This window comes from Lissotriton vulgaris, chromosome 4_1, assembly GCF_964263255.1.
Source record: "Lissotriton vulgaris chromosome 4_1, aLisVul1.2, whole genome shotgun sequence".
NCBI lineage: Eukaryota > Metazoa > Chordata > Amphibia > Caudata > Salamandridae > Lissotriton > Lissotriton vulgaris.
Genome location: NC_141691.1, coordinates 48,772,894 through 48,844,510, shown reverse-complemented (window position 1 = coordinate 48,844,510; position 71,617 = coordinate 48,772,894). Strand labels below are relative to the sequence as shown.

General features: G+C 51.3%; 1 non-coding gene and 1 pseudogene across 1 annotated transcript; both read left to right on the top strand.

The window, feature by feature from the left end:
* Nucleotides 1-41,176: 41,176 nt before the first annotated feature.
* LOC147718340 (18S ribosomal RNA) lies at nucleotides 41,177-42,953 on the top strand (annotated as a pseudogene).
* A 980-nt stretch (nucleotides 42,954-43,933) lies between these two features.
* LOC147718339 (5.8S ribosomal RNA) lies at nucleotides 43,934-44,087 on the top strand. Its single transcript, XR_015295300.1, has one exon. It is a non-coding gene; the product is annotated as a 5.8S ribosomal RNA (ribosomal RNA).
* Nucleotides 44,088-71,617: the final 27,530 nt, after the last annotated feature.

Genomic DNA, 71,617 nt, shown 5'->3' with positions numbered 1-71,617 from the left:
CTAGGTGATCTCAAGGCTAGGTGATCTCAAAGGAAGGTGATCTCAAAGGAAGGTGATCACACCAACAAAGCACGCAATGAGTCAGGTAACAGATGCCCAGGGTTTCTCAGGAGTGTTGTCACTGGGTCACTGAGTGAGTCTCCGTGTTATCTTGAGCAGATATCTGGGTGGCCTGGGTAATATCAAAAGGAGACTTCTGAAGGAAACTAGATATTATTAAAATATATCCTGAGTTTGTCAACATTATCAAGAGCACAGCCCTGAGGGTCTGTGTGTCATCAAGTGCAGATCCCTGAGGGATTCTGGGTAATACTGAGAACAAATCTCTGAGTCAGCCTCACATCATCGAAGGCAGAGCTGTGGGTGAGTCGAGCATACAAGCCAACCTTTTACAAATGGAAGGTGGAACTTTTACAAAAAATCTGGGAAACATTTTTTCCCCATTGACATACTTTAAAGCAGAGACATTTCTAGGCAGGAGGCACTTGCAGAGACAGGAGGCAGGGCCTTCTGCCTCAGCCTACACAGAACAAACAAATACCCAGAATCTAGAAGCAATACCTGGTCCAATGAATTCAGTGAACATACAACTGAAGATTTACTGCAAGCTGCCTCAGAATTCTTTTTAATGCAGGCGAACATTGAGGAGTTGGGTTATATTGTTGCAAGTAAAACAATCCTTTGAGGAAGTGTCCTACTGTACAGTGCCAATACTGCACTGTTTCTGCGGGGGGCGCAGCATCCCTGATGGCAGTGGGATGCCTCGAATACTAGCTACTGTGTGATTTGTAACCTCCACACAGTGTATAGTTGTGACCTTTATGAGCTGCTCATGGGCCTCCATGAGGCACTTACCTTCGAAGGGAGAATCCTGTGTCTCCTCATAGTGATACTTACCATAGGAGAAAGACGCCTCTTTCTCTGCATAGAGGTACTTACCTTCCAAGGGAAGATCCGGTGTATTCTCATACTGGTAATTACCATGGGAGAGAGAAGCCTCTTTCTCTACATAGAGGTACTTACCTTCCAAGGGAAAATCCTGTCTCTCCTCATAGTGGTACTTACCATGGGAGAGAGAAGCCTCGTTATCTACATAGAGGTACTTACTGTTAGACGGACCTGGAGGGTCGGCCGAGGACAAGGGGAGAGGTCTCCGGGGAGAGCCGTCTCCAGCGATCGTACAGACGAGTAACTTCCCCCCCACAGATGTACACCACACAAAGATAAGGTTTAACGTTCTTTATAAGCAATCTTGAAGTACGATAGAATGGTACAGGTAGGTCAGGACTCAGGGGTCCCCTCGATTCTAGTCTCTTGGATGGGAAAGGGGGTAGCGGGACAGTCTTGTTACCAATCTGGTAGATGCGATGATAAGATGGATAGCTCACAATCCTCGAGCTCGGTGTTCTAGGTGGACGGGCCGCGGCAGCGCCGGCAGGTCCCGAGATGATCGTAGGTAGCGACGGTCCGCGGCAGCGCCGGCAGGTCCCGGTGAAGGTGGTAGTTACAACGGTCCGCGGCAGCGCCAGCAGGTCCCGACGAGGATGAAGGATGCAGAAGGTTGCGGCAGCGCCAGCAGGCAGGACGATAGTTCACAAGGCAGGGCTACGGCAGCGCCGGTAGTCCGTCAAGGATGAGTTCTTCACGGTGTCTCTCGACTCCAGGATACAACTGCCTTCCTGCTCTGGAGCTGCCCCAGTTATAGGTCTGGCGCCCTTTGATGTCCGGACCCTCACACTTGGAGGTCGGGAGGTCCGGGATGAGGGAGTCCAGACACCCAGCTGGGGGGTGGAGCCAGCGCCCGGGGAGGCTGGGGCGATCGGCACCTGGCGGGGGAGAGCCATCGACACTTCTTTCTTCCATTGACCTGCCAAGTGGTCCGTTCACCTCCTGGGTGGATGGTGGTGCCAGGATGTCGGGGCCTGGCCAGGCCCAGGGTTAGGGTCGAGCTGAGGCCACGCGGCCTCGTGGTGTAGTGTCCAAGATGGCGGCTGGGCCCGGGCAATGGTGCTGACGGTGGCCCGGGCCAGGGATACAGAGATGTTCGGGGGCAGGCGTCCCGTAGCGGACGGGTTGCGGGTTGCTTCTGGGGGTAGCACCTGGAGAGCCGCTGTCCGGGCTCTGTCATGCGGGGGGGGAGCGAGCCCTTCATGTGGCCTGTCCAACATGCGTCCCCCCAGCTGAAGGCGGGGAGAGTCACCCATCCTCTTGGGGACTCTCCTCGTCGAGGCGGAAAAAGCGTGACAGGCCATCCGCGTTGGCGTGGTCTTGGCCAGGTCGGTGTTCCACAGTGAAGTCCATCCCCTGCAGGGAGATGGACCAACGCAATAGTTTGGGATTGTCCCCCCGCATCTGCATTAGCCACTGCAGGGGCCGATGATCTGTTTGCACCCGGAAGTGGGTACCGAAGAGATAGGGCTGGAGCTTCTTGAGGGCCCACACTACTGCGAAGGCCTCCCTCTCGATGGTGCTCCAGCGCTGTTCTCGGGCCAGTAGGCGTCTGCTGATGAATGCCACTGGCTGGTCAAGTCCTTCGGGGTTCAACTGGGAGAGGACCGCCCCGATGCCATGGTCGGAGGCATCTGTTTGTACGATGAATTCCCGGCTGTAGTCGGGGGCCTGGAGCACAGGGGCAGTGCACATGGCGGCCTTCAGCTTCTCGAAGGCCGCTTGACAGTCTGGAGTCCAGTTGACCTCCTTCGGGTGGTTCTTGGATGTGAGTTCTGTGAGGGGCCCCACAATGCTGCCATAGTCCCTCACAAACCGCCGGTAGTAGCCGGTGAGCCCCAAGAAGGCTCGGACCTCGGTCTGCGTGACTGGAGGCTGCCAGGACTGGATGGCAGCGATCTTGAGTTGAAGAGGGGCCACCAGACCGCTTCCCACTTGGTGTCCGAGATAGGTCACGGACCCCTGACCAATTTGGCACTTGCTGGCCTTGATTGTGAGGCCGGCCTGTTGGAGGGCCTGCAGGACCTCTCGGAGGTGGCGGAGGTGGTCTGACCAGTGGCGGCTGTACACGGCGATATCGTCCAGGTAGGCGGCCCTGATCTCCTCGAGTCCCGCCAATACCTGGTTCACTAGTCGCTGAAAAGTAGCTGGAGCGTTCTTCATGCCGAATGGCATGACTTTGAAGTGGTAGTGGCCATCGGGGGTGGAAAAGGCGGATCGTTCTTGGGCCCGGGGGATGAGACCGATCTGCCAGTAGCCCGCTGTCAGGTCGAAGATGCTGAGGTAGCGGGCAGCCCCCATGCGGTCGATCAGTTCATCTGCTCGGGGGATGGGATGAGCGTCGGTTCTGGTGACAGCGTTCAGGCCCCGATAGTCGACGCAGAATCGGAGCTCAGGAGTGGTGCCGGGGGCAGCAGCTTTGGGGACCAGCACGACCGGGCTGGCCCAGGGGCTGTCCGAGGGCTCGATGACCCCGAGCGTGAGCATCTTTGACACTTCCTCTTGGATGCAGGCACGTACCCGATCTGGTACGCGGTACGCCCGATGTCTGATAGGGGGACTGTCCCCAGTGTCCACGTCGTGCAAGCACCAGGGGGTGGCCCCGGGGGTGAGGGAAAACAGGGTCGCAAATCGCAGCAGGAGGTCCCGGCAGTCTTGGCGCTGTTCCGGGGTGAGGGCATCTGAGAGGCAGACCCAGTCTACGGATCCATCTTTTTCACGGGTCTTTAGGAGATAAGGGAGAGGCTCGGAGTCTTCTTCTGCCCCACTGTCCGTAGCCATCAGGAGGCTGAGCTCCGAGCGCACAAAGTGGGGTTTGAGTCTGTTGGCGTGGAGGACCCGGAGGGGGTTCCGGGGAGATTCCATATCGATGAGATAGGTGACGGGGCTCTTGCGCTCGACCACTTTGAAGGGCCCTGTCCACTTGTCCTGCAAGGCACATGGTTCGGAGGGGGACATCACCCACACTTGTTGGCCAGGTTCGAATTCGATGGAGGAGGCATTTTGATCGTACCATCGCTTCATGTCCTCCTGACTGGCCTCAAGATTCGCTTTTGCCATTTCTCTGAATCGTCTGGTCTGATTGCGTAGGGTCAGGAGGTATTTGAAGACGTCTGGAGGGGTCTTCAGGGGGGCCATCTCCCAACCTTCTTTGACTAGGCTGAGGGGCCCTCGAACAGGGTGTCCGTACAAGAGTTCGAAAGGACTGAAGCCGAGGGACTTCTGGGGGACTTCTCGATAGGCGAAGAGGAGGCACGGGAGTAGCACATCCCACTGGCAACGGAGGGGCTCTTCCAACCCTCGACTGGCCCCTAACTCCGCGATTCTTTGTTCACTGTACAATAGGTCGTTGTCCCAATAGATCCAATGGGCTCTGGCGGTGTCTCCCGCGCTCTGGGTGAGGGCTTGCTGTCGTAGTCCCTCGAGGGAGGGACAGGTCTTCTGCTCTTGACGGAACTGTTCCTGGGTGGGTCCCCCTTCTTGACGCCACTGAGCCAGGTCGGGAAGGTCCTGGAGCTGAGCGAGCCCTTCGGGGGTTTGCTCAGGGGGGTTGGTGAGGTCGGTGTCCTCCACTGGAGCGACCGGGGGAGGAGGTGCTGGCCATTCTGGTTCTTCAGGTCGGGAGATGGCCCGGGCGGCCATGGACCAAGTGGTTACGCATGCCCAGTCCGGGAGGCCCAGCATCCCCAGGTGCTCCCTTCTTTCCTCGGCGGCCCACGGGGAACTCTCAAGATCATTCCCCAGGAGACAGTCCACGGGGGCATCATCTCGGACCGTCACCTTCAACATGCCGGAGACTCCTCCCCATTCGAAGGGGACGCAGGCCATCCGACACAGACTCTCGGAATTGTCGGCTGAACGGACGGGGCAGAGGATGTTCGGCAGGATCTGTTCCGGGGTCACCAGGTGACAGCGGACGGCCGTCAAACTGGCCCCCGTGTCACGTAGTGCTTCTGCCCTGCGCCCATTAATGTTCACCCACTGACTGTATTTTCTGGTGTTGGCGGGTAGGGGAGCCCGCGGGACCATGTCTCTTCCCCCTAGGCACGCTAGCACCATGGCGGCCGGTTCCCATTCGTGTTGTTCTTGTTCGCATTCTTCCTGTTCTTCGGAAATTTGCTCTCCCCCCAGGGCGGCGGCAGCTACCTGGCGGGGCCTCGGAGTCTGGTTCTGTGGACAGTTCGGGTCATTGGCGTAGTGGCCGACTCGCTGGCATCGGTGACACGTGACATTGGCTCGGAACCCCGGGCGCATCGGGGGGTTGCCCCGGCTGGCCGGGGGCGGGGTGCTGGTAGCGGGAGCAGCCGGGGCGGTGTCTCTTCCCTGTCCCTGGCCTTCTCCTCCTCCTCGGGGACGGTGCTGACCTTGGTTGTTCCTGTTCTGTTCGTGTGGCCCACTCCGGCCTACTCGGGTGCTCTCCCATCGGTCAGCCTCGGCGGCGAGCTGCCGTGGATCAGTCAATTTACTGTCGAGGAGGTGCTGCCTGAGCTCGACGAAGCAGTTGTTGGAGAGGTGCTCCCACACCATGAGATTAAAAAGTTGCTCGTAGGTCGTTACGTGGCTCCCCTTGATCCAACCCTCGAAGGCTCGGCTGAAATAGTTTACATATTCCACCCAAGTTGTACCCGGGATCCAGGTGCAGTCTCGGAACCTCTGGCGGTACATTTCGGGTGTGAGCCCATATCGAGTGAGGAGGGAAGCCTTCATGTGGTCATAGGATGTCATCAGATGGTCGGGGAGCTGTAACAGGGCATCGCGGCCTTCATTGACGAACCTCCCCCATAGACCGGCTCCCCAGTCACTTCGGTCGATCCGGTGGGAGGTCATGGCGATCTCGTAGGCCTTGAACCACTGTTGGATGTCGTCGTCTCGGAAATATTCTCGTACGACATCCTTGGGGATGTGGACCTTTTTTTCTGTCGCTTCTGGGGTGTGTGGTTGTTCGGGCACCCCCAGATCTTTGTTTTGCTTCCGTAGGTCTAATTCTGCCAGTTTGCGCTCGTGTTCGTACGCTAGTCTCTTTTCTTCGAGTTCTCTTTGCCTCTGTTTTTCTTCCCTTTCTTCTCGGAGCCGCAGATGTTCTAGGTTCAGTTTTTGTTCGGCTAATTTTAGTTCACCGTCCATTTTGAGCCATGCCATTTCTAACTCATGTAGTCTGCTTCTTTCTCTCTCTTGGATCTCTTCCTGCGAGAGACCCGTGCTTCGCTCCTCGGGAGCCGTGGTGTTCCTTTCTGATGCTGCAATGTTTTGGTCCGGGGGTCTGACGGCCCCGGTTTCTGTCCAAGACTCAATGGCGTGCTTGAAATCGTCTTTAGTGCTCAGACCGGTGGTAGCAATGCCTAGTTCAATGCAAAATTGTTTCAACTCACGATGGCTGTACTCTTCCAATTTCTCTATCTGGAATTTCTCAGTGGATCCGCTCTCTTTGGTTGTCATTGTGGTTTAGTCGTGGGGTGAGCTACTCTCTGTACGATTACGCGTTGATTCGGATCGCGCCGCTGGCCACCAATGTTAGACGGACCTGGAGGGTCGGCCGAGGACAAGGGGAGAGGTCTCCGGGGAGAGCCGTCTCCAGCGATCGTACAGACGAGTAACTTCCCCCCCACAGATGTACACCACACAAAGATAAGGTTTAACGTTCTTTATAAGCAATCTTGAAGTACGATAGAATGGTACAAGGAGGTCAGGACTCAGGGGTCCCCTCGATTCTAGTCTCTTGGATGGGAAAGGGGGTAGCGGGACAGTCTTGTTACCAATCTGGTAGATGCGATGATAAGATGGATAGCTCACAATCCTCGAGCTCGGTGTTCTAGGTGGACGGGCCGCGGCAGCGCCGGCAGGTCCCGAGATGATCGTAGGTAGCGACGGTCCGCGGCAGCGCCGGCAGGTCCCGGTGAAGGTGGTAGTTACAACGGTCCGCGGCAGCGCCAGCAGGTCCCGACGAGGATGAAGGATGCAGAAGGTTGCGGCAGCGCCAGCAGGCAGGACGATAGTTCACAAGGCAGGGCTACGGCAGCGCCGGTAGTCCGTCAAGGATGAGTTCTTCACGGTGTCTCTCGACTCCAGGATACAACTGCCTTCCTGCTCTGGAGCTGCCCCAGTTATAGGTCTGGCCCCCTTTGATGTCCGGACCCTCGCACTTGGAGGTCGGGAGGTCCGGGATGAGGGAGTCCAGACACCCAGCAGGGGGGTGAAGCCAGCGCCCGGGGAGGCTGGGGCGATCGGCACCTGGCGGCGGAGAGCCATCGACACTTCTTTCTCCCACTGACCTGCCAAGTGGTCCGTTCACCTCCTGGGTGGATGGTGGTGCCGGGATGTCGGGGCCTGGCCAGGCCCAGGGTTAGGGTCAAGCTGAGGCCACGCGGCCTCGTGGTGTAGTGTCCAAGATGGCGGCTGGGCCCGGGCAATGGTGCTGACGGTGGCCCGGGCCAGGGATACAGAGATGTTCGGGGGCAGGCGTCCCGTAGGGGACGGGTTGCGGGTTGCTTCTGGGGGTAGCACCTGGAGAGCCGCTGTCCGGGCTCTGTCATGCGGGGGGGAGCGAGCCCTTCATGTGGCCTGTCCAACACTTACCTGCCAAGGGAGAATCCTTTGTCTCCTAATAGAAGTAGTTACCTTGTGAGAGATAAGCCTGCGCCTCCCAGCACAGGCGCTTACCTTGTAAGAGAGAAGCCTTGTCTCCCCATATAGGTAGTTACAGTGTGAGACAGAAGCCTGTGTCTCATCATACGGTTACTTAACTTCCAAGGGACTAACCTGTGTCTCATCATATGGGTACTTACTCTGTGAGAGAGAGGTTCTTGTCTCTCCTGTACAGGTACTTTTCTTCTGAGGGAGAAACCTGTGTCTCATTATAACATATTAACCTAGTGACAGAGAAGCCTGTGTCTCATTATACACGTATTTACCTATTGTCGGAGAAGCCTGTGTCTCTGCTGTGCGGTGTTATGGAAGAAATGAAATGTGAAGAAATTACGCAACAGCAGACAACAGAAGAGAGCGTCGCACAGCTATCTGTGTTGAAAGTCCATTGCAAGCCTGAACTATTGTGCTGATGAAAGAGAGGTGAAGAGTTCACTTGAAAATCGAATGTATGACCTGCGAGGCAGCAGTGAAAGGAAAATCCTAGTTTGTAAGTTTGAAGGAATTTATTACCTTATCACACAGGCAAGTATTCTGTTGTCCCAGTTAAGTAACAACGTGATTGAAGAATAGAAACAGAAGATTGAATTAGCCAAAGGTACACAGAATCTGATAAGAGGTATGGGGAGCAGAATGATACAGCACGCACACAAATACAGATGCATTCAAGAGTAGAAATTGCTTAGTTTGTAAAACATTGTTCAAACTGCAACAAATAATGTGTAGAGAATCAGATTTAAGTTTAGGGTCACATGTGACTGGATGTTTTTCCACAACTAATGTGTAACCAAAAAGAGATCATTATTTAAAGTTTTGCAATAAAGTATTGTGTGATTCTGTATAAAAGTAGCTGCCTGTGAAGCATCAGATTGAGACCGGCTGTTTACCTGCATGGACATTTACTCTTCCTTTCACGACAGTAAAGCGCTGTTTTGCATTGCGAAGAGAAGTATGACTCTTTCTTTATTTGTAAGTTACCCTGCAGCAGTTGGGGAGCCAGCATAGGAGTAACTCTTTCCCTCAAATGACTGCGTCCACCCGAATACCCCCTACCCGGCTGCATAGGTCATTGCGTATCTTTGAGGAGGTGAGCAGACACTGTGTTCTCTAAAGTTCTGCTTAATCACAGGGGACGGGTAGAATCCGGAAATTGACGTCCTTTAAAGGTGAGGACAATGCGGACTTCATTCCATGTTTTTGAATCTGTTGCATGACTTGTCTCTTTTGGCAATGGCAAACACAGATATAGATATAATGATATAAGAAATAAAAGGGTATTGCAAGCAAGAATGTGTGCATGTGTCGCATAAATTCAAGAAAGGCGCAGCATAGTTGGGTAACGTGTTTTTCCCAATATAAAGTTGCACGTGGTTAATTTGAGTAATTCACAGCTGGGTTGCCAATATCTGTACCAAAGTTTGACATAGAGGGAGGCTGAAAGGCTAATGTCGCTAAACTTTACCTCCAAGTGGGAGACAACCTTTACAACGCAGTCATTACACCGCAACACCTTTACAATGCGGTTGCTACAATGATCACGTTACAATGACCACGTTGTTACAACGCAGTACCATTACAATGCAAGATGTTGCAACGACTTGCTTTAGATGGCGCTCTAACCTAAGGAATAGTATAATTTACTATTCTACTGTTGCACACACTAGAGTTGGAATAGTAAATTATACTATTCCTAAGTCTAGCGCGCCATCTAGAGCAAGTCGCTGTAATGGTACTGTGTTGTAACAACGCAGTCGTTGTAACGATCGTGTTGTAAAGGCACGCAATTTAATGAATCGCGTTGCAATGAGTTATATTCCCTCCAAGTACGGGCTGAACAGTAGAATTACCGGATAGAGTTAAAATATTGGCGATTTACATTTAGAAGTAGTTGAACTGTTCATGTTTTTAATATGTTGATGGTGAATGCATGTGTGTGCGTGTGAATGGAAAAAGTGGCCACAGAATGATGATGTTGTATGAAGTTGTTTTATAACGTTGCAGCAAGATATTGTATTGTATAATTTTAATATCTGATTGATAAGATACAATTAATAAATCTTCTTGTTTATGAGGACTAGTGTAAAGTTTTTAAAGATGAAGTAAAACTGACCAGACATATACAATTTAAGTGGTAAGAGGGGTTAGAAGTAGGAGTGATTATGGAGGTTCCCTTAGAGCACATGCAAAAGACCTTTACAGGAGATCAGAGAAAATTACAGAGAGATTGCCAAGAATGGTTTGAAGCCACTTAGAAACATAGGTATACCTGGCCAATCAAGGGACATTTAACGACAAAACATCAGACCATGTTGTTGCTCATCTTAGAAGTTAATATACAGGAGCCGAACTGCAGAAGTGAGAAGCCACCTTAGCTTTATGGCGAGTCTTTTGTGAGAAGTCTAAGGACTCCTCAAAAGTTGATACCCTTAGTACCCCGTCTGCTACCCCACCTCCATATGACCCTGTGAGCACCTCGTATGTATCCACTGGTGCAGATACAGGAAGCCGCAGTGGGAGTTGACAATCCTAAAGTGGAGACGCCTTCACAATTCTCAAAACCAAGACACATGAGCGCTCACAGACAGTAAGGGTGGGTGACTCCCAGTTTTCAGTACAACTGGAAGCACAGTTTACACTCCACTGAGATCCAGTCTCTCCTCTGGTGGACGGCGATGAAGAGCGGGGACCAGGAGACAGTGATGAACAGTCACGTTTCATCAGCAACATTGCATTTGTTGCAGAGAAGATACACAACAGGAAGGGTAGTTATGGAGCGGATGTCTGCTCCACAGCGAAGAGATTCAGGTGATGCTAGAGGGAATGATTGCGTCAAGAGGGTTGTAAGTCTGGCGCGACGGCTGGTACCCAGGAAGAGGTGAGGATCTCAGAAGGACTGAAGGTAGTTTGACACCTGGGCAGAGGGAGAAGAGGAAACTGATAGTTTCACCAGAGAATGTTTAAGAGTGATTATCACAAGGTAAGGGTAGGTGAGATGTAAGAGAAGTAAGGAAATCAGGGAATTATGGTAACCTTTCGGGACAAGTTCAGGCAAACAGAATAGAGTCCATACATCGGTGTGTAGATAACATGAGGGAAATTCTTCAACCCCAAAGACTCGGTGCTTCACTTATGATATTAGCACTCCAGAGAGGAGGATCGATGCCACGAGGGCGCGCACAGAGTATTTCCAAGTGTCCAGTCTTGTCAAAGTTTATTTTATTACTGCGAGGCTAATTAAAGCTACTGCAAACTTATAAACATATAAAACAACATGACTTAATATAATAAGAAATAGTGCCATAGCGTAAGTTACAGTGTAATTTAAAATGTCTGTGCATCATTGTTAAAAAACTCAATACACAGGGAAAAAGATATCGTTCGAGTCTCCTTTAGAATGTAAGTGCGGGAGCAGGGGCTGGCTCCTGGCAGGCATCGTTTTGACTCAGTTAGAAATCATCTCTTTCAGAAATGCGTTCTAACAGTGTTTTATTATTTAAAACGTAATAGTATATTTATATCAACTCTTTCCCTTATCGGCAGATTTGGGTAGAAGGGGGGTGCAATAGCCCAGGATTGAAGTCTGTCCGGGTTAAGTTGAGATTGGCAGTGCATGGTTTGTGTGAATAATGGCCGGCAGCATAGAAATCACTGTTTAAGATTTCTTTAATTTATGAAAAATGGGGTGGATACGTCTAGAAGAATGCGCACAGAGGTGAGGAAAAGACATTTGTGAGCGCGTCGAGCGTAGATGAAAAGAGATGAAGTGAGGGCAGCATGCAGGTAGCAAAACTAGGGCGGTTCCATACACATGTTGAGAGTGCCATGTTATGTATGTGATAAGTGTTATTTCAGTAGGGTGAAAGGGTTAATGCCATTTGACTTCTGATTTGTGCTCAAGTAGAACCCTTTGCTTGATTGCCAGTGGGGCAGACCCGGGATTCCAGCTGGGAGGGGGCTGCACGCTCTCGCTCGCGGTCAGAGTTGCAGCTGAAGAGACGGTCATTTGCACACACTGACTCCTAAGACAGAGAGGCGTGGCGGGAGAGGTGCTCGCGAGTCCCGTCAGTGACGCACAGGCCAGACGAGGAGCCCACGGTGACGGCAGCATTCAATAACAAGAGGCAAGCACTCCTCATAGAGACAGAAACAACTGGATCCGGTATGAGGGGGGGGAGGCCTCCAATGTCTGACAGATCAATGGACACACAAGGAGCTCTGGGGCAGAAGTGAGGGATCCACTCTCTAAACCAGGGATGCGGAAGTGGGAGGGAGGCACATTGATGGCTGCAGCTGTTGCCTCCAGCTGCCCCAGCTCGTTTATTGCGAGAGAGATCTCATGGTCCAAATTAAATATAAGAATTGATTTTGAAGCTGTTGGTACTATGATTTGTTCTACCCCGGGAGTTTCACCTTCCAGGTTAATGGCATGAAAAGCAGATTGCCACCAGAGATCAAATCAGAGCACAACCTGCTGAATGGAGGCATTCACCACAGCAGTGTTTACAATCACAGCAAAGACACCAGAGTTACTGGGAAGGGAGGGTCAGTTGCCTAAATAATTATTTTTCCAGTGACCAGTGCAAGATTCTTGGATGCCTGATACTGAGTTAATATTACAATAAAGGCCTTAGAGGAAACACCCACTGATGGGGCTCTGATAGCCGGTGACCATTACCATGTTTATGGGCATGTGTTATTTTCATTAAGCCAGGAAAAATGGTTAGAGAGATATTGGCAAGAAAACAGTTGTAATCTTTCAGGATGACATTTCGTTCAGAACAGTGATGGAAGTAAGGAAGCCCACACCAGGTAGAGCTTCGGATTCTGTTAGGGAAACAGATCTTTCCCAAGTGTCAGGCACCTTGTAGACTAAGGGTACCCACAATGTAGGCTTTATTTCTACTGCTACACCGATCAGAATTACATTAAAGGAAGGTGCTATCTTACCTAGAGTGAGCCGGTATCCTCTTTCGAAAGAAGCTAAAGAAGCAGATGAGCGCATTGCCCCTACTATACAAGCATTGCTAGGGCACGAAGTAATTTGCCCTGAAGTTTCTACTCGTAATACCCCAATTAACCTGGGTAAGCAGTCATAGCTAGTGCATATTGTGAAAGAAGATTCCTTAAATATAATATTGAAAACGGTTACATATTATTAGGTCTTTGGGGACATATTTTTCCCTCAATGATGTAGTCCATACAGTACTACGGGGTCCTTCTGTGGTCGGAGATCCTTTATGAGGTTATGGAGGTATAAATACTCGTTCGCCCTTCTTATAAATACGTTCTTTCTTTCTTGATAGCAGAATGACTCCTGGCCACTTGAGTTTATACAATGACGCGTTTCGATCTTCCTGTTGGGTCTGAATCATTTTTAAAGGTCTTCTTCCGGGCTGGTGAAATGTTTATGTAGGACACTAAGTATAAAAGGAAAACCACAGAGTGAATAGCCATGTCATGCTCTTAAATATTGGGGGAAAAAGCATGTGTGTTATAGGGATAAGCCTTGTTCCTAGTGACCCAGAGGATTAGCTTCTCTAATACAATTATTGCACACATTGGTTTCACGCTGTGGACATATCGTTCAAATGGGAGAAGATTTCAAACAAACTACTGCATCCCCACTCGGGTGATTGGACTGCACCCAAAGCGGAACCTTCTGCATTTGTTTGCTTGCAGTATTCAAGCGATGAAAATAAATTAGGTACTTGAGCTCCTCTTGTAATGTATTCCTATTTCATCACGTTCAGGTGAGGGTAATACCCTGATATTCAAGACTGTGCTTATTTGTCAACACAGGAAAAATATAAACAAAACTCGGATAGATAGTGGAACCTTCTTACTGTCAGCACCTAACCTACAATTACTCCAATAATAAATACCCTTCAGTCTCTATAGGGGTATGTGTGCACACCGAAAAGCACCCACCATCACAGTGCTTGTTCCTTCTGGAACTCGACAAATTCAAATAAAAAAGCACGGGTGCACCACACCACAGAACACAATTCCAAATGGAACCAATATAAGTCCAAATCAAAAAGATAACGAAAGCAAGTTTCCTCAGTTTTGATCTCTTTATTCCATTACGTGGTAGGGAAAACAGTACAGCCGACGCGTTTCGTTCCAGTGTGGGACTTCTTCAGGGCAAAGTATAAGACATTCCTTGTATCTCCATGAGTAACAGAGGCTATACAAAGTGTGCAGCGCAAGAGGACATGAACTCATCCATGAAAATATGTCAACGGTGATTAGGGATCCTCTAATATGGAATCACAGAAAGTAGCAGTAGATGTGATTTTCAATACTTCATAGAGATAGTAACAATGTAATATCCTGTAAGTGCTGTATAGATATTTGTCCCAATCTACATAGTGTTTATATATCAACAAATTGCTTCTATGAGACAAGCCCCCATCAGGCGAAATCAGCAATATATTAGTCACCATCAAAATCCAATGTGTCCAGGAACATCACAGCCAGGAGAAATATAACTTCATGTAGTGATTCCCATTCTATAAAGGGGATTAATGAGGAAATATTAGTGTCTCAAGCCTCACAAGTGTCTCAATGCCTCTATACATGCAACTGTGATGAGTGAACATGACGCCTGCCATGTGGTGGACATAGTACCGTCACATACCCATGACTTTAGCTTGTGCCTGAAATGTAACACCATCCAGGAAGTACAATGAGTGAAATCAGGCAGAACCAAATTTACTTTGGTGCCACCTCATGCGTACCAGGTGGGAATTCCAAGTGACTTTGTACAAGTTATTAAAATGCACAAATCTCGTCTTGGCTGTACTCGAGTTGGCGGTGCTTCAGTGTCGGTGAACAGATTAATATGCGTAAGCCTCTTCCAGATTTTTGCAGCACGGTCTTGATCTAAAGTAAGTATGTGAGTACTGTTACAATGGAAAATGATGTTTTGTTTGTCCAAGATAAGGACCCACTGATTTCCACAGCTCTCTGAAGAGTTGATATTATGGAATGAAAAATTCCTAGAGAGTGCTGAAAGACTAGGGGTGGCCTATTGCCCCAGTACATTCCAATCCTTGCATATGAAGTTACCTTAACTGACAAGGTAGGTAAAGCCACCCCGTGAACACACAAACTGAGTTCTCTGGATCAGCCGATTAAAATGATCCATAGACTTGCCACATGGATGTAACTTTAGTTTAAATTCCAAGCCTCAGATTTGTGCAACCAAGTGAGGGACTGAATATAGATGAGACATAACTTACATTTCCCAGATACGAGCTGGTGTTGAGCCAACAGGATTCGGTCATTAAAGCACCCAGTTTCACAATTCACTTATCCACTACCCACTTCGGAGCTTCCACCCACCCCTGCCCCCACCACACCTTCAACGTTGGACTCAACAAAATCAGACCCCGCTTATCCGCATCATCAGCACAGCATTGAGCTCTGCCACCTTCCCGTAACCTGGAAGCACGCAAAAGTCAAACCCTATCATGTAGTTCCTATAAATCTATATAGGATTTGCATGTTTAGACAACATAAGCTATGGGATTGATGTCGAGACTGATTCCAGACACCCCCAAAGGATAAGTTTGCCTGTGGACCAGCTAGCTCACGGTGCTACTATAAGCCCCCCAACCTTAAGGAGAGTGTCTCGTTTCTGGCAATTATCGAATAGGACAACCCTGACCCCTCAGGGACCGTGGAAACAGTACAGCACTTTTAACTCAGTCACTTGTGCTCACTTAGTCTCAGAATAAACAATGAAGACGTTTTTAATAATGATTTATTGAACCAGCGTGTTGGAAAACGAGGCAGCGTCTGTGAGGCCTGCACAAATAACATGTCACATTTGTCCTTCACTGGGAACCAAACACCACAGTGTAGCGCCTGACTCTCAGAGGGTAGCGTCACAGAGCAGTCTAAGGCATACTCAAGGCTTGTGGGCTAGTAATCGCCATTTGCAGGTGCGCAGAAATAACACTCAATAATTGATTGTCCAGTCTGTACTTTACTTTATAAGAGTACATTTATGAAACACACACACTACTCAACACTATGCACCAGTTTGCATATATACATAAGCTGTTGGAAATACTTTGTGATATTGCATAACATTTCCACCCCTCCCCACCACTTCCATGAATCCACATCATCTCGCCCCCTAATGCAATTAGTTAAACATAACCTGGGGCGTGGGCCCTGCACACTGGCACCGTCCCAGTGGTGTCCCCTCCCATTACCTCAACAAGCATTAACAATGGGGTCCCCTGCCTTGGTGACACATAACTCTGACTGAGCCTCTCCTACTGACCATAAAGTATGCAGCTCTACATATGTTAATGCTGTTAAAAGGTGCCAGCGTGTTTAGCACAATAGATCTGAAGTCCGCATATCTCCAGATCAGGTTAGATGAGGAGTCAAAGGATTTGCCAGCATTTGTTTCGCCTTTTGGCACGCACCGTTTTGTCAGACCCCCTTTTGGCTCAGTTTCAGCTGCCTCAGTTTTTCAGAGGGCTTTGGAAAATGTTTTGAAAGGGCTTCCTGGTGTTAGTGTACATCAGGTTGATATATTGATTTTGTGATTAGATAACAAGGAGCATGATATGAGACTTTTAGGTGTGTTGAGTAGACTTGACAATTTTAGGTTAACTCTCAAAATTGATAAATGCAAGTTTAGAAGACGTTCTATTGATTATGTAGGTCATACGATTTCGGAGTGTGGTGTTTCGCTGAAAGAAAATTTGGTTATTGCTATACAGAAAATGCCTTCTCCTACAAATAAAGAAGAATTAATGAGTTTTTTAGGAATGGCGGAATATTACAGAAAATGTATTCAGGGATTTGCCTCATTATGTGTTCGTATGAGGGCGTTGTTGCGTTAGGGATGTGAGTTTGTTTGGGATGAAAATTGTGAACACAAATTTTCTATTTTTAAGGAGAAGTTAAGCTCATCAGCACCTAAGTTGAGTAGTTTTGACCCAGAGAAGATATCTATCTTGATAACCGATGCCAGCCTGAAAGACCTGGGAGCTGTTTTTCTGCAAAGAGGACAGGGTCATGATGAGGTTATACTGTTTTTGTCAAGAAGTTTGAGAGGTGCTGAGTTGCGATACTCAGTGGTAGAGAGAGAATCTCTTGCTGTTTACTGGTCATTGAAGAAACTGAAAAATCTGCTGTGGGGAGGTGTGTTTGAGGTCAGAACCGATCAGCCTTTGTGTGAAATTTTTAAGAAAAGGGGCATTGATGCTGTCTCTAGTAGGATCACCAAATGGGTTGTAGCTCTACAAGATCATATTTGCGACAAAGTATTTACCTGGTGTGGAAAATAAAGTGGCAGATGCTTTATCTCGTCAACTTCTTAGAGACAATGTGTATCCTGATGATGAGTGTGAACAGGATGAGGGGGCGTGGCTTGGACGCCGATCGGGATGGCGGCGTGAGCTTGCAGCTCCGCGCAGGGTACCACTAATTCTCCTGAAATCTGCACCCGGAGCGACCCTGGTCGGTGTGACTGGCCTACGAAGAGTTGGGGAGCCACTGGGGAGCGGCGGAAAGCACTTTGGGGTTCGCTGGCCCCATGGAGACCTCGCAAGACGACGGCCGAGGTGTTGCCTGGAGTGTGAAGAAAATGGCGACGGCGCGGGTCGATGGCCTCGGAAACCGAAACTGAGCGGAATTGGCGTCGACTGGCAGGGTGGCCCGCTTCTGCGAGATCGGAGTTGAGGGAGCTGTAGATGCGGTCCTGAAAGGCGGGGAATTTGGTGCCCAGCATTGGATCGGGGTACTGGGGGCGACTGCTCGTCTCTACTCCTTCTCAGCCCTCCCCCTCCCCCCGGATCTGGCGGCAGTGAGGTGGACGGCGCTGGTCCTTCTGACTCTTGGAGTTGCGAGCATTGTGGAGGCACTCTGTCGCGATCATTGCTGAGACGCACGTCCCACTGGACAGTGGTCGTTGGGACTTGGCGAGGCCCTCTGCCCGTGTAGAGGCGACGGAGACACCTAAGATGGCGGCTGCGGGGGGAGCGACCAACATGGAGCAGGGCCGGGAGGACGCGGCCGCACTATCCCAGGTTGGCGAGGCCTCCCCGCCGATGATGGACCAGGAGCAGAGACTGCATCGGCGCTTGGATGCCATCCTGGATGCTATCACCTCGACCAAGGAGGCATTGCAGCAGGACATTGCGCAGGTCGCTACGGGGCTGGGGCTCCTGCGAGCGGATCATGCCAAGTTGGCGGATAAGGTAAAGGACCATGAGCAGCTCTTATTGGACCTGAAACCGGCGGTGGTGACCGCGGAACACAAGATAACGGACATCCTGACCCGGCTGGACATGTTGGAACGACGAGCGGAGGATGCCGAAAGCCGCAACAGAAGGAACAACGTGCGGGTCGTAGGCCTGCCGGAACGAATTGAGGGGGAGGATGCGGTGGCCTACATGGAGGAATGGTTCCGGACTGTGGTGGCACCGGAGGAACTTACTTCCTTCTTTACATTGGAGCGAGCACACAGGGTGCCGGCTCGCCCGCCAGCGCTTGGCCGCCCCCCCAGACCGATGGTGGAGTAGCTCCTTCATTATAAGGACCGGGACCTCCTAATCCAGAGAGCTCGGGCTTCGGGCCCATATGAGGTGGAAAACAGCAGAGTCACGATCTTCCCAGACTACACTCAGGCGGTCCAGAAGAATAGGGCGTCCTTTCTGGCAGTGAAAAAGGAACTGAGGGAGGAGGGCATCCAGTACTCCTTGCTCTTCCCGACCAAGCTGCGGATAATCCTGGATGGGACCACGCACTTTTTTCAGACCCCGGATGACGCAAGGCTGTGGTTGGAATCGTATCGAGCTGGCACGGACAGGACTCACAAAAGTCGGCGAGATCAGCCTAAACCGCCTCGGGTCCGGCAGTCCCAAAGGATTCGCTCCCGCACTAGGCGTCAGCGAGAGAAACGGGAGGCCCAAATGGCTGCAGACAAGAGAGAGGCGCTTGCAGCGACGGCGGCCATTACGAGATCGCAGCCGGAGAGTGAACTGGCGGCGACGGTGGCAGGACCGGAGAGGAACTTTCGGAGGCGGAGAGCTCGAAGGGGCCGGTGGTCACCCCCCAGACGTCTGATGAGATTTTTCATGGCTGATTCTTCAATGGGACTTGGACACGGTTTTTGGTAGGGTGGCATCCTGTTGGAGCTGGTTGGGTCGCCGGGCAGGGTGCCGCGTTGGCATGGCGGGATGGAGAGCGCGGGGCGCGGGCTCCGCTTGCTGGGGTCGGCGATAACTCACCCCCCCAGGGCCCTTAAGGCCTTCTGTGGTGGCGACCACAGGTTAGTCGGATGTGTGTTTGGTTTAAGGTTTGGATCGGGGCTGACACCGGGTTTGTGGGCTCTGTCCTGGGGAGTGGGGTTCGGGGAGTTTTCTTTTCTATAGTTTGTTTCGGGGGGCAACTGCTATGGTGTGGGTATTGACTGGCTGCATTTGAACTGGATCGCTCTATGCTGGTATGGGGACGTTACCTAACTTGAAATGCCTGACGTGGAATGTCCGAGGACTGCGAACTATGGTCAAACGCCACAAAGTGCATGCGTATTTGGTGAGGCGGGGGGTTCAGGTTGCCATGTTGCAGGAGACTCATTTAACGAAACAGGAATGCACCGCACTACAGAAGAGATGGCGGGGTCAGGTTTTTGGCACCACTTACTCAGCATTTGCTAGAGGGGTACTGATATGGGTGAGAGCGGGGATACCGTTTCAGGTGCTGAATCAATTGGTGGATCCCGAGGGCAGATATGTGGCGGTGGAGGGGAGGTTATATGGTCGGGATGTGGTTCTCAGCTGTGTATATGCTCCAAATGTTGATCAGGCCCGTTTTTTCGATGGTCTATCCGGATCCTTGGCCTCCTTCCTAGCGGGTCCTGTGATACTGGGGGGGGACTTTAATTCGATCACGGATGTGGCCCTAGACAGATCTCACCCTCCCCTTGTTGACTCCCGGTGCGTAAGCTGGCCATGCATAGGAAGGATTGGCAAGAAAGGTGGGGGCTGTTGGATGTATGGCGGGAACAACACAGGGATGTTAGGGACTACTCCTTTTTCTCAGCACTCCATGCTCTACATGTTAGAATTGATTCGGTACTGTGTAGCGGGTCCCTGGCCCCATTGGTCTCTCACACGGAGTATCTGGCCAGAACCATCTCGGATCACAATCCTCTGCTGGTGCATGTCCAATGGCAGCGGGAGCGTTCCGCGATTCCAACATGGCGGCTCCGGCCCGACACGCTGGAGGACTCGGTGTTCAGTGATGCAGTCCAACAGGGCATTGATCAATATTTTAGTGAGAATGAGGGTACAGCTGCGTGTAGGTCCACTGAATGGGATGCGATGAAAGTGGTGGTGAGAGGTGTATGCTTGGGTAGGTTTTTGAATGCTCGATTGTCGGTGCTGAATGCGCTTGCCAGTGCGGAGGAGAAACTGAGGGAACTGGAGAGGCGTAGGCCGGACCGGCCGGAATTGCAGGCCCAGTTGCTGGAGGCAAAGGAGGTGGTGGCCACCGAAACGGAACGGTTACGGAGCTATGACTACAGACAATACGCCGTTAGAGCGCATGCCGAAAGGGATAAGGTGGGTACGCTCCTGGCCAGGCTTGCTAATCCTGAACTTAGAGGCTGCCCGGTACTGAGCATCAAAACTGCACTAGGGGAAACGGTATATTCCCAATCGGCGGTGCTGGAGTGCTTTCGGGCCTATTATGTGGAGTTGTACGAGAGTCAGTTGGGAGTAGAGGCCTGCGAAATCGTGGCGTATCTGGAGTCGAGGCAGCTTCCGGTCCTTGACGATGACGATGCAAAAGACTTAGGTGGACCTATCACGCTAGCCGAGATCAGGACGGCCATTAAGCACATGGCGAGGAATAAAACGCCCGGTGTGGATGGCCTACCGATAGAGTTCTACCAGAAGCACGTTGATAGTTTGGCACCCAGACTGCTGGAGGTGTATACGGAGGCTTACAGGTTGGGGGCTCTGCCCGGATCAATGAGGGAAGCACTGATAGTGCCGTTGCTAAAACCCGGCAGGGAAGCGACTGATGTGAGGTCCTACAGGCCATTGTCCATGCTGACGGTGGACTACAAGATATTGAGCCGGATCTTGGCCACCAGGTTGACCCCACACATGACTGGCCTGGTGCACAGGGACCAGGCGGGGTTTATCCCCACGAGGAGCACGGCGTTAAATATTCGTCGCCTGGTTGGGATACTGGATGTGGAGTTCTGGACTTTTTGGTTCCGTCCAGAGGTGTCAGGGATAACACCCGAAGACCCCGGAGTTCCACCTGTCTCGGTGCACAAATAAACAGAAACACGGGCTTCTCGATGGTGGCGTCAAAGACCAAAGGTTTATTACTGCAGGGACACAGAAGTCACAGAAACTACACAGAGCAGATTCTAGGAGCCTGTTCGATTTGTACAAAAGGGTTTGCTCCTTATATACTAAAATTTGAGCTTGAGGCAAATTCTTTACATGTAATACATTCCCAAACCTTTGTGTCCTAAACAATAAATATTTGGCGTTGCACAGGAATCGTCGACAATATCTGATGTCAAAACATTACAAACGAGGGGTTCCCACTTTTCCATCATAATCTCATGTCAACTTTTCATTCAAGACCCGGACCGCCTCCTCGTAAATTTTGTTACCTCCCCCTAATAAAGGCCCAGAAGGAAAGGAGCAGAGCCAGGTGTAGAAGATAGAAAAGCAGGATAAGAGATGTTTGTGGGTTGTAAATGGGCAAGGCTACCGGCTTCGGCCGCCTAATCATGATCAGGCCAACGAACACAAGAACCAGTATGGCAGGACTGGCCTCGGGCAGAGGAGGTAGCCTTTGTCGAGTCATGCAGCTACAGCGTGTTCTGTTCTAAGGTGCACGTGTCACTGGAAAGGTGAATCGCCGGCTAAGTCTACGTGTCCTTAATCGAGATGCAGTGATCAGAGGTTATTGCGTATGTGAGGGCAAGAAACACAAAATGGCTGCCATGATCTAAGATGGATGCCATGGGTAGATCGGAAATGTGTTTGTATCAGGAGTACTCTTGCTAGTAGCATAGCGAAAACACCAGGATATGCTAAATGGATCATTTGCGGTTCATTGATACCAAAATTATGTATTTCCGACAATATTGAAAACACGGGTTCAAATCGTCACGGAACCTCAGACCCTCCTTTTGCCCTTACATAGGCAATTACTCAGTCTATGTCAGAATCTAACTCTATGCTCATCAGGTCAGTGATATGCTTTTGTATCATCATCCTTTCTCGTGCCTTTTCTCCAAACGCAAGTGGTTTTCTAAAACAGGTTGCAGCACAAAGACTACACAGCGCTGGACCACACTGGATAATCAGACAACGCGAGAACAGGAATACTAAGATGACACCAATGACCATCAGAACCTTCCATCCCCACGCTGATATCAGAGTCCAAAACCACTCCATGAAGGACCAGTTTCCCTTGTCTACATGTATAGAGTCGGAAATCTTGTGTAGCTTAGAGATCGCCTCATAGACAGTTGGAGCATTATTGGGAATAAAAACACAGCAGCTCGATTGGATCATTCTGCATACCCCACCTCGGTCTGCAAGTATTACGTCTAGAACCATACGGTTCTGTAACGTCATGAGTCTATCCGCCTGAAGCTCAGCTGTCAAGTTGCTAAGGGCACCAGCAGTTTCGGTAATAGTAGATTCAACTACCCGTGTTAGCTGACGTATGTTTCTACTATTGGCCATAGGCCCCCAGAACGGAAGGAAACCTTTGAAGAAGTCCCCAGCTTCCTGACCAGCGGTATCTTCCTTGCTGAACACACCTCTTGCTACTCTGGTCTTGTGATAATCAGATGAAGCAGTGTACGTTGGAGGCAATAGTCGAGCAATATAACATGAACCTGAAAAGTCAGCAGGCAACCATGTATACGCTCTGTCTTGACAGATGAAGTAGGTACCCCTAGCAGTAAGAAAAGCAGGGGAGGAGTTAGACGGAAACACGTAAGTCTCAATGCACTCACTCCTCCCTAGCTGAGCTCTCGGATTTCTCCCATTTCCTTGCAAACAGACTTGACCTCGGTGAGGCACGACCCAGATTGGAGTTGAGCTTTTACGCTTGCTTTCTCCCAAACTAAGAGAGCTGATAAATTCCAACTCAAATATACTCGTAATTCATCTCTAGGGTAAGATGGAGTATTATTGACATCCTTGATCATGTCAATAATTCCCTGGACTAAAGCTTTGTTGACAGAGTTATATTTAGTGGAACGTGGTGGACGCGGAGGATAGGTTTCAAGGGCATAAGCAAAAATGGTCTGAAGGGCCTGAAATGATCCATTATAGCTAAAAGGCAATACCAGATAGGGAATGCCTTTATCCATAGTGTGGGGTATCAAGCCACACACCCAGCAGTCTGTGGTGTTAACTACCAGTTGGTGTTGGTGTAAGAGCTGTACAAAAGTGTTATTAATGAATTCTGAGCGTCGAGCTTGCTCATGTTCAGGAAATGAGTGAAAAGAGTGCATAGAAGAAACAGTAGAAGTAGCAGGATCAAGGGGAGGTACTGTAGTTACTGGCACAAAAATCAAATTCACACCAAAGACGATTCCACCTACCAACGTTATCAAAACAATTAAAAACGTAATAGCACATTGCATCAGAAAACATTTGCTGTGGAGAATTCTGTAAAGTCTGTTTCTGCGAACATAAATCACATTTTCTGGTTGCAGCGCAGGAAGCTCCATCTTCTACAATCCGCTCGCGACCACTGATGATGTGTACGTAGATGAAAATGCCTCTATCAGTCCTGGGAGTTCCCAGAACTAACAGAAAGATCGGCCTTGTGTCTGATCCCTGCAGATTCAACTAGGCACACAGCCACGACCCTACGGCTACCCAGACGGCAAGGCAATTAAAAAAAAAAAACAATAAATCAATAACAAACTTCCTGGCTGAAGGCAAAATGTTAGAATTCAAATATCATAATAGGCAGTTTCCTGCTTTATTTGTCCATATTACGAGACCGTAAATTGTATCTTAGTTTTGCAGGAACTGTTTGATCCGGAAACAGTGTATCATTAGTGGATGTTGCAATGTTCAGGTTCGCAGATGACAGAGTTTCTTCAGATGCAGAGGACGAATGTTCAGAGTTCAAAGGAGTGATTTCAGGAGGAGAGTCAGAGTTCGATGTGTCAGTTATCAATTCGGCATCGCTAAAAGGGACAAACTTGGGTGTTCTCTCGGACTCAGAGGCACCAATTCCCTTCTTAATCCAGTCGTCATAAGGTAATGGCAGAGGCACACGTTTGACATGTGTCGTATGGATCCAGTGCTTGCGACCAGCCACACGAACAGCAGTTCTCGTTGCAAGTAGAACTTGGTAGGGGCCAACAAATCTGGGCTGAAGGTTCTTTGTCCTGGCGAAGTACCTCACCACAACGTGGTCACCTGGTTTCAGCTGATGACCTGGACTCTCCGGTGGCTTTGGCAACGCATCGAAAACCTGTTGATGAATAAGACTCAATTTAGCAGTCAAGTCGTAAAGGTAATCAATTAACATTGGATATTCCAGAGAACAAAATTCCTTTGGCCTAGGCCCTCCCCAAATGTTAGCGGGACGACCGAAAACTATCTCGTAGGGACTAAGCCCTATTCTAGAATGTACAGTCGCTCTCGTTGATAATAAAGCCAAGGGTAGTGCATCTGGCCAGGATAAACCTGTGGATGCCTGTATCTTTGCAAGTTTCAGTTTGAGGGTGCCATTGTAACCCTCAACTAAACCAGCTGACTGGGGATGATTCGCACTGTGGAACTTCTGTTTTATCCCTAAGCCGGCACACACACTCTGCATAACTTTCCCTACGAATTCACTTCCATTATCTGACCATACAATCCGTGGCATTCCAAATCTGGGGAAGTATTCTTTGAGAAGGATTTTGGCAGTGGACAAGGCAGTATTGTCCTTCAGTGGGTATGCTTCGACCCATCTGGAGAAAGCACAAACTACCACCAGGACGTACTTTAAGTTATTGCACCGATCCATGTGAATGAAGTCTAACTGAATCACTTCAAAAGGACAAGAGGGAGGAGCGAAGTGACGAGCAGGAGTAGGGATTCCCTTGCCAGGATTATGCATCAGGCATACCATACAATTTTTCACTACTCTCTCTGCACATTTACTAATCCCATCATTCTTCCAGACTGGAGCCAACATCTTGCAGATCCCCTTAGAACTTATGTGCGCTACTCCATGTGCCATTGTCACCACTGCAAGCACAAACGCATCAGGCAACATCCAACGCTGTTGTTCCGACAAGTCAATCCAACACCCACTCGAATCCAACTTGCCCGTACTTTCTTTCCATGTACGCTTTTCCTCCTCAGTCGCCTCTTTCTGAATCTCTTTCACACTTTCCATTGTATCCTCACACATTACAGACTCAGAAATCCATCTTGCAGACGTTGCAACATACATTCTACTCATCATATCTCTAGCTGTCTGTTTAGCGGTCTCATCAGCAAAAGCATTCCCACGACCAACATCATCCGTGATTGCTTTATGAGCACTGCATTTCACAATCGCAACTTCAGTCGGCAAGGATAGAGATTCCAACAAGTCATTAACTAGCTGACCATGTTGAATCTTAGTCCCATGGGACGTAATGAAACCTCTTTCTTTCCACAAACGGCCAAAATTATGGGCCACGCCGAACGCGTACTGACTATCTGTGAACACATTCACTCTCTTTCCCTTAGCTAAAACACACGCTCTCGTTAGAGCGATTAATTCTGCAGCTTGGGCAGAATTCTGACTCACTCTCGCAGTCTCCACAATCGTACTCAAAGTCGTTACTGCATAGGCAGCAGTCACATCACCATTCTCCAATTTAAAGCATGACCCATCAACATACAACGTGCCATCTGGATCTGACAATGGGGTGTCTTTTAAATCAATTCGTCCTTTTGTCTCCTCTTCAGTTCTGAAACAGCAATCATGGGGCTCAGAATCACTCGACTCTTGATTAGTCGGCAACAGTGTTGCTGGATTCAATACATTGCATCTTTTGATCTGAATATGACTCTCTAGCAGTGTCAGCTCGTAGCCAGATAATCTAGCACTGGTAAGTTGCTGTGTCTTGGTTCGGTTCATGAGTGTGTCCACAGCATGAGGAACCATGACCACTAGCATATTATTCATCACTAGACCAGCAGATTGTCGAATGGAAGCCGCAGCTGCTGCTGTAGCTCTCAAACAACTAGGCAACGCTCTAGCTACCGGATCTAATGTTGATGAAAAGTACGCACAAGGGCGTTGTTTATCACCGAATCTCTGTGTCAGAACACTCAAAGCGCAACCTTCTCTCTCGTGAACATAGAGCGTGAATGGCTTACTGTAATCGGGTGTACCCAACACAGGAGCTGAACATAGTGCATTTCGTAACTCAGAAAAACTCTCCTGACATTCGGCAGACCATGGCACCGGACTCGGAACATTTTTCCCAGTCAAAGCTACCAATGGTTTTGCTAAAAGAGAAAAATTTGGGATCCACTGTCTACAGTAAGAGGTAATACCTAGAAAGGCACGTACTTCTCTCAGTGTACGAGGAACACTCATCTGCGTAATTGCTTTTATTCTCTCTGGGGTCAACTTCCTTCCCTCCTTTGACAAGAGATGACCTAGGTAGGTCACTTCTTGGCAGCAATATTGCATTTTCGAAGGTGACACCTTGTGATTCAAATTAGATAAATGATGCAATAACAAAATCGTAGCTGCTTTGCAAGTTTCCTTGTCATCAGCAGCCACTAGAAGGTCATCTACATACTGCACTAGAGCAGAACCTGGAGGAAGTACAAAGGAATCTAACTGACTTTTTAATGCCTGACTGTAAATGGATGGGCTCTCACAATAGCCTTGTGGAGCGCGTTTAAACCTGAAGCTTCGACCTCCTAGACAGAAGCCGAAAATATCTCTGCTTTCCTCGGCTATCGGAATGCTGAAAAAGGCATTCTTCAAGTCGATGACTGAAAACCATGTAGCTGTAGCAGGAATCAATGTTAACAAGGCAGTAATGTCTGGAACCACAGGAAACTGCAGAACCACAATCTTATTAACCTCTCTGAGATCGATAACAAATCTATATACTGGAGGTTTAGAAGGATCAGTACGTTTCAAAATCGGTAATACAGGACTGTTACAGACATTTCCTCTAGTCTCTTCTACCACACCTTTCTTAATCAAATCTTGTACAATTAGTAAAAGTGCACGTTCACCTTCACTAGAAATCTTGTATTGAGGAATTCGTGGAAATTTGACATTTGCTTTTAAAGTGACTACATATGGTGATATTTCCAAAAGGCCTACATCGTTAGGACCAGTCGCCCAAAGAGTATCAGGGAGAGAACGCAGCTCTGGTGGGAGAGCATCCATTGACAAGTACATCGGAGAGGTGATTCTTTTACCCAACGTTAGCTGTACTCCTTCCGGAGAACAGTACAATGTCGCATGTAGGCGTTTTAACAAGTCTAAACCAAGCAGATTTTCATTACAACCTGTCGTCAAAATCAAGGGTGCTTTCAATTGACACGGTCCAACAGAAATAGACAAAGGACCAGATACAGGGTTGTAAACAGGGGCGCCTGAAAATCCTACAGAAACATTTGTTAAGCCGGACAAAGGTGCGCCAGGGAGTTTCGCATGAATGATAGAACTTTTTGCGGCACCAGTATCCAATAGAAACGGTTCGACTACACCTGATGTTGCTACTGCGACATAAGGCCCACTCTGATCCACTGGAACTGATACTACTCCCTCTCTTTGTCCATGGCTGTCCTAGTATCCAGTTTGCTGAAATCCCTTGTCATTTTCACAATAGTCTTCGACATGATACTGTTGCGACCTATTCTGTTGAGCAGACTGTCCATTTCGCTGATCAAAGTGATTGGAAGGGCGATCATTTGTTTGTGGAGGCATAGCACCTCGTCCTCGACCTCTAGAATTCTGCACAAAACCACCACGACCTCTCTGAGCTGCTGCTGCGTTATTTTGCGCTAAGACTGGACATTCATTTTTATAATGACCCTCTTTCTTACAATACGCACACTGATTCCACTGGTATTGTGGTCTCTGAGAACCATAATCTGTCCTTTGATATGACCCCTGCTGTGTATTGGTCTGATTCATGCGAGGCGGATATGCTTGTTGCAGAAGAACTTTAGTTTTTAAGTCTTTCGTTTTCTTATCTGATTTCTCTTTCTCCTCTTTATTCCTGTTCTCATAATACTGTGCAGTTGCAAGTATTTGCGCAGTTGTAGAGACAGCCCACGCACTCTCGGAATCTTTTAATTTATTGCATAGCTCGGGTAGCAAATTGTGTACAAATTTATCGACAAACAATCTCTGTCCTCCTTCTGTGCTCATATCCTGACCACTGTGATCTACAAAAGTCTCTTCGAACCTCGTGAAAAAGTCGGAGACACTTTCGTCTTTCTTTTGCCTGCATGCGGATAATTTGTCCCAGTTAACACGCAATGCTGGCATCAGAGTCTTCATTAAATCAATTATCCTACCTGGAAGATTAGCAATTAGAGGTTCGGGTTTGGAACCACCTATCTGCTGACCGTCTGCTGCAATGATAGCCGCCCAATCACCACCTAGAGCAACTGGGTGATTCTCCTTACGAATTTTGGCCCAAATTGGTTGCGGAACTACATTCCCGAATAACATGTCAATGTCCGCTAGATTCATTACACAAGCCTCAACTGTTTGTGCTAACTCCTTATAATATCCGGCAGGGTTTTTACGCGGGTCTGGCAAGGCCTGTTTCACTGCCAATACCTCAGCTCGCTTCCACGGAATGTGTATCCACACTCTCTGGAATTGTGCCGGAGCGGCTGCTATACCAAGATTCGCATTAGCTTGCACAGCTTCACGCCAAATTGGAGGAACCTCTCTCATTGGATATTGGCGATTATGCTTCGTACTACTTTTCTCTAAGTCTCTCGGTGAGCGAAGTGATGGATCATTCCTATAACTTAAAATCAGTTCCATCGCTTCTTTTATATTTTGACCTGCAGCGAACTCTTTCTGAACTTTTATTAAGTCTTCTAAATTTGATTCACAGTCATCTTCTTCTAGTTCCTCACGTAAAAGAGAGCACATCTCGTCAAATACATATCGTTGTGTTGGTTCGTTCCACTGCATAAATGTATCTAGTACATCTCTCGTACTATATCTCCTACTCTTCGAAATCCATCGGAGAGCCGTGGAATCTAATATTCCCCGTTCCTCAGTACTTGGGAGCTAACTACGTCTCTGCACAGACTCAGAAGTAGGGGTCTTAATTAAAGATTTATAGAAAGGAGACAGAATGTTAGAGACAGAATCAGTGATTCTTCGACGAACAGAAAGCGGAGTCATAATACTAGCAGATGTAGAAAACACAGTAGCAGTTGGAACAGATAGTACAGGGACAGTAGGGGTATCGAGTAAGGTAGCTTGTGAAGCAGTAGGTGTAAGCAATATAGGTATAGGTAAAGAAGTTGGCAACCCAGGAAGAGGAGGTGCCGTAGGAACATTTACATTAACCACAGGAGGTACAGGAGCTTGATTCTGAGGGGCAGGAGCAGGTATACCAGGTTGTCCAGCAACCGGCAATTGAACATTCGGTACAGGTGGAGCCGTTGCACCCTGTGCATACGGTGGGGGTGACCGTAACAAGTAAGACAACAGAGGATCATTTTCAGGGTCCTCTACTATCTTAGTTGTACTCGATGGCAAGGCAGGATAGCACTTATCTATCGCTAAGTTATCGCTAAGCTCTCTAGCAGCTATCTCCATTGCTTTCTCAGACTCGTTGTGTTGCAGCTGCTTACCCGCTTGTTCTAAAGTTAACTCTTGCTCTTTCTGTTCTTTTTTCAACCTTTTAATTTCTCTCTGTTTAGATTCTTTTCGCCAGAAACGGAAAGAATCAAACATTGCCGGCCGGGCTTTCTTCTTAAACAATTTCACTTCTAAATTGTCAAGAACTTCAGGTTCAAAACTACCATGTAGGCCAACTAAGGACACCATCTTTTTCAGTGTATCGGACCCACACCTCGTTATAAGATATAGGACCCACTCCAAACTTACAATAAAGATCATATAGGGGAGTTCCGATCGGAGGAACCAGACATGAATCCTCCAACCGGGAATCACTGTTGCAACCAAAGCACGACAACATACAATTTTTCCGACTTACCATTTTATAATCCAGAACAAACAAACACAAACAGGAATGTGCACTCGAACCAAGAACTTAGGCCTACCAAAAGTGAACAAATGTATCGATACCCAAAACTAAACCAATAGATTATCTAAACCAGTACAACTAGTGATAATCTTACGAAACCAAACCAAACCAAGAACCAAAAGGATTTTAACAACCCTTACGAAGTAACCAACTAGCAACCACTAAATACTTAACTGAGGCACTGAAGACGTCACCAAGGAGAAACCCGTCACGTTTCGCCGTACTAAGGACTGCACCTCGGGTCCAAGACAGGGCGACGGTCAAGGCAACGGACCACTGCAGCCGTCCGAACGGGAACCCTCGTGGAAGAGAACGTCGGGCCACTTTTGCGATATGCCGGGATCGATGAAGTGGGGCGCCTCCCTCAGGAATCTTCACACGAAGCTTCTCGAACTCTTCAGGCTTTTGGACCGGTACCGAATGACGTCGCCCCACATTGGGCGCCAATTGGAGTTCTGGACTTTTTGGTTCCGTCCAGAGGTGTCAGGGATAACACCCGAAGACCCCGGAGTTCCACCTGTCTCGGTGCACAAATAAACAGAAACACGGGCTTCTCGATGGTGGCGTCAAAGACCAAAGGTTTATTACTGCAGGGACACAGAAGTCACAGAAACTACACAGAGCAGATTCTAGGAGCCTGTTCGATTTGTACAAAAGGGTTTGCTCCTTATATACTAAAATTTGAGCTTGAGGCAAATTCTTTACATGTAATACATTCCCAAACCTTTGTGTCCTAAACAATAAATATTTGGCGTTGCACAGGAATCGTCGACAATATCTGATGTCAAAACATTACGAACAAGGGGTTCCCACTTTTCCATCATAATCTCATGTCAACTTTTCATTCAAGACCCGGACCGCCTCATCGTAAATTTCGTTACCTCCCCCTAATAAAGGCCCAGAAGTAAAGGAGCAGAGCCAGGTGTAGAAGATAGAAAAGCAGGATAAGAGATGTTTGTGGGTTGTAAATGGGCAAGGCTACCGGCTTCGGCCGCCTAATCATGATCAGGCCAACGAACACAAGAACCAGTATGGCAGGACTGGCCTCGGGCAGAGGAGGTAGCCTTTGTCGAGTCATGCAGCTACAGCGTGTTCTGTTCTAAGGTGCACGTGTCACTGGAAAGGTGAATCGCCGGCTAAGTCTACGTGTCCTTAATCGAGATGCAGTGATCAGAGGTTATTGCGTATGTAAGGGCAAGAAACACAAAATGGCTGCCATGATCTAAGATGGATGCCATGGGTAGATCGGAAATGTGTTTGTATCAGGAGTACTCTTGCTAGTAGCATAGCGAAAACACCAGGATATGCTAAATGGATCATTTGCGGTTCATTGATACCAAAATTATGTATTTCCGACAATATTGAAAACACGGGTTCAAATCGTCACGGAACCTCAGATGGTACAGTAGATACGGACGGTGCCCAGGCGGTGTTGTCTGTAGACATTGAGAAGGCTTTTGATAGTTTGGAATGGGTCTACCTGGATGAAGTGCTAGTGAGGTTTGGTATTGGTGAAGGGTTCCGCAGGTGGACGAAGGTGCTGTATTCCTCGGCAACGGCGCGAGTACGCCTGGGCAATCTGGTGTAAATGTAAATGTAAATGTACATGTATTTATATAGCGCAAATCGCCCACATCGCAGGCATCTATGCGCTTGCTTAGGGAACCCGTCCTGGTATTCCCCTGTGAGACACCCCGGCAGGGTATCCACAAGGTGAAAGCCAGGCATCCCACCGCGAGGGGCCATTGTGGAGATTAAGCAAGCTATTGCCCAGAGTCGCAGAGTGTGAACCCGTGAGTCGAGTAGGCACCGGAGCGAGAATTATCGAGTCCGTGGAATTATTGAGCCCAACCCCCGTCGGGGTGGGGAATTGAACCCTGGTCCAGGGCCGATCTCAGCTTCCGGGTCTGCCGCCTCTAACCCCTGAGCCACACTTCTCCACAGCGGCTTATCCAGTTGGTAGGGGAACGCGACAGGGGTGCTCCCTTTCCCCTCTTTTGTTCGCACTGGCGATGGAACCCTTGGCGGTGCGTGCCAGGTCGGGAGACATGTATGCAGGGATTGCAAGTGGAGGGCAGCTGCACCACATCTCACTGTATGCGGACGATCTGCTGCTGTATATGGAGGACACGGAACGGGCTCTGGAAGGGGCGATGGAAATGCTGTCTGAGTTTGGCCGGTTGTCGGGCCTCAGGGTTAACTGGGTGAAGACCTGTGTCTTTCCGCTTCGAGCGAATGCGCCCTGCCCCGCACGTGACATGGGGGTGGCCTGGGAGCCATCTTGCTTTACTTGTTTGGGAGTCCGTATCTACCACGAGGCCGCGGAACTATTAAAGGGCAATGTTGGACGGTGCGTACGGGCGCTGAGAGGTTGTATGTCCTTTTGGGCATCCCTTCCCCTGACGGTGTTAGGTAGGATTGCTCTGTTGAAAATGGTAGCGCTTCCACGGCTCTTGTATTATTTTCGAACGCTGCCCATTTGGATTCCTCAGAGGATCATTAGGGACTTGCGGACGATGGTTATTGACTTCCTTTGGGGGCATGGCCGCCGTAGAGTGGCACTGACCACGTTGCTTCGCCCCAAGATTGAGGGGGGGGATGGCCGTCCCTGACTTTGAGTTGTATTACTTGGCAGCGCAGCTTCAGGTTCTTACGCAGCATGTGGCTAGGGTATTCAGAGGGCCGGAGTGCGACCAAGAGCAGGGGATACAACGTCATGTCCTGGCCTATATCGTTATGCAGCAGAAACTGGAGCTGCGAGGCCTCACTATGGAGGAGCGGACGCTCAGGTTATGCTGGCAGAGGAGTCTGAGGAGGGCGAAGGCGACCCGACCGTATGCACCGGAGATACCGATAGGCATGCTGACAGCACTGCCGCATGGGGGCGATTGGTCCCCGTTATTGGAATGGGAGGAGTCGGGACTGCAAGTGGTAGGGGACCTGTATATTGATGGGACCTTGGTGCCCTTCGGGGTACTACAGGAACAGTTTGGGCTGCCGGAGGGGAGCTTCCTCTTGCATGCGGCTGTGGTGGCGGCCATTCAGAAGCATTGGAGAGGGGGGCTCATCGAGCCGGACACGACTATGGCATGCCAGTACGTAGTGATGGCCGCCGGCACCTTTAAGGCGGTGACCTGCCTCCATAATAGGATGCTGCATGAGGGACTGGAACCGCTCCTTGGGCTGAAAGCGAAATGGGAGGCGAGCATAGGCAGGCCCATTCCGGACACAGTGTGGGGCCATATTCTTAAGCGCACGTGGAAGGGCACGAGGAACGCGCGCTTCCAGCAGGTGCATTTCTTTGTCTTACATAGGGCCTACTTGACTCCGGAGAAGATCAAACGGTACTTCCAGGTGCAGGAGGCGCGGTATCCGAGGTGCTTAGCACCGGAGGCGGATATGGATCACCTTTTCTGGGGCTGTCCGAAATTAGAGGCTTACTGGGCGGAAGTGGGGGAACTTCTCAATGCAGTGACAGACAGGGAGGTGGAGTTTGATATGGCGGCGTGCTTGTTGCTCTGGTTCCCACACACCAAACACACTAAGGTGACAAGTAAGTTTATTGACCTAGGGCTGATACTGGCGCAGAGAGAGATTACCTGGCACTGGAAGTCCAGGGAGGGACCGTCTGTGAGGAGGTGGACGAATGACTTGCTGAGGTGGTCCGAATGCGAGAGCGTGCTCCGTATGAGGCAAGCTGTCAAGCTTGATAATGAAAAGAACTTAGAATCAGCGCGTGCATGGGAATTGATAGTGCAGGCTCTGCGTGACTCATTGGTGGAGGATGAGGACTGAATGGATAGGACTCAAGGACACTGCGAGGCTTACGAGTACGGAGGTATCAACGGATCTGTAGCGGGACCCATGCAAGAGTCAGGAACATGGCACACACCATTAGCGGTTGCTGGGGGGGTGGGACTAGGGGTTGTTCTGGGGCTGTTGAGGGGTGGGCTAGGAACCGGGAGGCGGATGGGATGGGAAACGGCAGCGATTCCGGAATGGGACTGCTTACTGGGTCTGTGGAGCGAGGGTGGATAGCGGAGAAGCGGCAGGGGCGCATTTGACGGACATGATGAGGCCCTCGTAGGGACCGGGGAACGGGATTGCAGCATCTCCGTAGCACTGGAATGTTAGTCTAGGTTGGCTGGTGTTGGGGACAGGTTAGGGGTTGGGGGGGTAAAAGCAGATACGTAAAGAGATTTCGACCATTGTCCCCCAGGGACGCTCACCATGATGTCTTGCTACTAACTGGGACGCTGTGCCGCCCGGCCTCCGGGAAGCGGGCTGAATGGCTGTGTATGATCTACGCTCTTACGATTGATGCGGGGGGACACCATGAGTGCACTGGTTGAGCAATTGTATGCAATGGTTTCTAATTCTGCAATACAAACAAATTTTTAAAAAAAATGAGTGTGAACAGGATGAAGAAATGGTTTGCGCTAATCGAGGGAAGCATCATTGACAAAGAGAGATGGGAAAAAGCCTTGTATGTAGACATTGATTCATTAACCCCTTCCATGCTGCCGCGATTTTGGGGCAGTGCGACACTTCCCCAAAACGGGCGGGCAGCGTCGGCCATTGGCCGATGGCAGCACTGGGGAGGTAGTGCTGCCGTCGGACAATGGCCAACGGCAGCATGGAAGGGGTTAAAAGCTCTAGAGTGTGTCAATACAGGTTGGAAAGCCAAACCCAAAGGCGATGAACATTAGGAAAAAAAATTGGCATGTGAGAGATCAACTGTCAGAACAAAGCGGTTTACTTGTCAGGGGGGTGAGGCTTATTCCTCTAAGCTTGATTAGGGAAGAGCTTATTTCATTGGCACATGTTGGACATCAGGGATTTTCTAAGACAAAGGAAAGATTAAGATTGTCTTATTGGTGGCCTGGGATGGATGTACAGGTAGAACAAAAGAATAGGGATTGTGTACAATGTGCTTTGAGTGGGAGAGTGGCCAAACCTAAGGTGCAACCCATGGTCATTAGGGACCGTCCTGATGGTCCATGGAAGGAGGTTGGACTAGACATAGTTGGCCCTATCCGTTCTTCTGGTAGAGAGTGGTATATACTTGTTCTTGTTCATTTCTTTTCTAGGTGGCCAGAAATAGCCATCACTCGAGGAATTGAAACTAAACATATTAAAGTGTTTTTGGAGAAGCTCATTGCAAGAGAGGGCATACCTGACACCATTCTTACGGATAGTGGTGTCCAATTGGTCTCCAGGGAAATGGAAGAGTTCTTATCTAGATATGGTATGAAAGACAAGAAATCTTCATTATATCACCCAGAGGCCAATGGAATGGTTGAGAGGTTTATTCGGGTGCTCAAAGAAATCATTGAAATGGCAAAGTCTCCAGGTTTGGATTGGCGTACAGAAATTTGGAAAAAAATTGAGGTTTATAGGTTGTCTCCCCATGCTGTCACCTAAAGAACCCCCTTTGAGCTGTTTAGAGGTAGGTGTGCCAACACTTTGTTTACACCTACTTGGGTGAATGACATGCAACCAGATCGGCATGTTAAAAATGAAAAGAGTGACTGGAAGTTGGCTGAGTCCAAGAGAATTGAAACTAGAAAAAGGCTTCGTGACATTAAGAAATGTGTAAAGAAAACAGTGGTGAAAGTTGGAGATTATGTTCTCATAAAAAAATCCCTGCAAGAAACGGTCGTCTGAAGCATTTTTCAAACCCATTCAGGTTATTAAGATTTTCAACTATGCCATCAAGACTGCCGACCACCATATTTGGAATTTGAACAGGGTGGTGATGGTTAGGAAAGACTTTGTTCGTGATTCTAACGAGTCTTCTAGTGAGTTGGATCAAACCTCAAATGTTCCTCATGTCATTCGAAAGTCTTCAAGAGTATCTTATTCTCCGAGTTACTTAAAAGATTTTGTTAAATTTATGCATTTATCTTTTTCTACCTTTCTCTCTTGTCATAGTTCTTTTTCATTCTTATTTGGTTGTAATTTTATTTGAGTATGTTTATTTTGTTTGTTTATAAAGAAAGGAGATGTGTGGCATCTTAAGGTTCTGCACCCGTTGCCAGGTGCTAGAGAATGTTATGATGTAAGTCTGATCTGAGATCAGTTAGAGCCTGGCTTGGATCTTTGTAACAGGCTGTTTGTGGATGGGATCTTTTTCCTCGATTAAACTTGGTTTCTACTTTAATACTGAGTCATTGGTTTCATACAAATAGTCCAGCCCGAACTGCCAGGCTAGGTCCTCCCTGGACTGGAAACAAACATCCTAGGACCAGTTTGGGGCTTTCAGCCCTCATCAGCCAGGACTCCATTGGCATGGAGAGCACGGGATTCACGTCTGAGCATACCCATCCCACTCAGGGTGACAAATGCACAATGGATTAAACTAAGATCTTTGTGTCTGGGGGTGAATGTTGGCATTGTTCAGCATTTCCGGCAATCATTTTACCACATTAGATGCACCAAATTGACTTGTGATAAAATACCTTGAATGTAGAATCAGAAGATAGATCAGCCGCAGCCATAATGTCTTCCAAACAAGAACCCGTATACGAAGCTTTTGAGAACATAGCTCCCCTCATTGAATGAGCCCAAAAGATGGAGACATCAATACCAGCTTCAGACAACAACCGTTTAATGCAAAAAGTCCCTGAAGAGACAGGGTGGAAAGGTTTCTGCAAGGAAATTACCAATTAACCTGCCACATCATTACACAATTCACAAGTACAATCCTCGAAACATTTGAAGCATTTCGCAAAACACTCTTTCTGATGATGTGGATGTTAGACCTGGTATCATTGGCGTGAGTCTCCCTTCCATTTTTTATGGATTGCCTCCTCTGTTTTGATATGTTTTTGCTGGATTTATGCTTTGGGCACTGTGCCACTGCTAATCAGTGCCACAGTGCAAGTGCTCCCTATGTTAAATTGATGTACTAATTGGTTCTTCCATGATTGGGTCATTTGATTTACTGTCAGCCCCTAGTACAGTGCACCATAGGTGCCTAGGGCTTCTAGATCAAATGCTGCTGGTGGGCTTGCAGCACTGGTTGTGCCACCTACAGAAGCAGCTTGTAAAGTATGTCTCAGGCCTGTCATCTTAAGGCCTGTGTGCAGTCTGTGGCTGCCAAGTCGACTTGGCAAGTGCACCCACTTGCCAGTCCCTAAACCTTCCCTTTGCTTCATATTAGACACCCATGGGGTAGGCCCAAGGGCAGGGTGCATTGTAAGTATAAGGTAGGACATGCCCTGGTGTATGTAGCATGTCCTAATAGTGAGTTGCAGCCATTTGCGTATTTCACTATTGAAGGCTACCTGTTCTCCATAGGCTAGAATGGGCAGTTAGATTATTACATTCTTATAATCCTAACTGACTCAGGAAAATGTTAGAAATTCGAATTAATTATGCCTGAACTCAGAATAATAAAATACATCTTTTAGTGAAGTTTGTTTTAATATTCTGTATTTGAAAATATCACTTTTAGAAAGTAGATATTTTCTTGCCTAACTGACAAGGGCTGCCTCTGCTAGGTTGTGTATTCCTTGTCTGGGTTTGTGAGTGACAGGGCTGGGGAATTCCAGGAGACAGGCTGGGGCAGCCCGATGGTGAATAGAGAGATCTGCATCTAGATGGGAGGGAGGGGTTGAATCTGGGACCTGAATAGGGCAGTGCCTTCCCTCTACAATGCTGGCTCCACCTCCTGTGGCTTGTCTGATGTCTCTGCCCTGCACTGTGAAAAGAGAGAAGGAATCTTGTCAACAAAGTGTTCCAGAGATGTGCCTTCCCTCCCCTGTGCAGGTTTCACCTCCTGTGGGGCGGATGATGTCTCTGCCCTGCACTGTGAAAGGAAAGAAGGAGTCCTGTAAACAAAGTGCTCAGGACTGGTTTGGACTAGGCAGAGGCCTCTCTGTCTTCAGAGATGAAAGAGAAAAGTAGTATAAATACTGGGACCCAGTCCCAAGAACTTTAGATCACTTCTGGGAACAAGAAACCTTTTGCCAAGGAGAAGAACCAAAGGAATCTGCAGGAGTTAGACCTCCCCTCTGGCAGTGTGTTGTTTGCTGGGTTGACCTGCGGTGGATTCTTCATTGCCAAGGAAAGGATAAGGAACCTTTTAAGGACTTTCATCATCTTCGGAATATTCTCCAAGGGCTTGAACTGTGCTTGACTCCTGCTGCAGTGTCAGGGACAAAAGACTTCACCTCCAGCTCCCCTTGTGAATTTCCTTCCTGGGAATTCTCTCTACAGACATTTGCATGTCGCTGGGAGCTGGAAGCGCGACGCATCGAGAGGAAGCGTGTCGCCACAGCAGCTGAAATCATCGCCTCGCCGGAGAAGCGCGCTGCCGCCACATCTCCCAGAACCGCGTGTTCATCGAAGTTGCCTGCTGTCGCATCACCGGAGAAGCGTGACGCCATCGAGAGAGTTGCCATCGCATCACCAGAGAAGCGCGTCGCAGGGCCTGTCGCGCCTCCAAAGTACAGAGTCATCGCAAGGCTGCCAGGGCATCATCGCATCGTCATCGCATCGTCGCATCAAGGGCGCCTCTTCTCGCATCGAACCAGGATCATCGCATCGCATCAAGGCGCCATCTTGCACATTGCAACGGGCCAACAGACTGAGAGCCTACGCATCACCTCCGCACCGGTAAGGATCACAACGCATCCCCTACTCTGCACAAGCATTGAGGCAGGACGCAACCTTTCACCCGGATCACGGAACCGACGCATCTCCCCTTTTCCGAGCCTTTTGTTGACTTTGCGTTATGCATCCAGGTACATTGTTGAGAACTTTGTCGCATTTACCATCAACTTGAACTAAGCAACTTTAATCATCTTTAAGTCAACTTTAAGTATAGTATTGTGGATTTTTGTCATTTGTGGTCGTGTGTTAAGTCTATATAAAAAATACTTATTTTTATAAAACTTGTGTTGTGTCCATCTGTAGTGTTTTCACTGTATTACTGTGTATGTTCACAAATGCTTAACACACTGCCTCTGAGATAAGCCTGTCTGCTCGTGCCAAGCTACCAAGGGGGTGAGCAGGGGTTATTTAGGAGTGTAATCCCCATGTCCTGACTTAGAAGTAAGGGTCCCTATTTGGACAAAGGTGAATACTATTGCCAACTAGAGACCCCCAGATCTAACAGTGGAAAAGTAAGATAACTCACGGATCGGGAATTCGTTTTAGTACGCTGAGAAATTAAAAAGAGACTCACAAAGGAGTAAATACTGTACCTGCCATATCCAAGAGACCCATCTGCAGGAAATAGGCACAGCAACAGATTTTCACCAACGGCTGCTTACCCGAAAGTCCTTCATTCGTGGGCCAATCTCTGAGAAAACAAACTACAATATCTACATCCCATGTTATGGAATATCTGGATTTTTGGTTGACGAACCAACTGAATACCCCTCAACAGTTTGGAAACAAGGGGATGTTCTCCCACAGGTTTACCATCCAGATGAGGATGGCTGGCCGATATGGCAGAATGTATTTTATTAACTGTTCTATATGCCAGATCCTGACTCGAAACCTTCAATAGAAATGTAACAATCGTATGGATACTGGATCCCAGGGGATCCACTTCTCGTTCACCACACCAACGAACCCATGTATGCCAAGCTGATTCATAGCCTTTGTGCGTAGAAGGAGCACAAGATAGAGACAGGAAAAAATGATGTCCTGTGGAACTCCTGGCACTTGCCAACGTCTCCGGAAAGTCTCCAGGCTATGAGGGACAACATCTCCTGCTTCACTACCAGGTGTGGTACCCCATCGGATCGAGAAGAAGATCCGGACACGAGCGCAGTCGCACCGGGGTGCACACCACAGGATTAAGGTCACAGAAAACCACGACTGTGCCTTACAATTGGGAGTAATTAAAATGATCTCTGCTCTGTGGCGGTGAACTTCCTGGTTATTTTTACAAAATCTTCTGTTTTCTCTACCTTTGTAACCCTACGAATCAACATCCGGCTCCCTTTCCACAGCCTCTGAAGCCCCGCCTATGCTCCCTCCCTGTTGTATGTTGTATTTTAACATTAAATGTCAGTTTAATTGTTGGAATGCAGAACCATACACCCCCCAATCTCACTGAGGAAGCCACGCCCCTGGATTGATCCTCAGTCTCAGGGCCTGCATGGCAGAGCCTGGATCTCAGAGGGACAAGTCTAGACCCCTGGCTGGTTCTTGAAGCAGGATCTTGCCCTCAAGGTAGACTGTCTGGCACAGGACACCCCTGAGAGAGACCCCTCACTCGAGACAGGGAGAGGGGCAGAAGCAGCCCGAAGACGCCAGCTCACCTCAGAGGAAGCAGACACTTTCCACTTCTTCTCACAAACACAAAGTTTGAAACTAGGTGTTTCTCCAGCTAAGCACAATTCTCCCTAAGCTCTGCAAACATGGAGCTGTAAGCAGTTTTGCCTCTTTCTATTGCCTGGTTGTGCGCTGTCAGCGCTTCTCGCGGAAGATATCATCAAATAATCCTCATCCCCTGAGGATGGGAGAGAGGAGTAGAGGGGACAGTGGGAGGGGACAGAGGGAGGGGACAGAGGGAGGGGGCAGAGGGAGGGGGCAGTGGGAGGGGGCAGAGGGGGGGGACAGAGGGAGGGGGCAGAGGGAGGAGGCAGTGAGAGGGGACAGAGGGAGGGGGCAGAGGGAGGGGGCAGTGAGAGGGGACAGAGCGAGGGGGCAGTGGGAGGGGGCAGAGGGAGGGGGCAGAGGGAGGGGGCAGAGGGAGGGGACAGAGGGAGGGGACAGAGGGAGGGGGCAGTGGGAGGGGACAGAGGGAGGGGTCAGTGGGAGAGGGCAGTGGGGGTTCAGAAGAGGGGGCCATAGGAGGGGTCAGTAGGAGGGGGTCAGTGGGAGGGGGCAGTGGGGGGTTCAGTGGTAGGGGCTGTGAGAGGGGTAAGTGGGAGGGGGCGGGGGAGGTTCAGTGGGAGGGGGCTGTGGGGGTTCAGTGAGAGAGGGCCATGGGAGGGGTCAGTGGGAGGGGAAAGTGGGGGGTTCGGTGTGAGGGGGCTGTGTGAGGGGGCTGTGCAAGGGGGCAGTGGGGGGGCACTGTGAGGGGGCTGTGGGAGGGTTCAGTGGGCTGGGAGCTGTGGAGGAGCAGCATGTCCACTACAGACAAGGACCTGGAGGATAGCCGAATCAGAGAGTCTTGAAGCTTGGGGAGTGAAAGAGACTGAACCAACCAAGATTTAATAAAAATTTTAGGGATCCGCTGTCATTCTTTTATTTTACATCATTCAGTTTCCAACCCTTTAGTAAAATGTTTTAAGTGAGGGGTTGTTTATCACAACTTCATGTTTGAATCACCCAGGGCTTTAAGTGGGATGGGGAGAGGGGGTCTCTCAAAGGTGCGTGGCCAATGTAAATAAGGGCGTGGCTTAAAACACATTAGAAAAAACTGTGTTCAGCATAGTGTGCTACCTGACTGGTATTATGCTGCTTCTGTCATTGCATCCAGATATATAATTCAACAATTAACATTATAATTACAATAAATCACAACTATTGGCTATATCAATGGTTGTTAGATAACCTCGGGCCGATCGCACGTCCCCGTGATGGCGACGATACATTCGGATGTCTGCCCTATCAACTTTCGATGGTACTTTCTGTGCCTACCATGGTAACCAAGGGTAACGGGGAATCAGGGTTCGATTGCGGAGAGGAAGCCTGAGAAATGCTACCACATCCAAGGAAGGCAGCAGGCGCGCAAATTACCCACTCCCGACTCGGGGAGGTAGTGACGAAAAATAACAATACAGGACTCTTTTGAGGCCCTGTAATTGGAACGAGTACACTTTAAATCCTTTAATGAGGATCCATTGGAGGACAAGTCTGGTGCCAGTAGCAGCTGTAATTCCAGCTCCAATAGCGTATATTAAAGTTTCTGCAGTTAAAAAGCTCATAGTTGTATCTTGGGATCGAGCTGGCTGTCCGCCGCGTGGCGAGCTACCACCTGTCCCAGCCCCTGCTTCTCGGCACCCCCTTGATGCTCTTGTCTTGACTGAGTGTCCTGGGGGTCTGAAGCGTTTACTTTGAAAAAATTAGAGTGTTCAAAGCAGGCTGGTCGCCTAAATACTTCGGCTAGGAATAATGGAAAAGGACTCTGTTTCTATTTTATTGGTTTGTGGAACTGGGGCCATGATTAAGAGGGACGGCCGAGGGCATTTGTATTGTGCCGCTAGAGGTGAAATCCATGGACCGACGCAAGACGAACCAAAGCGAAAACATTTGCCAAGAATGTTTTCATTAATCAAGAACGAAAGTCGGAGGTTCGAAGACGATCAGATACCGTTGTATTTCCAACCATAAACGATGACAACTAGCGATCCAGCAGCATCATTCCCATGTCCCGCCGAGCAGCTTCTGGGAAACCAAAGACTTTGGGTTCCAGGGGGAGTATGGTTGCAAAGCTGAAACTTAAAGGAATCGACGGAAGGGCACCACCAGGAGTGGAGCCTGTGGCTTAATTTGACTCAACACAGGAAACCACACCCGGCCCGGACACGGAAAGGCTTGTCAGATCAATAACTCTTTCTCAATTCTGTGGGTGGTGGTGCATGGTCGTTCTTAGTTGGTGGAGCGATTTGTCTGGTTAATTCCGATAACAAGCGAGACTCCTCCATGCTAACTAGTTACGCGACCCCCAGAGGCGTCTAACTTCTTAGATAGATAAGTGGCGTTCAGCCACACAAGATTGAACAATAACAGGTCTGTGAAGCCCTTAGATGTCTGAAGCTGCACGCGCGCTACACTGTACGGATCAGCATGCGTCTACCCTTCACCAACAGGTGCGAATAACCTGCTGAATCCGGTTTGTTATAGGGATTGCAAATATTTACCATTAACAAGGAATTCCCAGTAAGTGCGGGTCATAGGCTTGCGTTGATTAAGTCCCTGCCTTTGTACACATCGCCCGTCGCTACTACCAATTCAATGGTTTAGTGAGGTCCTCGGAACAGCCCCACCGAGGTCAGCAACGGCCCTGGTGGAGCGCCGAGAAGACGATCAAACTTGACTATCTAGAGGAAGTAAAAGTCGTAACAAGGTTTCCGTAGGTGAACCTGCAGAAGGATCATTAATGGCGGAGCAGCCTGAGTGACCGACGTCGCCAGCCCGAAGCCCTTGGCTGCCTCCTGCAAGCGCACACCGTAGGCAAAGGGCCCATCCCTGCCCTAGCGCGTCCTGGCCGGCGGAGTGGTCCGTCGCCTCATTGGGTGCTCGGGTGAGGACCAGGCCTTCGGCGGGCTTCTTCCACCGGGGAGGACCCGACCGACACGCAAGGGATCGGGAACAGGGGTGGCCCCTGTCCCTCCCTGGGAGGGTCACAGCAGTAGACCCTCCCGAGATGGAACCCAAGCTCACTCGGCATGACCTCCAAGGTGGGGGGAAACCAAATGGCAGTGCATCATCAGGCTGGAAATACCCCCCCTTGAAAGGCCCTGCAGCCGACTGGGCTCTCTGGCACCCATGTCCTGGCTCCACTGGGATCAGGGCGACCGAAGAGTAGCCCTTCTTGTGAGGCAGGGTGGGCCTGGAAGAGATGGGGCCAAGGGCCTGAGAGTGGATCCCGGCTCCTCTCGGTGAGAGGCATGCGAGATGGGGAGCTACCTGGCTCTTCCCTTACGGCGCCTCCGACCCGGGCAAGGGTGGGGTGAGCTGAACAAAGCCAGCCCACCGGCATGGCATGGGCCGCCTGGCGATGGATGGCTGATGGACGGCTGATGTACAGGTAGAGCGACCCACCCTTGTTGCCGGGTACCCGGTTCAACCTGGTCCTGTGTGGCCGGGCTAAGGGCTTTGAAGACTTGTGTGGTCCCCCTCGGTTACTCCAGAAGGAACTGGTGCCTGCGGGGCTGCCTGCTCCTGATGCTCTGGGAGGTCCCTTCCTTGCCCACGGGTGAGTGGGTATGGGGGCTCCAGGGCCAAGCACCTGGCAATGGTTCTTTTCTCCCAATGGTGCAGTCTGATTCCCAGAGCGTATGGTGGACGGACAGCGTCGCCTTCCTCCCGCCTCTCCTGCACCCGCAGCTGGGCAAACGTTTTTCAAAAGTTGCCTGTGACTCTTGGCGGTGGATCACTCGGCTCGTGCGTCGATGAAGAATGCAGCTAGCTGTGAGAATTAGTGTGAATTGCAGGACACATTGATCATCGACACTTCGAACGTACCTTGCGGCCCCGGTTTCCTCTCAGGGCTACACCTGTCTGAGGGTCGCTCGATCATCAATCGCCCCAGGGTTTTCCAGGGACGCAGCTGGGGGCGTCACAGGGTTAGCTCCGCTTCCCTTCATCCTCCCATAAGGTTAGACCACCAATCGCCCGTGGCAGGGTCCCTCGCCGGATCCTGCTGCAGAGGTATGCAACCTGCACGCCTAGCCCAGAGAAGGGGTCTGCCAACTGGTCCATCCCTGGCCCATCCCGGGGCACCTGACTGCGTGCCACGCATGGCTGTCTGTGGTGTCCCACCGGCTGCCTGCATGCACGCACCACGGATGCCCACCTCCGCGGCCGGCTTCCTGGGGAGGGCAAAACCCCTTCCAATATGGGGAAAAAGGGCTCGCGCTGCCTGGATGCAAGGCCCCTGCTCCGGCAGGGGCCTGGCCTTCCCCAGCAACCCCCTTTTCCAGCATCTTCTACTGACTATGACCTCAGATTAGATGTGGTGACTAGCTGAATTAAAGCATATTACTAAGCGGAAGAAAAGAAACTAACCAGGATTCCTCAGTAACGGCGAGTGAAGAGGGAAGAGCCCAGCGCCAAATCCTCGCCCGGGGGCAGCTGCGGGAAATGTGGCGTACAGAAGACCGACTCCCTGGTGTCGGCCAGGGGGCCCAAGTCCTTCTGATCGAGGCTCACCTAGCGGACGGTGTTAGGCCGGTAGCGGCCCCCAGCGCGCCGGGATCGGGTCTTCTCAGAGTCGGGTTGCTTGAGAGTGCAGCTCAATGCGGGTGATAAACTCCATCTAAAGATAAATACGGGCGCGAGCCTGATAGCCAACAAGTACCACAAGAGAAAGTTGAAAAGAACTTTAAAGAGAGAGTTAAAGAGGGTGTGAAACCGTAGAGGTAAATGGGTGGGGTCCGTGCAGTCCGCCCGGAGGATTCAACACGACAGGAAGGTCGGTGGCCCGGGAGCTCCAGATCCACTCCGCAGGACCAGTGCCAGGGTCCTACCCAGCCCCGCAGGGTGCATTTCCTGGACGGTGGTGCGCAGCGACTGGCTCCGGGCCGGTTGGGAAGGCTTCAGGCTGGCAGGTGACCCTCTCCTCCGGGGAGGGTATTACAGCCCCTTGGCAGCAGCTTCGCTGTGTCCGTGGGGCTCATGGAGATTCGACCTCCTCCGCGCCCTCCCCCTCATGCGGTCTGTTCATGAGCCTCATGCTCCTCACGCGGTCTGGCGTAGGAGCATGAGGCGTAGCATTTTGACACATTCCCAATTCTACCACTAACGGTAAATCTGGGAACGCGGCAACATCCATGGGTGGATGTGCGGGACCACTCAGACTCCACGCATGGAACGACTCCCGGGGGCAGAGTAACGCAAAGCAGACATTTGCACTGCCTTGTGATACTCCAGGTTTATCAAGCCAGGCACTGGCCTTGCGTGGCTTGGTAACCCTCATTATAGGTTGGCATCACCCTGGCAACACAAAAGCATTGATAAATATGCCCCGGTGTCTATAACATGAGCACCAGTCAGATAAGACACCTCCCCCCAACTGTATGGAGTCAGAAAAGTAAGTGGAGGAGCTAAAGTGGCAGCACTGCAAATTCCTTTCTTCAGGGCACTTTACGACCACCCGTGAGGTGACCATCCCTAGTGGACCCTCCTTGAACTGGACGTGGAATATCAATTTCTTTCAAATTGTAAGAAAGGGACAACGCATGTCTATGACAGAGATCGGGTTAAGGAAAAAGAACGAAGCCCCTGGCCTAAGATTTCAAAAGTTATAAACAATCAACTTTTGAAAAGAGGCTGCTCTGGTCAAATAAATGTAGCGGGCGCTATGCCATCCGCTGAATGTAGGAAGGTCTCTACTGCTGATGATTTTTGCACTGCCAACCCTATTACTATCCGTCCTCTGATGGACCTTTCATCCCGACTGAGAGGTGAGGGGAGCAGCCAAACCGGAATGTACCAAGGTCCTCACCATAGCCAATTTAGGGAGGAAGCTCAGTGACTGGGGTCCTGATGAGCAGGATTCCAGTCAGACTATTCCGAAAAACAGTATGACACCAGCAAAAAGTAGGGGTAACCATGAAAGCAGACCCTACTTTCTTACAGAAGTATTCCCAAGTTTATGAGAAACCGTAAACCTTCGGAATGCTTCAGAATCATAAATGTTTTAACTTCTCCTTTTTTCACTTGCTCCGTGTGTGCAGCATTCCGCAGCACATAGAGAAAGAGGATAGGTTTTGTGCAGGTAGGTGTCCCTTCTTGCACAACATCAATCGACTCCGCAACACAGTCATCCCTTCACCATGGCGCAAGGGTGCCTGTGTTGGCGGGGCAGTCATTGTGCGTAGAGGAAAAATACAAGGGGGCCTATTCATGAGCCCCTGACAACAGTTTAACGCTGCTGGTGCATCCATTTCTTGATGTACTTGCAGCGTGAATTTTGGACCACACTGCACCGTTTTTACAAAGTGATGCATCAAGGCATATGCGTGACCTGGTAAAGCTTTGTGCCACATTATACCTGGGTCAGGTATGATGTATGCAGAGTGTGCATTCCCACATAACAAAGCCTCATAGGAGTGGGGCAGTACAATAAACAATATATCAGTTTACACTGCGATAAGTGCGTCAAAACCTTATGCCTGCCGCAAGAGGCCCTAGAATGGGCCCTATCTCGATGAAAGGGCGCCTTCCTGACCTTTAGTTTTGGCGCTGGGCAATGCAGCAACATTCCTTGCTGCGCTGTCCAGCACTCAAACATCTTATATGTGGACCCAAGTGTTTGCACCAATTTTAAGGCCCGCTATTTTTTTGTCTTAAAAAAAGCCTCAAATTGGACCTAGCAGCAGTTTTATTTGCTTTGGCAACAGACAAGTAATTCTTTGCAAATGTTGCGTACTGTGTTTAGCAGCAGTTTTTTCACGGGAACGCCTACCTTGCATCTAAATTTTGGTTAGTCCCGCTAACAGAAATGGCAGTTTTGAAAATTCCTGCTCAGACTGGAACATTGCTGCTAACTGGAGTTAGCGGCAACTTGGAAATAAGGCGATAAAAAAAGCAGCCATAACATTAAAAAATTGACGCTTCGGTGGCATGAAGTTCTTGTAAATATGCCCTTAACTTTGTAATGGCACAGACACTCTACAGAAGCAGCATTGCAAGCTTCAGGCACTGTGCTGACAACAGTAGAGGAAACATCTCTTGCACAGCCCAGCAGCAGTTGTGTAATGTCATTCACAATTAGAACAAGCATCACAAGTGCAAGCTTCTCTCAGATCCACAAATGGCCAGGCACGGAAAGGGTTAACTTTGCAAGGTTCCTTTAACACACACAGCAGACCTTTGAGAGCAACAGTACTGCAAGTGTCCCTGACATAAGGAAGATGCACCACAGTTCAACATCCCCTACACAGAACAGGCGACACCGGGTGCAAGCTTCACTCACACACAGGCAACGCCAGGTGCAAGCTTCAGTCACACACAGGCAACACTGGGTGCAAGCTTCAGTCACACACAGGCAACACTGGGTGCAAGCTTCACTCACACAAAGGCGAGGTGCACCATGGACAGCAGCACTGAAAGCTATCTTGAAACACACATTGGTTCTGTGCATGGACAGAAACCAAGCAAGTTTCCCTCACACAGAACAGGTGCAAGCTTCCCTCACACAGAACAGGTGCAAGCTTCCCTCACGCAGAACTGGTGCAAGCTTCAGTCACACACAGGCAACACCAGGTTCAAGCTTCACTCACACACAGGCGAGGTGCACCGTGGACAGCAGCACTGAAAGCTATCTTGAAACACACATTGGCTCTGTGCATGGACAGAAACCAAGAAAGCTTCCCTCACACAGAACAGGTGCAAGCTTCACTCACACACAGGCAACACCAGGTGCAAGCTTCAGTCACACACAGGCAACGCCGGGTGCAAGCTTCACTCTCACACAGGCAACACCGGAAGCAAACTTCACTCACACACAGGCAACACCAGGTGCAAGCTTCACTCACACACAGGCAGCACCGGGAGCAAACTTCACTCACACACAGGCAACACCAGGTGCAAGCTTCACTCACACACAGGCAGCACCAGGAGCAAACTTCACTCACACACAGGCAACACCTGGTGCAAGCTTCAGTCATACACTGGCAATATCAGGTGCAAGCTTCACTCACAGATAGGCAGCACTGGGAGCAAGCTTCAGTCATACACTGGCAATATCAGGTGCAAGCTTCACTCACGGACAGCCGAGGTGCACCATGGACAGCAGCACTAAAAGCTACCTTGACACACACATTGGTTCTGCGAATGGACAGAGCCCAAGCAAGCTTCCCTCACACAGGACAGGTGCAAGATTCCCTCACACAGAACAGGTGCAAGCTTCCCTCACACAGAACAGGTGCAAGCTTCCCTCGCACAGAACAGGTGCAAGCTTGACTCACACAGAACAGGTGCAAGCTTCCCTCGCACAGAACAGGTGCAAGCTTGACTCACACAGAACAGGTGCAAGCTTGACTCACACAGAACAGGTGCACGCTTCCCTCGCACAGAACAGGTGCAAGCTTGACTCACACAGAACAGGTGCAAGCTTCCCTCGCACAGAACAAGTGCAAGCTTGACTCACACAGAACAGGTGCAAGCTTCAGTCACACACAGGCAACATCGGGTGCAAGCTTGACTCACACAGAACAGGTACAAGCTTCCCTCTCACAGAACAGGTGCAAGCTTGACTCACACAGAACAGGTGCAAGCTTCCCTCGCACAGAACAGGTGCAAGCTTGACTCACACAGAACAGGTGCAAGCTTCAGTCACACACAGGCAACATCGGGTGCAAGCTTTACTCACAGACAGGTGAGGTGCACCATGGGCAGCAGCACTAAAAGCTACCTTGACACACACATTGGTTCTGCGAATGGACAGAGCCCAAGCAAGCTTCCCTCACACAGAACAGGTGCAAGCTTCCCTCACACAGAACAGGTACAAGATTCCCTCACACAGAACAGGTGCAAGCTTGACTCACAAAGAACAGGTGCAAGCTTCCCTCACACAGAACAGGTGCAATCTTGACTCGCACAGAACAGGTGCAAGCTTCCCTCACACAGAACAGGTGCAAGCTTCACTCACACAGAACAGGTGCAAGCTTGACTCACACAGAACAGGTGCAAGCTTGACTCACACAGAACAGGTGCAAGCTTCCCTCACACAGAACAGGTGCAAGCTTGACTCACACAGAACAGACGCAAGCTTCCCTCACACAGAACAGGTGCAAGCTTCACTCACACAGAACAGGTGCAAGCTTCCCTCACACAGAACAGGTGCAAGCTTGACTCACACAGAACAGGTGCAAGCTTCAGTCACACACAGGCAACATTGGGTGCAAGCTTCACTCACAGACAGGCGAGGTGCACCATGGACAGCAGCACTGAAAGCTACCTTGACACACACATTGGTTCTGCGAATGGACAGAGCCCAACCAACCTTCCCTCACACAGAACAGGTGCAAGCTTCCCTCACACAGAACAGGTACAAGCTTCCCTCACACAGAACAGGTGCAAGCTTGACTCACACAGAACAGGTGCAAGCTTCAGTCACACACAGGCAACATCAGGTGCAAGCTTGACTCACACAGAACAGGTGCAAGCGTCCCTCACACAGAACAGGTGCAAGCTTGACTCACACAGAACAGGTGCAAGCTTGACTCACACAGAACAGGTGCAAGCGTCCCTCACACAGAACAGGTGCAAGCTTGACTCACACAGAACAGGTGCAAGCGTCCCTCACACAGAACAGGTGCAAGCTTGACTCACACAGAACAGGTGCAAGCTTCCCTCACACAGAACAGGTGCAAGCTTGACTCACACAGAACAGGTGCAAGCTTCCCTCACACAGAACAGGTGCAAGCTTGACTCACACAGAACAGGTGCAAGCTTCAGTCACACAGAACAGGTGCAAGCTTCAGTCACACCCAGGCAACATCGGGTGCAAGCTTCACTCACAGACAGGCGAGGTGCACCATGGACAGCAGCACTGAAAGCTACCTTGACACACACATTGGTTCTGCAAATGGACAGAGACCAAGCAAGCTTCCCTCACACAGAACAGGTGCAAGCTTCCCTCACACAGAACAGGTGCAAGCTTGACTCACACAGAACAGGTGCAAGCTTCCCTCACACACAGGCAACATCGGGTGCAAGCTTCGCTCACAGACAGGCGAGGTGCACCACGGACAGCAGCACTAAATGCTACCTTGAGACACACATGTTGGTTCTGTGCATGGACAGAGACCAAGCAGGCTTCCCTCACACAGAACAGGTGCAAGCTTCCCTCACACAGAACAGGTGCAAGCTTCCCTCACACAGAACAGGTGCAAGCTTCACTCACACACAGGCGAGGTGCACCATGGACAGCAGCACTGAAAGCTAGCTTGAGACACACGTGTTGGTTCTGTGCATGGACAGAGCCCAAGCAAGCTTCACTCACACAAAGTGACAGCCTCTGGAATCAGAGCTGAGCAGGTGTGCACCAGACTTGCACCTGGAAAGAGGAATATGCACTGATTGAATGTGTTTGGATTTCAACGTAGGGATATACTTTTGAAAAATTAAACTTATTCTTGTTTGGGAAGGTCTTGTGATGTAAAAGGCTGCCTGCCAATTTATTAATGTTAAAACGTGATGTAGCACAAATAGTTGAGCATGCAAAAATAACTTATAAGTATGTTCCACACACTGTACCATGCTCCAAATGTAATTATATTTAATATTTATATGTGTACAACAAAGCAGTATAACAATATATTTTCAATATTATGATAATTAGTGCTATGTCAAATAATCTCTGTTACCCTCAACCATAACTCATAAATGAGGTAGTAGTGTTCTAAAATGGAAAAAATTATAGATGTTGAACAGAATTTAAAAAAAACAAATTTATACAACCTGCCTCTGGAAAATATCTGTACTGGTTCTCACATATCACCACAGTCTCCCCTTCCCATTCTTTTTTTAATGAAAATAGTATTTAAAACAATCAATTTGTGAGCAGCACTGGAAGTTATCAGTGGAGGACTCGCAGCAGAACACTGCCTGACTGTTGAGGAGGACCCCCTAGCTTTCAAGGGGCCCCAGGCTTTCAAGGGGCCCCAGGCTCTCACAGGGCCCCACGTGTTCCAGGCCATACAATGACCCTGATTACTCTGAAAGCTGTGTCAGTAGACAGTCGGAAAGCAAAGAAACGAAAAATACATTTTAATTTGTTAATACTTTATTTTATTGTGTTTGATCTATTGATGCTGACATTGTGTTGTACCCTCCCTTATCAGGGGTGCTGCCTTATCCTGTGTTGTTATCGACTTTGATATTATTAGTTCTATTTGCCTCTAAAATATTGTAAAGCGCTCTGATACCCGCAAGGGTCATGTTTGCGCTATATAAAACTTTCTAAATACAGAAATATGTATACAGGTTTTTTTTCCCCAAAGGGCCCTGGGCAATTGCCCACTTTGTCCATGCATTAAAACTTCTCTGGCCATGAGATAATCAGAGAACAGGGAGAGGATGGACTACGGCAGTCGACCTCGAAGCTGGGGAACCGGGTTTGAGTCTCGGCAGCGATGCTCAACATCCTGTGATTCTGGGCAAATCACTTAGGGGCAGATTCACAAGCCCCTTGCGCCTCCTTGTGCCTTGTGTCAGGTATAATGTATGCAGGGTAGGCGTTCCCACGCAAAAAGCCATGTAGAACTGACGCAGTGAAATTCACAACATTTCACTGCGTCACTCTCAGCCTTCACTGCATCAAAATCCCTACGCCTGCTCAGACCAGGCATAAGGAATGATGCAGTGCGTTTTGTATGGTTTACTCACCTATCTGTTGTGGCGCATTGCTGGAGTTGCGTCACTTTCATGAACAACTTCAGCAATTTGTCACTTTTGTGCCAACAGATGCGTCAGAATTTCTGACGCATCTGTTAATCCTTGCGCCGTGAAGCACTGTATTGTAAATACAGCGCATCCATAGTGGCGCAAGGACATTCGGTGCTGATGCAAGGAACCTGGCGCATCTATGCAATTGCGTCAGTTTCTTGTAAATCTGCCCCTTAATTTCCCCATGCCTAACCAAAAAAAATGAATATGTCCTTCTGTAACGCAACTGGTGCTCATGTAAAGCGCTCAGATACTTTCAGGTCGTGTTTGCGCAATAAAAAAACAAAACAAGAGGGATTGTTTGCTGAAGAATAAAAACATAGGGCCCGATTCACAGAACTAACTTAAGGCAAAATCCTAACCTTACTACCATTTTGGTATTCACAGAAGGCACTTACTCATTTTGGTATTCACAGAAGGCACTTACTCATTTTGGTATTCACAGAAGGAACTTACTCATTTTGGTATTCACAGACGGCACTTACTCATGTCGGTATTCACAGAAGTTAGGACTCCTAAATGCCTTCTGTCAATACCAAATGGTAGTAAGTTTAAGATTTTGTCGTAAGTTAGTTCTGTGAATCGGGCCCAAACAATCCAGAGCTCCATGTGTGGCGTATTTATTTGCATGTTCCCATGCTGGGGAGGACGGCACAACAGTGAAAGAGGGAACAGCCGTGTGCTCTGACGACACAGGCAGGAATCATCCTTTACCAGGCAGGCGGAATCATAACCTGCCTTTTCTCTGCAGTCACTTCCCCGACTGTGATGTTACCACACATTCATTTACAACGCAAGTACTTACAACAACTTGCTTTAGGGGGTGCATTGTTGAACTGGTGTTGGATTTTACGTTATGTTATGTTATGTTAATTTCGATATATATAGCGCCAAATCACCGACAGGTCTCTTAGCGCTTGCTTTGGGAACCCGTCCTGGCTTTCCCTGTGAGATAACCCCTATTGGGCATCCCCAAGGTGAAAGCCAGGCATCCCATCGCGGTGGGCCGTAGTGGAGATTAAGCAAGCTATTGCCCAGAGTTGCAGATTGTGAACCCATGATTCGAGTAGGCACCGAGGCGAGAATTATCGAGTACGTGGACATTTTTGAGCTCAAGACCCGCCGAGGCGGGGAATTGAACCCTGGTCCTGGGCTAGACCTCTGCATCAGGGTCTGCCTCCTCTAACCAGTGAGCCACACTTCTCCAACACCTTCCCAAATAATACACTGTTTGGAGTTGGAATAGTAATTTATAGTATTCCAAAGCCCAGCATTCCCTAAGGCAAGTCGTCGTAACAACTTGGTGGGACAGGAACGCGTGGTAACGTCGCACTCGGAATAGGGACTGCAGAGAAAAGGCATGCATGGGAAATGCACGCAGGGTTCCGTCATACATCCGGCACAGACATTTCTAAGAAGAGAACTGGTAATTCCTCAAACCAGAGGCCCCAGAAACAGCAGTGGTCATGGCCTGGCTATCAGTGGTTCAGCCGGTGCAGTGGCACCGGAATCTGAGATGGGGTCCAGCATGCCATGCACAAGCTGCAATATGTCTTATGAAGGCAGCAGTATGTGGCAGGGGTTGATGACACTTGCTCGGATATGATTAGCCCGTGCCTGCATGGGGCCTGGCTATCAGTGGTGCAGCCGGTGCAGCCGCACCGGAATATGAGGAGATGGGGAAAGCCTGCCTGCTACAGTTGTCTATAATGACACTTGCTCGGGTATGAAAAGCCAGTGCCTGCGTGGGGCCTGGGTTGGTATTTATTCTTCCTGTGCGGGGAGGGGGCAGGGGGTGCTGGAGAGGCCCCATGCAGGGGCGGGCCTTGCTGAAGACGCTTCGGCGAGCGGCTGCTGCTCTTCATGATCTGAGCTGATTTATAATTGGAGGGCTCCCCTATCAGTCATCCAATTAGAACTCACCCTCCGCTCCCCATCAGTCATCCAATTAGAACGCTCCCTCCGCTCATGCAGGTACTTCTGTGATGGGAAGAGGTGGAGGCTGCAGTGTGTGGAGATCAGGGCCAACCTGGGAATCAAAGGAAGCGCTGGGAATCAGCAATCCAACCCCGCTCCCTTCGTCTCTTTGCACAATCTCTCTCTTCCATCCATCCTCTCTCCTCTCTTCTCCCTCTCTGGTCCTTTTCTCTCTACCTCCCCCTTTCTTTCTTTCTCTCTCTTCCATCCATCCTCTCTCCTCTCTTCTCCATCTCTGATCCTTTATCTCTACCTCCCCCTTTCTTTCTTTCTCTCTCTTCCATCCATCCTCTCTCCTCTCTTCTCCATCTCTGGTCCTTTTATCTCTACCTCCCCCTCTCCCTTTCTCTCTCTTCCATCCATCCTCTCTCCTCTCTTCTCCTTTCTGATCCTTTTATCTCTACCTCCCCCTTTCTTTCTTTCTCCCTCTTCCATCCATCCTCTCTCCTCTCTTCTACAATTCTGGTCCTTTTATTTCTACCTCCCCCTCTTTCTTTCTCCCTCTTCCATCCATCCTCTCTCCTCTCTGCTCCCTCTCTGATCCTTTTATTTCTACCTCCCCCTCCTTCTTTCCTTCTCTCTCTTCCATCCATCCTCTCTCCTCTCTTCTCCTTTCTGATCCTTTTATCTCTACCTCCCCCTTTCTTTCTTTCTCCCTCTTCCATCCATCCTCTCTCCTCTCTTCTCCATCTCTGGTCCTTTTATCTCTACCTCCCCCTCTCCCTTTCTCTCTCTTCCATCCATCCTCTCTCCTCTCTTCTCCTTTCTGATCCTTTTATCTCTACCTCCCCCTTTTTTTCTTTCTCCCTCTTCCATCCATCCTCTCTCCTCTCTTCTACAATTTTGGTCCTTTTATTTCTACCTCCCTGTTGGACTTGGCCCGCAGGGCAGGTTCACCCCTAGACTTTTTGCCTTATTTGTGACCCTGTGTTAGTGATTTTTGGGTCTCTGCGCACTTTCCCCTGGGTCCCAGAGTGAAAGTGCGTGCGTGTAGCATGGCTGGCCTGCCCTCCCATAGGAATGCATGGGGAATGTGTGTGTCCCTGGTAGTTCCTGATGCGTGGGGAGTGCAGGCTCGAGTTTGGTATGCCTGAACTCGTGAGAGTGAATGCTGCAAGATGGTGTCTGCGGCATGTGTGTGTCTAGTTGGGAAGTGCTACTTCTGGACATTGAGATATGTGTGCAGTGAGGGTGCTGGAGCGTGATTGGCTGGAGCTGGCTGGCATGCCAGGCTCCAGGAAGTCTGGATGGGTCTGCCCGGTGGTGAGTGGGAGATTAGCATGAGTGATGTGTGGGAGGAGTGTACCTGTGTCCTGGATGGGCTGGGTTTTCCCCACACAATGCTGGCTCCGCCCCCCTGTGGTGTGTCTAATGACCCTAGCCTCCCCAGTGAAAGGAATGGGTGGTTGGGCCATCAAGAGTGCTCCAGAACCAGCTGCGACTGGTTTTCCCCCCACCCTGCACATTGTAACAAAGGATTTGTTGGTATAAGAAGGGGCTGTGTCCCCACTGAAAATGTTCTTCTTTTGAATCCTGCCAGGAGGGGGCTTGTGCCGCTGCTGGGGCCAGAAGGACCGCCACTTGGGGAGTCTCCCTGCCTGGAGACCCAGTGTGCTGGCTCTGGCCCAGCCCTGCCCCCCTGCCTGCCTCCAGCCCTGCTGGAGCCCTGTCCTGTCCTCCAGTGCTGGGGAGCACTGAGGACTTTGTTGTCTACAGCCTGAGAGCGCTGCTCTCTGCCCTTCAGCTCTGGGAGCGCTGAGATCGCCTGCCTAGCGCTTGGAGAGCGCTGGATTTTACCCCTAGCGCCTGGGAGCGTTTTTGCTGCTGTCTAGCGCTTACGAGCGCTTATTTGTGCCTGCGGCGCTTGGGAGCGCTGTGGTCTGCAGAGGCCGGTGCCCACCCGGCCTCCGATCGCCCCGTGTGGTGGTTTGACGGCGCGGGTGCCACCCCGCTCATTGCCGTATTGTTTTGCCCAGGTCCGTGATTTATTGGATTCACGAGGGAGCCCACTCCTCGGATCCTGGGAAGCCGCCTGCCTGCCTAAAGCGAGCCGCCGCGCTGCCCGCGGCGACCCGGAAGTGAAGGGATTGCCGGCCAATCAGAGCGCGGCCCCGGAAAGGCCGACCGGAAGTCCCGCCTCCCTCGCCGAGCCGCGAGAGAGCCTGCCGAGGCTCCCCGAGAGGACAGGAGAGCCCCGGGACCAGCGGGAGAGACCCGCCTCCGTTGAAGACCAGCCGGTGAGTGCAGGTGCCTGCAGAGGAGGGGGGGAGCGTCGGGACACATTGCCGGTGTCCGCCCCGCCCCCTCTCTGTAGCGCGACCTCGCGCCCGCGTGTTGAGAGCCCAGAGAGGCTCAGAGGCATTTCGTGTAGGGCCCAGAGAGGCTCGGAAAGGCAGCATTTGGTTGTTGGAGCCCGAGAGGCTCATTGGGGGCAATTATTTCACGAGCCCTGAGAGGCTCGGAGCGCCCCAACTTCCCTTCGAGTCCCCAGAGGGGGGACTCCCCAAAGAGAAGCGCCGCACTTTTGTCGAGAGCCTAAGAGAGGCTCAGAGCGCCCCAAGTGTTCCTGGGTCCCCAGAGCGAGGGACCCCCCAGCCCAGCGAGGCTGCACCTTTTCTGTTGCTGGAGCCCTGAGAGGCTCAGCAGCCCCCCTTACTGGTGAGAGAGCCTAAGAGAGGCTCACCAGTGCCACAGTGGTGGTTCTTTGAGCCCAGAGAGGCTCCAACTTTGTGTTAACTTTCCCTGCTCCAGTTGTCCAGCACTTAGTGGACAACTGCCACGTTTAGGCCCTGACATTGGGACACCGGGACAGTCACAGGTGGTGACTTGTGAGTATGGGGTAATGGTTATTGATTCTGCACCGCTGAATGTATTGCTTATGCGTCATGTGCCTTTACACCTCTGAATGTTGATACATCATGTGTTTTATCCTTGCACCCCTATAGGTATTGTGACGTGTAGGTGGTTGTTTTCTCCCTAGTACAGGTGGTGCTAGAGAGGTCCTGTTACCAGTGATTACTGGTTGTATGCTCTACTGTTATATTTTTGTGCTACAGTAATTATTTCTAAAAGTGCTGATACCCTTGACAGTGGTCCAAGTGGCCCTGTCCTGTACAAATATCCCTTGTAAATTCCGCCCGTGCCTGCTGGCACCGTGTAATAAGATGTGTGTTTTATCTGATGTATATTTTTATAATACAAAGGCTATTTTTACATAACCTTGTGTGGAGTGTTTCTTTGTGGTGGGCCTTGGGTGTTGTTGCTGGGGTGCGTGCGCAAATACTTAACTTACATCGCCTCCAAGTTTAGCCTTGACTGCTCGCGCCACGTTACCTAGAGGGCGAGTGGGGGTTGCCTTGGTGTGTGACTCCCTTGCCCTGACACTTAGAACTGGCGATCCCTGACTGACCTCGACGCGAGTCTTGGCCGGCCAGGGTCCCGGGTCTAACATTGGTGGCAGCGGTGGGATAAGGATTTGTGTTTGCGTTGTACCACAGTAGCAACTGGCCACTACAAAGCTCTGCATTTTAGATGACCACATTTTTGGGGATTATTGTGTTTTGGTGAAGTTCCATTATTGCTTCTCCTGAAGAGTGTCATTTGATAATTGTGTTCAGTACATTTGTCCCCCGCCCTGCTTCCAGAGTTTGGTACCTGTGTCACATGTGGTCAGGTTGAGAAGTCAGGGGTGGTAGAAACTGCCTTACCGATCCGAGGGGAGGGTGTGTGTGGATGAATGGTGTGTTTTCCTGGACGCATGAGTGAGTTCTTTTTTAAGGAGAGTGTTGAAATTTTGGAATTGTGTACTTCTACTTCAGATTGCTAGTTCCCTTGTGTTGCACGTGTCTGTGAGCATCCTGTCAAGATGGAATCTCCTTTTAACCTATGTGGCCTGTCTAAGTACAGTGTGCATGAGTTGGTACGGTTATGTAAGGAGAGAGACATCCCAGTGAGTGAGTCAGACACCCAGTCCAAGCTTAGGGATAACATGATCCTGTGGCAGAAGAGTGACTGGGAGCGTGAGCACAGTGAGAGGGAGAGGGCCCGGACCGCACACCATGAGGGTGGTGGGTCTGAGGGGAACCCTGAAGAGTCTGATGTGGAGAGTGAGTTTGACAGTGGATGGGCGCCAGCAGAGAGCGAGTACCCCCTAGATAGGGAGTCCCTTGCTGGGTCCCGTGTCAGATGTAGCCCCCCATCCCTTTCCCTGTCCCCAGAAGAGTGGGTGGATAGGAGAGAAGAGAGGGAGCACCAGCTGGCCATGGAGAAGCTCAGGTTAGAGTATGCCTGGAAGATGGCGCAGCTGGGTGTGAATGAGCGGATTGCAGAGGCTGAGAGGGCCTTGGCCAGGGAGAAGATAGCCCTAGAGTGTAGGTTATCCCCTGCCCGCAGTCTTAATTTTCTGGATCCCCCAGGGAGGGTGGAGTCCAGTGGTGGCAGCTATGTAGAGCCCAGTGCGAGCAGTCCCACTCCCAGTTCCCCCAGTCTGGTACCTGTTTCCCCAGAGGAGGAGTTAAGGTTGAAATTCAGGGGCAGTAGGAAGCTGCCTCACCAGTCGTGGGAGGAGTTTGAGGATGAATGTTGTGGGACACTGTTTGATTGGGTAAAGGTTCACACGGAAGATGATTTTGATGTCTTGTTTGATCTGATTGTCAAGGAGCACCTGCTCAGTTGTTGTTCTCCAGGGTTGCGCACACACCTATTGGGGTGTGGATTGTCTGAGGCATGTGAGCTTGCTGACGAAGCGGACCGCTGGGAGAGTGTGAGAGGTTCTGTACAGTCACTAGAGAGTGAGTCCAACAGCAGTGGTACAGGGAGCTTCCAGCCCAGCGTGGTGGAAGAGGCTCAGTGTAGCCCAGCTAGGTCCCAGTATAGTGGGAAGGGTGAAGGGGCTGACTGCCTGGCTCAGTGGAGCAGGAGTCAGGGGGTGGCTGAGAGCACCCCGAGGCCCGAAGCCCTGTCTCAGAACTTGGGTGGTTTCTTGAGGGAACACCAGGTTGGGGACCTAGGCTGTCCTGTTAGTACACTTGAGGAGGATCTCCTAGTGTCTAGGGAACCTGGAGTGTCTGTAACTAGAACTCCAGGGGTTCCAGTGTCCGGCAGTGTCGCTCCAGTTGGGAGGGCACAGAAGTCCGAAGCGAGGAGTGATTGGGGGACGAGTTTCCCAGTGGATGCACCAGTGGACCAGAGACTAGCCAGTTGGGCTAGGTCTTGGGTGGACCCGGGTGGCGCCACTTCTGGTCTGGGGGATCTTTGCGCACTGTCAGGTGGACAGGAGGCGGGAGATCTGCGCCAGACAGACCGTCACACGACACATGGGTCATGTGTCAGCCTCAGGGGGATTGCGTGTGAGTCCCCAGAAGTCCTGGAGTGCCAGGCAATTATTCCACCACAGGTTTTAGACCGGAGGTTGGGAGGCCAGGTGCAGGTTCGGCCTGACCTGAAGGGTAGGACAACTGTAAGCAGTGTCCTGACCGGTTCTTCCAGGGGAACTTCTCCAGTTGGGAGAGGGCAGACCTCTGGAAGGGGGTGCAGAGGGTGGGAAAGCCCACCTCTGACCCCGGCGCAACCTGAGGGGTTAAACCCTAGGTTGGAATGGCGTTCGGGGTGTCCCCCTCGCAGGAGGAGGAGGAACCCTGGAAGAAGAGGTAAGGGGAGGAAAGCCTTCTCTGAGACTCCTGGTCCGCCTGAGGTTGTAGACCAAAGGCTGGTGAACCAGTGGCAGTCTAGTCCTGTCTTGCAGACAGGGAGAGTGGAGAATGGACACTATGTGCCAGGGGTTACGACCCCCCGCTCTGCGAATTGGCAAGGACCGGTGGCACCTGGGTGGCCCAGGGCCTGGTCCGGGCCGCGGACAGCTGAGGAGTACCAGTGGGGTAGCCCAGTTGGTCCTTACAGTAGTTTTAGAAAGAACCCTAGGGGTTCACTGTGGCATAGAACAGGAGAGTGTCCCGGCAGTGGCGGGCCTGCGTCCGTGTTCTATCGCCCCAAGCAGGGAAGTCCATCACGGTGGTGATTGTTCTCCCCTGCGTTTTGGCTGGAAGGGGGTTGTGTTGGACTTGGCCCGCAGGGCAGGTTCACCCCTAGACTTTTTGCCTTATTTGTGACCCTGTGTTAGTGATTTTTGGGTCTCTGCGCACTTTCCCCTGGGTCCCAGAGTGAAAGTGCGTGCGTGTAGCATGGCTGGCCTGCCCTCCCATAGGAATGCATGGGGAATGTGTGTGTCCCTGGTAGTTCCTGATGCGTGGGGAGTGCAGGCTCGAGTTTGGTATGCCTGAACTCGTGAGAGTGAATGCTGCAAGATGGTGTCTGCGGCATGTGTGTGTCTAGTTGGGAAGTGCTACTTCTGGACATTGAGATATGTGTGCAGTGAGGGTGCTGGAGCGTGATTGGCTGGAGCTGGCTGGCATGCCAGGCTCCAGGAAGTCTGGATGGGTCTGCCCGGTGGTGAGTGGGAGATTAGCATGAGTGATGTGTGGGAGGAGTGTACCTGTGTCCTGGATGGGCTGGGTTTTCCCCACACAATGCTGGCTCCGCCCCCCTGTGGTGTGTCTAATGACCCTAGCCTCCCCAGTGAAAGGAATGGGTGGTTGGGCCATCAAGAGTGCTCCAGAACCAGCTGCGACTGGTTTTCCCCCCACCCTGCACATTGTAACAAAGGATTTGTTGGTATAAGAAGGGGCTGTGTCCCCACTGAAAATGTTCTTCTTTTGAATCCTGCCAGGAGGGGGCTTGTGCCGCTGCTGGGGCCAGAAGGACCGCCACTTGGGGAGTCTCCCTGCCTGGAGACCCAGTGTGCTGGCTCTGGCCCAGCCCTGCCCCCCTGCCTGCCTCCAGCCCTGCTGGAGCCCTGTCCTGTCCTCCAGTGCTGGGGAGCACTGAGGACTTTGTTGTCTACAGCCTGAGAGCGCTGCTCTCTGCCCTTCAGCTCTGGGAGCGCTGAGATCGCCTGCCTAGCGCTTGGAGAGCGCTGGATTTTACCCCTAGCGCCTGGGAGCGTTTTTGCTGCTGTCTAGCGCTTACGAGCGCTTATTTGTGCCTGCGGCGCTTGGGAGCGCTGTGGTCTGCAGAGGCCGGTGCCCACCCGGCCTCCGATCGCCCCGTGTGGTGGTTTGACGGCGCGGGTGCCACCCCGCTCATTGCCGTATTGTTTTGCCCAGGTCCGTGATTTATTGGATTCACGAGGGAGCCCACTCCTCGGATCCTGGGAAGCCGCCTGCCTGCCTAAAGCGAGCCGCCGCGCTGCCCGCGGCGACCCGGAAGTGAAGGGATTGCCGGCCAATCAGAGCGCGGCCCCGGAAAGGCCGACCGGAAGTCCCGCCTCCCTCGCCGAGCCGCGAGAGAGCCTGCCGAGGCTCCCCGAGAGGACAGGAGAGCCCCGGGACCAGCGGGAGAGACCCGCCTCCGTTGAAGACCAGCCGGTGAGTGCAGGTGCCTGCAGAGGAGGGGGGGAGCGTCGGGACACATTGCCGGTGTCCGCGCCGCCCCCTCTCTGTAGCGCGACCTCGCGCCCGCGTGTTGAGAGCCGAGAGAGGCTCAGAGGCATTTCGTGTAGGGCCCAGAGAGGCTCGGAAAGGCAGCATTTGGTTGTTGGAGCCCGAGAGGCTCATTGGGGGCAATTATTTCACGAGCCCTGAGAGGCTCGGAGCGCCCCAACTTCCCTTCGAGTCCCCAGAGGGGGGACTCCCCAAAGAGAAGCGCCGCACTTTTGTCGAGAGCCTAAGAGAGGCTCAGAGCGCCCTAAGTGTTCCTGGGTCCCCAGAGCGAGGGACCCCCCAGCCCAGCGAGGCTGCACCTTTTCTGTTGCTGGAGCCCTGAGAGGCTCAGCAGCCCCCCTTACTGGTGAGAGAGCCTAAGAGAGGCTCACCAGTGCCACAGTGGTGGTTCTTTGAGCCCAGAGAGGCTCCAACTTTGTGTTAACTTTCCCTGCTCCAGTTGTCCAGCACTTAGTGGACAACTGCCACGTTTAGGCCCTGACATTGGGACACCGGGACAGTCACAGGTGGTGACTTGTGAGTATGGGGTAATGGTTATTGATTCTGCACCGCTGAATGTATTGCTTATGCGTCATGTGCCTTTACACCTCTGAATGTTGATACATCATGTGTTTTATCCTTGCACCCCTATAGGTATTGTGACGTGTAGGTGGTTGTTTTCTCCCTAGTACAGGTGGTGCTAGAGACAGTGGCGGCTGGTGACATTTGAAAGTGGTAGGGCGTAAAACAATAGCCGTACTCAAATCCTTTATTCAGTTTGTCCATGCGCAGTTCAGATACTATATTTACATTGCTAATTCAATTTCAATGTGGATAGCGCTGGAATAGGTAGAATTCTCCACGCTTCTACGCAATTAAACATATTCTGAATTATTATTCACGAGCATCAATCAGTGTAGCCATTCTGAACTGTTGTCAAACTAAGCAAGGAAGGAGGGGCATTTCGTTGAAGCTTGCAGAATTTGGTGGATGAAGCATTTCTAGAGCCAAAAGAGGTCAGTTATTAGTACATAGCACTGCCATTTGGTATCATTAATTTTCAAAGAATCCACTTTCTGCTACCCCACACCTCACATCTCACCCAAGCACTTTACCAGGGCTCAACTACTCAGCAGTCCAAAACGTTAGCCAAGAGAAACAACTGAAATGCTGAAATTCAACTACGTGCTAGGCGCTGGAATAAAACTGTCTTTCCTGTCTGCCCTGCATGGCCATAGACAATGGCATCTCATTTGGTCTGCCAAGCTGGAAAGGTGCAGGAGCGTGCACGGAATTAGCAATGCAAACATCGTACACATGGAACATGGAGGAAAGCAAGCCCGACCACAAGCATGAAAGCAGAAAATGAAGCGCCTGATTCCCATCTCTGGGCATTACCAACAAGCCGCTCGCGCCCAGCCTCCTCATCTGCGATTCATTTTCATTTCAGGGAAGCATGCAGGCAGAGGCCGGTGAAGATAACAAACAGCAGGCCGATTTCAAGCACTCACTGGAAAGCCTGCACAGCCAGGTTCATGATTTACTCTGCACACTTACAGAATGTGGGTCCAGCACCGCAGAAATAAACGGATTCATGAGCATCAAAGCCGAAAGAAAAAACTGAAAGCAGCCTGACAAGCTCGCAAGCACACGATACAAAATACACACCGCGTGGTACAAGGTACGGAAAGTGGCGGCAATGGAAACAGAGACTTGGTCTGACACTCTCTCACTTGCCACGGTATCCATATTCTATTTAAACGTTCATATTACTTGCACCGATTTATGCCCTCTCTCTTCCAACTGAATTTGGGGCAATCCAGCTCTTAATAGAGCACTGTTGAACAAGCCCCTCACGTTCTACAGAAGGCTGTGTGATAAGTGCATTTGGAGAATGCGAATATTTGTTTCTTTTGTGCCGTCAGCTTATGTACGGTATTTTCAGTTTTCTGTTGTATGTGGGAAATGTAGCTGTTTTGTGGTATTTGTTTAATCGCTGTTAATGTCAAGGGTTCCGGATAGAGCTCAAACGAGCAATGGTCAATGCTTGGAAGAGAGCGTGACTGTCATGCAGGTGTGAGTACAGCTCAGCCAATACCAATTGCTGAGATGGTGTCTTTAGACACGTTCTGACCTGGGGCCGCCTTCCAACTGCTTCAAGAATATTAGTTTGTCTCTGTCTTTCTCATTAACGTTTTGCTTTAGTTGTACTTTTTTGATCCAAAACACAAGTTGCGCCGTTTTGTGTCACCAGCCAGAAACGTGATAATATTTCATAAATATTATCCATTTGTTTTTTCAAAGCCGGCTAGCCTACCTCAGGGTGGCACGACCAGCGTGGTTCGCTGTCAGAGTCTGCCCCTGCGGCCTACCTGGTGAGTGACCGCTGGGCAACTTCAGATCCCCCAGGCTTCCGCTGCATCTTGACGTCACAAATGTGGACTTGAAAAGGTGGGTGAGAGCACCCTCGATGTGCGGCGGGTGCCTTCAGAGGTGCGGTGCGAGTGGCCCCCGGTTCACTCCGTGGCCTGATAGTTCAAAGACTATGACAATTCAGTTAGTAGCCGCTGTTTTTCGTCACATCTTCCTGCCTTTCTAGATGAACAGCAGCCCATTATGCGAGCCAGATACAAAGCAAGGAGTTTACAATTAACAAGGCATATTCAACGGCAAACAAAACTCTGCAAAAGTTCCCCAAATTGACCTCGAATCATGATTTTAGAATGCCGAAAAGACTTGTGTTCAGGTCTCTCTTCCAAAATGTCTCGTTAACGCTGCATTTCTGCCAAAACGATGGTGGCACCAACTACGGTGTCAACCAGTGCATCCTCGCAGCGTTCCACACCCCAAGTTATTTATGTGCAGTCACGGCCGGCATTACGGGCGGGGGGGGGGGGGGGGGGTTTGGAAATGGGGTCCCACTCGCGACGACATGAGGGGGGAGGCGGGAGGGGTTTGGAAACGAAAACAAAACAAATATATAAAATAGAATAAAGTAAACTTACAGTCCGGAGACTCCGTCCCGAATCCCGCCGTCCTCGATTTCAAGTCCTGCAGCACGTCATCAGGAAGGCGGCGCGGCAGGCAGCCAGCCAGCCTCCCTCCCTCTTGATTGGTGCGGCCGGCTGCCCCAGGCTACGTAATTTTCTCTCTAGAGAGAACAGGGAGAGTGAGTGGGTGGTGTTACTCGAGCCGAGGGCAGGGGGAGTGGCTTGGGGGAGTGGCTTTCCCACTATTGTTAATACTGTCTGTTTGGGCGACCTCAGGCTGCCCAAACAGTCAGTATTAACAACAGTGGGCAAGCCACTCCCCCAAGCCACTCCCCCTGCCCTCGAACACCACCCACTCTAAACCAGGAAGTTAGTTCTACTTTCTCGCCGTGCGAGAAGGCAGAAACAAATGGTAGTTATAAATAACTACCATTTGTTTCTGCCTTCTCGCACGGCGAGAAAGCAGGGGGGGCGGCGCCCAAACGCCCCCAAGGAAGAACCGCCACTGGCTAGAGAGGTCCTGTTACCAGTGATTACTGGTTGTATGCTCTACTGTTATATTTTTGTGCTACAGTAATTATTTCTAAAAGTGCTGATACCCTTGACAGTGGTCCAAGTGGCCCTGTCCTGTACAAATATCCCTTGTAAATTCCGCCCGTGCCTGCTGGCACCGTGTAATAAGATGTGTGTTTTATCTGATGTATATTTTTATAATACAAAGGCTATTTTTACATAACCTTGTGTGGAGTGTTTCTTTGTGGTGGGCCTTGGGTGTTGTTGCTGGGGTGCGTGCGCAAATACTTAACTTACATCGCCTCCAAGTTTAGCCTTGACTGCTCGCGCCACGTTACCTAGAGGGCGAGTGGGGGTTACCTTGGTGTGTGACTCCCTTGCCCTGACACTTAGAACTGGCGATCCCTGACTGACCTCGACGCGAGTCTTGGCCGGCCAGGGTATCGGGTCTAACACTCCCCCTCTTTCTTTCTCCCTCTTCCATCCACCCTCTCTCCTCTCTTCTCCATCTCTGGTCCTTTTATCTCTACCTCCCCCTCTCCCTTTCTCTCTCTTCCATCCATCCTCTCTCCTCTCTTCTCCTTTCTGATCCTTTTATCTCTACCTCCCCCTTTCTTTCTTTCTCCCTCTTCCATCCATCCTCTCTCCTCTCTTCTCCATCTCTGGTCCTTTTATCTCTACCCCCCCCCCCTCTCCCTTTCTCTCTCTTCCATCCATCCTCTCTCCTCTCTTCTCCTTTCTGATCCTTTTATTTCTACCTCCCCCTCCTTCTTTCCTTCTCTCTCTTCCATCCATCCTCTCTCCTCTCCTCTCCTTTCTGATCCTTTTATCTCTACCTCCCCCTCCTTCTTTCCTTCTCTCTCTTCCATCCATCCTCTCTCCTCTCTTCTCCTTTCTGATCCTTTTATCTCTACCTCCCCCTTTCTTTCTTTCTCTCTCTTCCATCCATCCTCTCTCCTCTCTTCTCCTTTCTGATCCTTTTATTTCTACCTCCCCCTCCTTCTTTCCTTCTCTCTCTTCCATCCATCCTCTCTCCTCTCTTCTCCTTTCTGATCCTTTTATCTCTACCTCCCCCTCTCCCTTTCTCTCTCTTCCATCCATCCTCTCTCCTCTCTTCTCCTTTCTGATCCTTTTATTTCTACCTCCCCCTCCTTCTTTCCTTCTCTCTCTTCCATCCATCCTCTCTCCTCTCTTCTCCTTTCTGATCCTTTTATCTCTACCTCCCCCTTTCTTTCTTTCTCTCTCTTCCATCCATCCTCTCTCCTCTCTTCTCCTCTCTGATCCTTTATTTCTACCTCCCCTTCTTTCTTTCTCTCTCTTTCATCCATCCTCTCTCGTCACTTCTCCATCTGTGATCCTTTCCTCTCTACCTCCCCCTCTTTCTTTCTCCTGAAGCATCCACGTACCTGCTGCAATCAACCTCTAGGAGCTAGGGAAAGTGTCAGAAGCACTTGGAGCTACCATGGGGTCTCAACCCTCTGGCGGAGGTTGTTGCTTGCAGGATGCCTCCTCCTGCACCTGCCCTGATCCTCGCTACTTGCAGGATGCCTCCTCCTGCACCTGTCCTGAACCTCGCTACTCGCAGGATGCCTCGTCCTGCGCCTGTCCTGTTCCTCGCTGCTTGCAGGATGCCTCCTCCTGCACCTGCCCTGATCCTCGCTACTTGCAGGATGCCTCCTCCTGCACCTGTCCTGAACCTCGCTACTCGCAGGATGCCTCGTCCTGCGCCTGTCCTGTTCCTCGCTGCTTGCAGGATGCCTCCTCCTGCACCTGTCCTGAACCTCGCTACTCGCAGGATGCCTCGTCCTGCGCCTGTCCTGTTCCTCGCTGCTTGCAGGATGCCTCCTCCTGCGCCTGTCCTGATCCTCGCTACTTTCAGGATGACCTCCTCCTGCGCCTGTCCTGTTCATCGCTGCTTACAGGATTCCCCCTCCTGCGCCTGTCCTGATCCTCGCTGCTCCCAGGGTGGCCCCCCCCTGCGCCTGTCCTGGTCCTCGCTACTTGCAGGATGCCTCCTCCTGCGCCTGTCCTGTTCCTCGCTGCTTGCAGGATGCCTCCTCCTGCGCCTATCCTGATCCTCGCTACTTGCAGGATGCCCCCTCCTGCGCCTGTCCTGATCCTCGCTACTTGCAGGATGCCTCCTCCTGCGCCTGTCCTAAGCCTCGCTGCTTGCAGGATGGCCTCCTCCTGCGCCTGTCCTGAGCCTCGCTGCTTGCAGGATGGCCTCCTCCTGCGCCTGTCCTGATCCTCGCTACTTGCAGGATGGCCTCCTCCTGCGCCTGTCCTGATCCTCGCTACTAGCAGGATGCCTCCACCTGCGCCTGTCCTGTACCTCGCTGCTTGCAGGATGGCCTCCTCCTGCGCCTGTCATGTTCCTCGCTGCTTGCAGGGTGGCCCCCTCCTACACCTGTCCTGGTCCTCGCTACTTGCAGGATGCCTCGTCCTGCGCCTGTCCTGTTCCTCGCTGCTTGCAGGATGCCTCCTCCTGCGCCTGTCCTGATCCTCGCTACTTGCAGGATGACCTCCTCCTGCGTCTGTCCTGTTCATCGCTGCTTACAGGATTCCCCCTCCTGCGCCTGTCCTGATCCTCGCTGCTCCCAGGGTGGCCCCCCCCTGCGCCTGTCCTGGTCCTCGCTACTTGCAGGATGCCTCCTCCTGCGCCTGTCCTGTTCCTCGCTGCTTGCAGGATGCCTCCTCCTGCGCCTATCCTGATCCTCGCTACTTGCAGGATGCCCCCTCCTGCGCCTGTCCTGATCCTCGCTACTTGCAGGATGCCTCCTCCTGCGCCTGTCCTGAGCCTCGCTGCTTGCAGGATGGCCTCCTCCTGCGCCTGTCCTGATCCTCGCTACTTGCAGGATGCCCCCCTCCTGCGCCTGTCCTGAGCCTCGCTGCTTGCAGGATGCTCTCCTCCTGCGCCTGTCCTGAGCCTCGCTGCTTGCAGGATGCTCTCCTCCTGCGCCTGTCCTGATCCTGCTGCTTGCAGGGTGGCTCCTCCTCCTGCGCCTGTCCTGATCCTCGCTACTTGCAGGATGCCTCCTCCTGCGCCTGTCCTGTTCCTCGCTGCTTGCAGGATGCCTCCTCCTGCGCCTGTACTGATCCTCGCTACTTGCAGGATGGCCTCCTCTTGCGCCTGACCTGATCCTCGCTACTTGCAGGATGCCTCCTCCTGCGCCTGTCCTGTTCCTCGCTGCTTGCAGGATGCCTCCTCCTGCGCCTGTCCTGTTCCTCGCTGCTTGCAGGATGCCTCCTCCTGCGCCTGTCCTGAGCCTCGCTGCTTGCAAGACGGCCTCCTCCTGCGCCTGTCCTGTTTCCCGCTGCTTGCAGGAAGGCCTCTTCCTGCGCCTGTCCTGTTCCTCGCTGCTTGCAGGATGCCTCCTCCTGCGCCTGTCCTGAGCCTCGCTGCTTGCAAGACGGCCTCCTCCTGCGCCTGTCCTGAGCCTCGCTGCTTGCAGGATGGCCTCCTCCTGCGCCTGTCCTGTTCCTCGCTGCTTGCAGGATGGCCTCCTCCTGCGCCTGTCCTGTTCCTCGCTTCTTGCAGGATGCCTCCTCCTGCGCCTGTCCTGATCCTGCTGCTTGCAAGACGGCCTCCTCCTGCCCCTGTCCTGAGCCTCGCTGCTTGCAAGATGGCCTCCTCCTGCGCCTGTCCTAAGCCTCGCTGCTTGCAGGATGGCCTCCTCCTGCGCCTGTCCTGTTCCTCGCTACTTGCAGGATGCCTCCTCCTGCGCCTGTCCTGTTCCTCGCTACTTGCAGGATGCCTCCTCCTGCGCCTGTCCTGAGCCTTGCTGCTTGCAGGATGCCTCCTCCTGCGCCTGTCCTGTTCCTCGCTACTTGCAGGATGCCTCCTCCTGCGCCTGTCCTGTTCCTCGCTACTTGCAGGATGCCCTCCTCCTGCGCCTGTCCTGATCCTGCTGCTTGCAGGATGCCCCCTCCTGCGCCTCTCCTGATCCTGCTGCTTGCAGGATGCCTCCTCCTGCGCCTGTCCTAATCCTCGCTTCTTGCAGGGCGCCCCCCTCCTGTGCCTGTCCTGAGCCTCGCTGCTTGCAGGATGGCCTCCTCCTGCGCCTGTCCTGATCCTCGCTACTTGCAGGATGCCCCCCTCCTGCGCCTGTCCTGAGCCTCGCTGCTTGCAGGATGCTCTCCTCCTGCGCCTGTCCTGAGCCTCGCTGCTTGCAGGGTGGCTCCTCCTCCTGCGCCTGTCCTAATCCTCGCTACTTGCAGGATGCCTCCTCCTGCGCCTGTCCTGTTCCTCGCTGCTTGCAGGATGCCTCCTCCTGCGCCTGTCCTGTTCCTCGCTGCTTGCAGGATGGCCTCCTCCTGCGCCTGTCCTGATCCTCGCTGCTTGCAGGATGGCCTCCTCCTGCGCCTGTCCTGATCCTGCTGCTTGCAGGATGCCCCCCTCCTGCGCCTGTCCTGATCCTGCTGCTTGCAGGATGCCTCCTCCTGCGCCTGTCCTAATCCTCGCTTCTTGCAGGGTGGCCTCCTCCTGCGCCTGTCCTGAGCCTCGCTGCTTGCAGGATGGCCTCCTCCTGCGCCTGTCCTGTTCCTCGCTACTTGCAGGATGCCTCCTCCTGCGCCTGTCCTGTTCCTCGCTACTTGCAGGATGCCTCCTCCTGCGCCTGTCCTAAGCCTCGCTGCTTGCAGGATGCCTCCTCCTGTGCCTGTCCTGTTCCTCGCTACTTGCAGGATGCCTCCTCCTGCGCCTGTCCTGTTCCTCGCTACTTGCAGGATGCCCTCCTCCTGCGCCTGTCCTGATCCTGCTGCTTGCAGGATGCCCCCTCCTGCGCCTGTCCTGATCCTGCTGCTTGCAGGATGCCTCCTCCTGCGCCTGTCCTAATCCTCGCTTCTTGCAGGATGCCCCCCTCTTGCGCCTGTCCTGGTCCTCGCTGCTTGCAGGATGCCCCCCTCCTGCCCCTGTCCTTTTCCTCGCTACTTGCGGGATGGCCTCCTCCTGCGCCTGTCCTGATCCTTGCTCCTTGCAGGATGGCCTCCTCCTGCGCCTGTCCTGATCCTCGCTGCTTGCAGGATGGCCTCCTCCTGCGCCTGTCCTGATCCTGCTGCTTGCAGGATGCCCCCCTCCTGCGCCTGTCCTGATCCTGCTGCTTGCAGGATGCCTCCTCCTGCGCCTGTCCTAATCCTCGCTTCTTGCAGGGTGGCCTCCTCCTGCGCCTGTCCTGAGCCTCGCTGCTTGCAGGGTGCCTCCCTCCTGCGCCTCTCCTGATCCTGGTGCTTGCAGGATGCCTCCTCCTGCGCCTGTCCTAATCCTCGCTTCTTGCAGGGTGCCCCCCTCCTGCTCCTGTCCTGTTCCTCGCTGCTTGCAGGGTGGCCACCTCCTGCACCTGTCCTGAGCCTTTCTGCTTGCAGGGTGGCCCCCTCCTGCGCCTGTCTTAGTCCTCGCTGCTTGCAGGGAGGCCCCCTCCTGCGCCTGTCCTAGTCCTCGCTGCTTGCAGGGTGCCTCCCTCCTGCGCCTCTCCTGATCCTGCTGCTTGCAGGATGCCTCCTCCTGCGCCTGTCCTAATCCTCGCTTCTTGCAGGGTGCCCCCCTCCTGCGCCTGTCCTGTTCCTCGCTGCTTGCAGGGTGCCCCCCTCCTGCGCCTGTCCTGAGCCTCGCTGCTTGCAGGGTGGCCCCCTCCTGCGCCTGTCCTAGTCCTCGCTGCTTGCAGGGTGGCCCCCTCCTGCGCCTGTCCTAGTCCTCGCTGCTTGAAGGGTGCCTCCCTCCTGCGCCTCTCCTGATCCTGCTGCTTGCAGGATGCCTCCTCCTGCGCCTGTCCTAATCCTCGCTTTTTGCAGGGTGCCCCCCTCCTGCGCCTGTCCTGTTCCTCGCTGCTTGCAGGGTGCCCCCCTCCTGAGCCTGTCCTGTTCCTCGCTGCTTGCAGGGTGGCCCCCTCCTGCGCCTGTCCTGAGCCTCGCTGCTTGCAGCATGGCCTTCTCCTGCGCCTGTCCTAGTCCTCGCTGCTTGCAGGGTGGCCCCCTCCTGCGCCTGTCCTAAGCCTCGCTGCTTGCAGGATGCCTTCTCCTGTGCCTGTCCTAGTTCTCGCTGCTTGCAGGTTGGCCTCCTCCTGAGCCTGTCCTGATCCTGCTGCTTGCAGGACGGCCTCCTCCTGCGCCTCTCCTGGTCCTCGCTTCTTGCAGGACGACCTCCTCCTGCGCCTCTCCTGATCCTGCTACTTGCAGGATGCCCCCTCCTACGCCTGTCCTGATCCTCGCTACTTGCAGGATGCCTCCTCCTGCGCCTGTCCTGAGCCTCGCTGCTTGCAGGATGGCCTCCTCCTGCGCCTGTCCTGATCCTCGCTACTTGCAGGATGCCCCCCTCCTGCGCCTGTCCTGAGCCTCGCTGCTTGCAGGATGCTCTCCTCCTGCGCCTGTCCTGAGCCTCGCTGCTTGCAGGATGCTCTCCTCCTGCGCCTGTCCTGATCCTGCTGCTTGCAGGGTGGCTCCTCCTCCTGCGCCTGTCCTGATCCTCGCTACTTGCAGGATGCCTCCTCCTGCGCCTGTCCTGTTCCTCGCTGCTTGCAGGATGCCTCCTCCTGCGCCTGTACTGATCCTCGCTACTTGCAGGATGGCCTCCTCTTGCGCCTGACCTGATCCTCGCTACTTGCAGGATGCCTCCTCCTGCGCCTGTCCTGTTCCTCGCTGCTTGCAGGATGCCTCCTCCTGCGCCTGTCCTGTTCCTCGCTGCTTGCAGGATGCCT